The 67,734-nt window shown below is 41.1% G+C and overlaps 4 protein-coding genes across 4 annotated transcripts in view; 2 read left to right on the forward strand and 2 right to left on the reverse strand.

Annotated features, from left to right (window-relative positions):
* The window catches only part of LOC308103418 (fatty-acid amide hydrolase 2-A-like), a 25,014-nt gene extending 23,985 nt beyond the window's left edge, over positions 1-1,029 (forward strand). The window contains exon 11 of the mRNA XM_080453374.1: positions 1-1,029. This exon is cut by the window's left edge and continues 3,721 nt beyond it. The gene's annotated coding sequence lies outside the window, so the exon portion shown is untranslated.
* A 4,564-nt stretch (positions 1,030-5,593) lies between these two features.
* LOC308103369 (dual specificity testis-specific protein kinase 2-like) lies at positions 5,594-28,621 on the forward strand. The gene is made up of 11 exons (XM_080453313.1): positions 5,594-5,680; positions 7,175-8,062; positions 13,479-13,600; positions 13,933-13,981; positions 16,788-16,934; positions 19,222-19,304; positions 21,334-21,424; positions 21,528-21,611; positions 24,512-24,598; positions 25,397-25,493; positions 26,808-28,621. Exons 2-11 carry the CDS (start codon positions 7,847-7,849, stop codon positions 28,028-28,030), a joined length of 2,199 nt encoding a protein of 732 aa, XP_080309439.1. The 5' UTR covers positions 5,594-5,680; positions 7,175-7,846; the 3' UTR covers positions 28,031-28,621.
* A 3,981-nt stretch (positions 28,622-32,602) lies between these two features.
* Positions 32,603-38,743, reverse strand: LOC308094367 (GTPase IMAP family member 9-like; the record flags this gene model as incomplete). Its single annotated transcript, XM_080440975.1, has 3 exons — positions 38,665-38,743; positions 33,655-33,725; positions 32,603-33,513 (listed from the first exon to the last, which is right to left on the reverse strand). Exons 2-3 carry the CDS (start codon positions 33,698-33,700, stop codon positions 32,603-32,605), a joined length of 957 nt encoding a protein of 318 aa, XP_080297101.1. The 5' UTR covers positions 33,701-33,725; positions 38,665-38,743.
* An 8,539-nt stretch (positions 38,744-47,282) lies between these two features.
* LOC308094373 (GTPase IMAP family member 9-like) lies at positions 47,283-58,351 on the reverse strand (the record flags this gene model as incomplete). Its single annotated transcript, XM_080440988.1, has 6 exons — positions 47,283-47,327; positions 47,431-48,149; positions 48,304-48,345; positions 56,065-56,164; positions 56,925-57,025; positions 58,336-58,351. The coding sequence occupies 6 exons, from the start codon at positions 58,349-58,351 to the stop codon at positions 47,283-47,285; spliced, it is 1,023 nt and encodes a 340-aa protein (XP_080297114.1).
* Between the last annotated feature and the right edge of the window lie 9,383 nt (positions 58,352-67,734).

The raw sequence follows: 67,734 nt of genomic DNA on the forward strand, positions 1-67,734 counted from the left end.
TTCATAATTGTTTTATTTTTATAATTTTTTTGTGAAATTAAGTATATTATCGGGCTACATATATTGATCAAGTCATTTTCATTTTACAAATCGAACCCTGTCCATGGCCAACATTCCAAACAATCACTCTATCCAAGATGGTGGAGCTAAAATGTCTGCTACTGAAAACTGTAATCGCTCGACTATTTTTCTACAGCTACAGATACTGGATTATATTATTTAGTAACCATGTGAAATAAAGGTGATATGAAAGTGATATGTTTTTGTTAAAATAAGTGTTAAATAACTATATTCTGATGTATCATTGCTATAGTGTTTGTTCAGTAACAGGGGTCTCCTTGTCTCTCTAGCTCTTTAGTAAATGGAAAACACAGAACATGTTTAGGCTGAGATCATTTTATCCAATCATGAGAGAGAACTGATACAGGATAAACAAGTGAAATTGGAAGAACTGAAACAAATAACGAGCTGACAAAATTTGAACTGGAACACAAGGTGATAGATACATGATCGTTTTGGGGTTCTACAGTATGTCCTGATTTGACGAAATTAGTAATCCACCTGAAAAGGTGTTTTCTTTTTGCCAAAGAGCTGGAGAGACAACAAACAATTCTACAGTATATAGCAATGATTACCATCGCAAGAGAATTACCTTTTAACAATAAACTTGTTGTTTTAACTAAAACATATCACTAAATGCACCTTGGCTACAATTGAAGGCTTGAGATGAGATGGCATTTTGAATACTCATCATCCTGCTCTTGCAGTTGTCGTGACAATCCAAATAATTTGGAGGACAAATGTTCTGTGTAGCCTAAGAATCTGTCTACACCTTTGAATGTCCACCACACAAATGCCTCTATTGAAAGACAAAAATGGTATGTAATGTGATTGTTATTCTTAGGCTATTCTTATTTGGTTCTTTTCCTTAAGACTTTTGTTCTAGCTGGTTGTCGAAGGTTGATTTTCTGCCTAACAATGTACTAAATAAAATGAGGACCAAGTATGAAATAAAACATACAATACATACTTTTTTCTTTCATGAGTTTCTTCCACGATGAAACGATTGCTTTAATCCGTTGATATTGTCAATGTGTTGACTTTCCTTTTTCTGTAGATATGATTTTTAACCACAACATACATGAATACATATGCAGGCAGGCAGGCACGTGTGTGTCGGTTGGTCCAAATCAGAAAATCTTCAGAATTTTCACTATTGAGTTACAATAATTCCAGGTTATTATTATTATTATTATTAACAACAATAAAACTATTGCCCGTCTTTCTCCAACTCAACCACAAGGGGGTAGTATGTTACCACCCTCCTGGAAGCATAAAGGCCCAAATGGTCATTGAAACCCATACATTATGTGATGATGAAATCTCTATACCGCTTTTTTCCTATGAGGGGGTGATGTCACCACATATGACTCATGGTAGGATGAGGTGTCCAGTTATTGCTTCTGTAGATGAAACTAAACAATGATGTCACCCTACACGCTTTTAGTTGCCTATATGATTTTAGCATGGATAAGTTCACACAGATTTAGCACTGAAAAAATGTGTGCATGCCCTGGCCCCTGATTGATTTTGGTTTCCAATAACAATTAACAATCATAAAAGTAAAAAAAGACAAGAAAAGAAAAAGAAAAGCAAACACCAGCAAGTGACCATCAATGAGTTTAGAACAGGAAAGTCGGGATTTATGCAACTTGTTTTTTTCCCCCTACTATTTTGATTTTTAGCATTCTCTCTCTTTTTTTTCTTTGTTGAACTAGTCCCAACAACATTTTGCTGCTTGCTTGTACTTATAAGTTAGTGAAAACCTGTATTCTTGAGTCTTATAAACTAGGCAGTATACTTTATTGTTCAATGATTATGCCTGATTCATTATTATTATTATTTTGCTGCCTCGTCATCAAATTTATTTATTTATGTTTATTATTCATTTATTTATGTTTATTTGTTTATCATCCTTTTCTCTTCAGCACAGAGTTCCCTCATCATTTCCTCCAACATCATCACGCCACTGATATAAAGGACGTCAGTGTTACAATTTCCTGCTCACGTTGGAGTGCAAGGGGATCAATTTGCTTTACAGTCTGCACATCCGGCCTAGAGCGGATACGGAAATAGCCTGTGTGCGTTCGCGGTAAAGTCCTGGAAATCGCCGGATACAGTAGGCGGGCTCTAAACCGGATATAAGCACTGAACAGTAAATAATGTCATAACATCAGAAGCTTCTTGTTGAGATGCTGATCTCAGAACAGTTATGTGTTCTCTGGTGGGTTTGGTATAAAGGAGGTAGAAGGGTGCAAACACTGTTCCCAGACCAGCTCTTAAAGATAAATGTATGCTCCCTCGTACGACGGTGGCCCGCGGTGAAAATAGCAGATCTACAAGCTCACAACGCGTCGCTTGTCGATCTGCTATTTTCACCGCGGGCCACTGTCATACGACGAAGTATAGATTCATCCTCCGCCGGCGGCGACATCGTCGTCTTCTCTTTGGCCCCGCCTCGTCCATTCGGATTTCGTCCAATCAGAGACCTCGGTCCGGCCCTTCTATTTGATTTCCTCCAATCGGCGTTGGCGTTGGGACGAGCCGAGCGGACGGTGGTGGGCTCTATTTATTATGGTGCCCGGGGGGCAGGGTTGCCATGTCCACTTATTATAAGCAACTTTGGGCTTGTTTTTCTGTAAAGTTGCTTGAAAATATTGGTAGTTGCGGTTTGCGTTTTTTTGGTCTTGTTTCTAAAGTTTAGTTGCTTATTTGGGCTTGTTAACTAATGTTGTTTAAGCCAGTGGTTCTCAATAATTTTCATGTCGTCAAGGACCCCCAAAGTAAAAGTTTATAAATGAGGATATTTTGTATATTTTTTTACCAGTACGTGGATGGATGGGTAAAACACTTTTAAGGACGTGCCAATGTTTTAGGAAAGCATTCTTAATTATTTCCTAAAACATTGGCACGTCCTTAAAAGTGATCCCAAACTTGCTAACATGTGTACTGATCCTCCTCTCTTCTCTTTCAGACGCTCTAGAAGCCTCAGAGACCGTCTTGTCCACTCGGACATGAACCCCCCCCCCCCCCCCACCTGGCTCCATAACCCCCCACAGTTTTTTTTAAATAAATGTGGCAACTGCAAATACAAAATATCCTCATTTATAAATTGTAACTCAACCCATGTGGTCTATATGCTTAAATGTCCCTGTGGACTGGCATATATTGGTCAAACCAAGAGACCACTTAAACTCCGTACAGGTGAGCACAAAACTGCTATTAGCACTAACAACCCAGAATACGCCATGGCCAGGCACTTAGCAAATCATGGGTCCCCAGCACCCCTGAAATTCTGGGGAATAGAAAAAAAATCAGCCTCACCACGGGGTGGTGGTGACATTATTAACAAATTGCTTTGCAGAGAAGCACTGTGGATCCACAACCTTGACACTTTAGAACCCAATGGTCTAAATGAAGAACTGAGCCTTTCATGCTTTCTATAGAGGGTCCCTGAGGCTTCCTTACATGTTTTTGTGTGCTTTTTACTCTTAAGAGTGTTTCCCCATTTTTTGTGTCTCAACAATTTAAAAATTGTCATACATTTGTCTAAAATGTTTTTGCATTGGCCTAATATTGTTTGGCCCTTATCTCTATACTGTATGTACACTGTTTTAAACTTATCATGGCATTATATGGTTACACTATTTTGTATATCCTGTAATATGTTAAATGGTCCATATGCCCAGAGCTAACCCTAATCATCACTGATTGTCGCAACCTTGAGACTGTGACGTGTAGTACTAGGTAATTACCACTAAACAGAGGGCCATCCACCATGGGTTTATTGAGAGCACAGCCCATGCTCACCTCTGTGTGTATATATATGCCTACCCTACCTATTTACTGCCACCCATGACTCTGAGGAAGGTCGAAAGACCGAAACGTCAGTCAATCTTATTACTTGCACTGTAACAATAAAAGGCTTAAATTGTCCGTGTTGCTCCAGCGTTCATCTCTTATGCATCTATTGTCCCTACCCTTGTGACGCACCGGACTGTCCGTTTAAGGCTGAGGCGCAACAGTAGAATCCCTTTGTTAATATGTATTTGTCCTCAGACCCTCCCATCTGAAAATATCTTGTGACCCCCGTACCAGATTTATGTTGTTAAAATGTTTCAAAGATATAACACATTTTTCACCTTTCCCCCATTGTTTTGATGGGGGAAATAGCAGATCTACAAGCTCACAATGCATTGTGAGCTTGTAGATCTGCTATTTTCAAATGTACTTTATGTAAGCCTATATAGGTTTAAAGATACAACCTATATATAGGTTTAAAGATACAACAAGATCTGTATCTGGCTCTCCGACAACAAACTATCATTACACCTGGGTGAAACTGAATCCATCCTCTTTGGGTCCAGTTCTAACTTTAGCAAGGCTGAGAGTTTCACGATCAAAGTGGGTGATGATGTTATCACAAGAAAGGAGGAAATTACCTACCTGGGTTCCATCTTGGAGGCAAACCTCTCCGGCAACAAAAAGCCGAAAGAGTGATCAAAAAGGTCAACCAAAGAATATGCTTTTTTTTACAGGATTGGACGTCTTGTCAGTAAGAATACTCTGAATATTCTTGAGGGGCCCTCATACAAGGTTATTACGATTATGCATGCTCCTCATGGTATCACAACACCTCCAAAGCCTTAAAAACAAGGCTCCAAACATCCCAAAACAAACTAGTAAGGCTACTTTCTTGGCCTCAACCACAAAACCCATCTAACCCCTGCTCATTTTGCTAGGATTGGATGGCTTAGGGTTGAGGACAGAGTACAGCAACTTGCTATGGGCCTGGTCTTCAAGATACACCACAACATTGGGATCCCCCTGTATTTGTCAAAATACATCCAAAACGTTAATGAAGTCCACGATCATAACACCATGGCAGCTCCGCGAATCATGTTCAACCCAGATTTGGCACAACAAAGGGAATGAACTCGTTCTCATGCTATTCATCAAAAATGTGGAATGCCCTACCAAAAGGAGTAAAGGAGTGTAAACCCTACTCACTTTCAAAACTGCCCTAAAGATACACCTTCAGGAGGCTGCAATTCGAAAATGGCCCCTGTCCAAGTCTTAACCTACCCCCCCCTCCCCTTTTTTTCTTCTCTTGTACATATTTTTTCACTCTTCATACCAGTAACCTGTAAGCTGATTGTATGACGTTCTGTATAGTAGTGTGTATATCTGTCTGTCACTTATATGTCATCATGATTTGTGTGCATGGGGGGGATCTCATCTTAAACAAACTCAGTGCTTAATGAGCCTTACAGTTTAGTAGACCTTGTATTGTGAATTTGTACTTCCATGTACTGTTGGTCTGATTGCAATCAATCAATCAATCAATCAATCAATCAATCAATCAATCAATCAAGTGTCGCTTCTTTTGGGCTTGTTTTCATAGACCTGGTTGCTTGTTTCTCTCGCAATACCTGGCAACACTAGCCGGGGCGGGGGGGGCTCACACAGACGTACAACAAGCCGCTCAGGAGGAGCTACGACACGGATATAAAACCATCGACGCACCGGGCTGACGGAATGAAACCATTTTTGAACACAGAATTCCTGTTTTTAAATGGAATATACGGTAATTTAGCGGAGGTTGGTGTCGGTGGAAGAGGTAAGCCGCCCATTATTTCCGTTAATAAAGCGTGTTATTGGCCGGCCGGCCGTCATGTTGGTGCTGATGGTAGCGTTAGCGTATGCTCCTCCGCCAGCCGCGCTTCTATTCTCATAGACCGAAAATTCCACTGCCGTATGAGGTCTCCGTCTTTAGTAAAAAATAAACAAAACTATTTTGCTACTCACCGAAACAAAATCTGTTTTGTGTTGTAGGAAGACTATTCTCCAGGATGGGAAGCCTCTCAGCACCCACCTTCTCTGTATAATACACTTTTTGGGCAGAAAATAAAATATGTCCACTAATTGGAAATAATAGTAATAGTAATAATTTACTTTACTGCGCCCTCTACAGATCTGGTCAATATAAATGACCATTTACCAGATCTGTAGAGGGCGCAGTGGAGTAAATACAATAATTTCCATCTGGTGGACATATTTTAAAATTTCTGCTCAAAAAGTGTATTATACATAGAAGGTGGGGTGCTGAGAGGCTTCCCATCCTGGAGAATAGGCTTTCAACAACACAAAACATCCTTTGTCTTGGTGAGTAGCGAAATAGTTTTGTTTATTTTGACTAAAGACGGAGAGCTCGCATGGCAGTGGAATCTTTGGTCTATGAGCAGAGCATTGCGCCTGGCAGAGCGTTAGAGAGAACTCACTAACACTCTTGACCAGGGCTTGTGCTGATGGAGGAGGAATTATTTTAACAAGATTGTGAGATGTCGTCGCCCGGGTCAAGTGCAAAACGCGCGTTTAATGCGAATTAAGAACAAGTCTGCAGCCACTTGCTAATTCTGCTGCTGTTGTAGGCTGTGCAGGAGGTTGTCGCTTTGTCGAAAACGATGGATATATAATACTGTACAAGCTCTTGGACTTGTATGATTGTTCTTTTCAACAAGCTTTTGATCGCAATGTTGGGCTGATGTGGAATAAAACGAATAATACTAATACTAATGATGATGATAATAGTGTTATTACTATTACTACATAATACTATTTATTACATTATGTGATTGATGCATTTCTGTTGCAGTGTAGTTACACTCGCACTGTAGTGTAGTGCACTACACTTGCACCTTGCCCTATAGTGTGAATAGATGAGGCTGGCCCACAGGCTACTTGCACCTCAACAGTCAACACAGTTGGTGCTCTGAAAATGTGACAGAATCTTGTGTGTAATTTTATGTGTACCAACTACCAATGTCTACTGTGTAGTGTGATATGGAGGGCTATATGGAGCAAATAAGCATGTTGAGATTATGGTTATTATTTTTCTTTGCTGTTGGGTGTAATTAAATAGACCCCATAATGACTCAAAATAATGTGTGTAATATTTTGAAGCCAACCTCTATGACAGTATGTAGGCGGCTTGGACGATCTGACCATTTCCTCTATTTACCTGTGAAGTTGGACAACGTGGTTCACTGTCTTTATTACAACGTTATTACAATGTTATTACCTATTCATTCAACGCGGCTCCTTTCATACACAGCTCATCAGTTTATTGGGCGGAGTGTGTGGCAGGCAGACCAGAATCAGAGAGACCCCTAGCGACATAAGGAGGGGCACAGGAGCACCAAATCTGCTGCATCGAGGAAATCAGCTGAACTGTAGCGGCTCCGGGGAGAAACCGGCCTCACATAGCGCTCCTCTGTCTGTTTGCTGCTCAGCCCTCCCCTCTTCCTCTCCTCTTGGTACCGCCTGCATCCCCCCTCCTCCTGTTCCGTTGAGCCAACGGGATGACGGAGTAAAACCAAGCCCCCCCACGCACTGGCACCACGCTGCTATACGTTGTGCACAGATGAAAGAACCCCCTGCGTTGCAATACTCCACAGAAAAACCCATGCTTTATTTGAGGGTAAACGTGTTGAACCTCCGTGCAACGGTTCTTTTTGGGGATTATTTGAAGCAAAGTTAAAACGATGTTGTAGCAGACAATTGTAGTGGAATAATAATCACCCGGCGCTCCGGAATACATGTTGCCCCCGGGGCGGCATTAATCATCTTGACATTATGGTGGCGGGTGCTGCCGTTGTCCCGTGCCGTAGGACTACTGCTGAGGCGTGAGCCTTTACCTTTTTTTTTTTTTTTTTGTCGGCGGCTGATCTTTTTGGAAAAGGAGATCCCCCTCATAGGGGGGCGTGGCGGTTCGCCAACGAACGCGATGGACTACCACGCGGACTGCTGCCTCTGTGGTCCGGAGGACGGGGGAGGAGGGGGCTGTGGTCCGGAGGAGCCCCCGCTCCACAGCGTCCACTCGTACCACCGCGTCCGGCCGTCGTCGTACCGGGCCCTGCGCAGCGCCGTGTCCAGTCTGGCCCGCATCGACGACTTCTTCTGCGAGAAGATCGGCTCCGGCTTCTTCTCTGAGGTGTTCAAGGTAATGGTGACCAATGCATCCATTGGACCCTCACAGGTCTGTAACTCTGAGAGTGTACAAATGGAACCAAATGGACCCCAATTTGTACACTCTCTGAGTAATGGGGGTTCATGAAATTAAAAGGTTTGAGAATGACAGTTCAAGATTAAGCATTGAGCATTTAAAGTGGGGTTTGGTCTGCTGGGTGCCTTAACCAGAGGCGCCAGATTTTATACAATTATGTCTTAATTTGTAGAGTTAAGCTTACTATAAAGTGTTTAGGATGGTTTTTATTCAGCATACCCTTAAATCCTGTATACTTTGTTGACCGGAGACCCCCCAGGGGTCTATAGTAGGCCCCCCTCCTTTTGTCCCCCTCTACACCAAATATCTTCATCGGAAATAGCTGATCTACCTGCCCACGATGTGTCGCGTTGTGACGTGTTGTGAGCTGGTAGATCCGCTGTTTTCGTTTGAACGTTCGCCCCCCCCCCCCAGAATAGAGACGGTACGATTCATGTGATTAAAACCCACCCCAAAGGCACATGCCTTTGGCTCTGAAAAGTACAATAGAAAAGTACAAGTGAAAAGGAAGTATAAGTGTGTGTACTTAGTATGACCTTGGACAGTTCCTCAGTCACACAACAACCAACAATATTTAAAACAATATGGTTGCAGGCAGGAGAAATGAAAAAGAACCAAGAGGCAATGGTGCCAGATTTGTACATATTTAGTGTGTGACTTGTATGTCTGGTATCTTTGTGTGTGTGTGTGTGTGTGTGTGTGTGTGTGTGTGTGTGTGTGTGTGTGTGTGTGTGTGTGTGTGTGTGTGTGTGTGTGTGTGTGTGTGTGTGTGTGTGTGTGTGTGTGTGTGTGTGTGTGTGTGTGTGCGTGCGTGCGTGCGTGCGTGCGTGCGTGCGGGCGGGCGGGCGGGCGGGCGGGCGGGCGGGCGGGCGGGCGGGCGGGCGGGCGGGCGGGCGGGCGGGCGCGCGCGCGCGCGCGCGCGCTGTATGTGTGCTTACATTCTGCAGCTTTTTTCTTTTCAGTGTTTGCAAACATCCATGTTTAGGGATATAGACTCCACTTATCCAAGTAGCCGATTATTACATAATTGCCTGATCGCAATTATTTAATTAAGAGATTATTTTTGGTTCTGTTTGATAACAGCTGGATGAAATTAACAGAAATGTCATATTTCCATGTCGTTGTCCATGCTCTTTTAACCACTCTAAACCTGGCATCTCTATGTTGGGCATTTAAGCCAATATAAGAGTCATAAGAGAATATGATTCTTGCAGTTCATCTATTTCCTCCTATTTTTGAAAATATAAATTCTAGTCTAAATTCCTCAATGGAAGAGGAGGGAGAACCACCTCCAACCACTGCAGATTTACTTTCATATTTTATCAACATACTCTACCATACTGTTAAATTGGTTAAATGAACGTTTTATGAGAATAAGTTCCAGAAGGCAGTTTTAAGTGTCCTCTTAAATGTCCAGCAAACACAGGCCCAGTCAGCAGCAGTTCTATTGACCATGCAAAGCGGCACTTCACTGCTAGAGTGTGTTTACTCAAGGTGAAACAATGCTTTGTTTGCTGTGGTGAATTCCACAGGGCATTCCGAGGGTCTTATCATCTTTAATGGATAACTATATTCAATGCCACACCCAAATACCCAGGTGCCAGAAAACTGCAAACTGGTACAAGGAGGATGTTTGCCGTGGTGAGGATATTTAGTGCTATCCTTTCTATTTTCTGTTGTTTTTCACTCTGATATACTACTATTTGCTATCTGAGCACCTTTTGACGCTGTATAATTTACAGCCTCACCGTGGATGTGGCGTTTCCTACGAAGGTGTGTGTAAGGGTGCGGCGTTCCTCACGTGGGTGTGTCAGGGAGGGTGTGGCTTTCCTCTGATAATGTGCTAGTTTGATGAAAGCGACATCAAGAGTGATGTTGAACACAGTGTGTCCCGCATATCTGACGCATATCATCAAGAAATCACGCATTAAACTCACTATCGATGTGTCCATGCATTCCACGGTACACAATATACATTCTACTTTACCCTGCTAAAGCTACGCCTACGGTATTATGGACTATGGTAATTCTGAACAACAAAGCTTAAAATCATTCCACGTCGCCATTTCGTGCAGACCAAGGCGCATTTCTACGAGTAACAAATGTCAACATGGCACTGGATTACCATGGCACAGATGTGATGGGTAACACTTTTCAACATAACAGCGACTTTAAGATATGCGGGCCCGGGACACACACGGATACGCAGAGATTCCATGCATTTATAGTTAGATGATAATAATTAATTATATAATAGACAACAAATCATTTTAGGTATATAGGCTCAGCCTGTGCTCAGCCTACTCTGAGTAAGTCCACACGTCTACATTGCCTTTTTCTACAGTACCTTCTGTTATGTCTTCTGCTACTACATATACAACATAGTATACAGTAGATACTGTATATTAAATGTTGTATATACCATTACAGATCCCCCTGGAACGACCCCTGGGGGCCCCCAGACCCTAGGTTTAGAACCAGTGTTCTCTATTTCCACTCACAAATGAACATCCACATACAAGTCAGTGCACTGAAGTGCCTGCCCGCACCACCAATAACTGATTAGAAATAAATAACGGTGGCGCAGTCGGTAGCGCTGTCGCCTCACAGCTAGAAGGTCCTGGGTTCGATTCCCACCGGGGACGTTGTGGGCGCTGGGGGCATGTCTTCTCCTCCGCGTCATCAGCGCCCATACCCTAGGTGGGGTTGGCGAAAGGGCCTACTCTGTGTGGAGTTTGCATGTTCTCCCCGTGTCTCCTAGGGTAGTTAATACCCTCACAAAAACATGTAGTAATCCTGGTCACTATACTGCCTCCCCCATGACAGCCGGGGCGCCTGATGGAGGGGAAGGGAACTGGTTGGAATAACGTGTTCCTTCCACGCGCTACGTCCTACCAGGGAAACTCCCCCCTGTCAGGTGACAAGAAGGTCAGTTGGCTCTCATGCATTGAAGGAAGCATGAGCTCGGCCCTGGCCTCCCTACTGTGGGGGACTGGTGTAGTGCTGGTGTAGGGCTGGTGTAGCGCCCAGGATCACTTAGGAAATTGGCACCGGGTGAAAAAAATGGGTTACAAAAATCGCAGGATAAAAAATTTAGAGTAAAAAAATAAAAAAATAAAAAAATGATAAATGGTGCATTTATATATCGCCATTATCCAATGTGCTTTACAGTGTGCATTACATGATTCACCCATTCACTCACATTTAACACCTACAAAGAAACAAAGGTTTAGAATCCCTGGTGTAGATAACAGTTCCTTCCTTCCATGCCACCACAGCACAGGTCCTGGGGGTCAATATGTGGTCAACGACTACTGCACTGCAGCTGTTGATCCATTCTGTTGATCCATATTTTTGATTGGTTTGTCAATATGTGCTTTTGTTGCAGTGAGTTCACGCCTCACTGGGATCGTGCTTACTTACTTGGAGCATAGATCATTGATCAGAGAGAGTATTTTTGCTTTACTGGAGTAATTCCAATTTTCAGTACTTTTACTTCTACTGCACTACAACATCTCAGAGGCAAATATTATACTTTTACTCCACTACAATTATTTGAAAACTTTAGTTATTAGTTACTTTGTAGATTTTCATTATTTTTATAAAACATACATTACCAAAATGTATATTTTACTTTAATGTACTTATATACATGTCGCCATTTGAAAATAGCCGATCTACAACCTCACAATGCGTCGCGATGCGACGCATTGTGAGCTTGTAGATCTGCTATTTTCAAAAGATTTTTATACATTTTATACATTTGAGAACTTGTGAAATGGGACATTCTGCATAATGAGCACTTTCTACTTTTGGTACTTTAAGTACATTTTGATACCAATACTTTTGTACTTTTACGCAAGTACATTTTGAATTCCAGGCATTTACTTGTAACAGATCATTTCTACATTGCAGTATTGATACTTTTACTAAAACATTTGAGTACTTTTTCCACCACTGAAAGAAAGAAAGAAAGAAAGAGAGACGGACAGACAGACAGACAGACAGACAGACAGAGAGCAAGAATTAGTTCAACAGTTGAAGTGGGAGAGAGACCGGTGGTGTGTTGTGGTAGGTGTGTTGGTGTAATTTGCTTGTGTACCATGTCTACTGTGTGATGTCACAGTGACAGCCCAGTGGATTTGTGCAGATCAAGCAGAAATCCTATTAGTGTTGCACTGCTATTAATACACACACAGACCTGCAGGTCCAGACGCTGGCTGAACTTTTGCACGCACATATTGGCCAGTCAATGACCCATATGCCTACACACATGACCTCACACGCTTGTGTCTTAGACCACCGATTACCGATGTTTTGACAGATATTTTGTCAAAAAGTGCACACTTCTTTATGAATTTTCTGGACCACAATGGAAACGAGCTCCTGGGGCTTTTTGTGTTATCCTTTTATCATTACCTTTGCCTGTACTTCCTGTACTGTTATATAATCATGCTAATAAAGTATTCAATCAATTCAATCAATCTAATCAATTTCATTTAAGTTTATATTTCAGAACATTTAACTTGTAAGCAAACAAATAAAATACACATCATGTGAACTTTATTTCATTTAACCACTTTAAGCCCTATTAATAATGTTAAAATCTAGAAGCTCACATCGCACAAAATGCACAAAATAGGGAGACCAGGTTGACAGTTTAAAAAAATCGGGACACATCGGCTGCACAATTGCCGATACAGATGTAGTCAAAAAAGTTGAATAATGGCTGATATATCGGCAAAACTGATACAGTATATCGGCCTGGCTCTGTTATCAAGAGCCCTTAGACGTTTTCCAAGCAGGTTTACAAATGCGGACGACTCTCTGTTTAAAGATACGTCACTGTCACTGTCTTAAACAACCAGAAGCAGTAGCCTGTGAATCGTGATCAACCCATAATTTAAGGTGCCATTACTTCTCTGGAAAGGAAATATAGCATCTAATTGATCCTGTGACCATCAAAGAGAACATTTCTGGCCGTGTTACGAGCTTGCAGATCTTGCAGATCTGCTATTTTCACTACTTTGTTTTCTAATTTATGCAATTTCTTTGGTTAGTTTCTTTTTAAATTATTCATGAAATTGCTTTGAAAAATCATTGAATTTGTGTTAAATTCATGAAATGTTTATTTGGAATGTTTTAAAAAAAGCGGTCCTGACCCACTGTTTGGGAAACAGTGATTTAGAACATAAAAGTAGTGTCCACACACTGGATCATGCTCCAATGGATATTCATTAAATTACCGCCAAAGGAGACGTTTCAAGCACCAAGCTCTTCCTCAGACTTGGTGCTTGAAACGTCAGTTTTGGTGATCAGAAATAAATATCTGTAATTTCTGTCTCCTCTCCAGGTACAACACAGGATTACAGGGCAGGTGATGGCGCTGAAGATGAACACGTTAGCTAGCAACAAAGCTAACATGCTACGAGAAGTACAGCTGATGAACAGGCTATACCACCCTAATATACTAAGGTATGTGATCATATACACACGTACGTACAGTACGTATATGCACGCATGCACAGACACACATGCACGCACACGGTACTGAGTTGTTTATTACAGTATTGTATTCAATAATTTACTCATGCAAGTCCATTCAGGACATTTGGAGACATCCAGCTAACAAACAAACAGTCAAACATAAAGTTGGTTTATACTTTGTTGTACCCAGGGTTTTGAACTTGATCAGCTATTTTTGGGACGACATCGTACAACAGTATTACTATTAATGAAGCATAACCTCATAACTCTGCTGGTGGTAATTAAACATCTTCCTGATACATCCTTCCATCTTGTCCCAGGTTTCTAGGGGTGTGTGTTCATGAGGGTCAACTCCATGCTCTGACTGAGGTAAAAAAAAAAACTAACCCTTACACTATTACTACATTTCTCTTCATTTCTTCTTGCCTATGTCTTAACACACCACAGTGCCACTGATTTATACTGACTTATTGCTGTGGTTCTCAAAATTGGGTCCAGGGATCCCCAGGGGTCCTTAGGGGAGATCCAGGGTGTTCCCCATAAACATTTTAACAGCACAAATCTTGTATGGGGTCCCTGGCACAACATATTATCAGACAGTTTAGGACAGTGGTTTGAGAACCAGTGGCCTACTCTGGATTGATGTTATTATAATTTCTGAAGCCACTGTGACGCCAAATAGGCTCTGTGCATAACTATAGTTCCGGTTCAGTTTCCCATTGCTTCGTTTGATTGGCTCAGCAGCAGACCAAGGTGTTTCTTCCATCCTTAGCACAGCGTATGTTTTGAATTGTTCTCAATGGGGCCAGCAGTGTGATGAGGTGCTGAGCGTGTATTCTGCGCTGCGCATTCACGTCTGGTGTTTTCATCTGGGCGCTGAGACTTTGGGCGCTGAGAATATTTGTAACGTTTGGAAGCGTTTTTTTTAAGGAGAGCATCTTGCGTTTTAACTTTTCAGCTGAACCCCCCCCCCTGCTTTAGTGAACAAACAGGATAACTGCTCTCGATGAGCAGGTAGGTGCCTTGCATAGTTGCCTCTGCTGTCAGTGTGTGAGTGTGTGTGGGAATGGGTGATAAAGGCGCTAAAGAAATGCACCATTTATTTGTCACTGACCACTCCATCATCATTTTTGATATGCTGATTGCTCCGCCCCCCAGTAAATTACGGGCTCCCATTCGCTCTCGCATCATTAACCCTTCAACCTCCGCCAAATTCAGTTCTGTGTTTATCTCCTCTGCCACTCCTCCTGCCCTCTCTCACTCTACTGACAATCAGCTCAACTACTTTAACAGCATCTGCCTAACTACCCTTGACCTTGTCGCTCCATTTAAAACCTGTACCAACACACCCAACGTCACCTCACCCTGGCTCAATGATCACACCCACGCACTTAACTCATTGAGTGCCATTAACGCGTTTCACGTGTTTTACCGCTATGGTGCAACGTGCCATTAACGTGTTTCACATGTTTTTGAAAAAAATAGAAAAAAACTCAAAACTATTTAAATTTTTTTAAGAACCCAAGATATCATTATCTGAAGATTTGCAGCTCCATCCACTCCTTGTTTAACTTATAACTGAAAAAGGCTGTATCTCACTTCCTAAGCACTTTTTTTTTACTTTGAAAAAAAAAAGAAAAATCGTACTGGCCAGAAATAGCCAGAAATAATTCTGGCACTCAGTGAGTTAAAAGAGAACTTAGAAAATCTGTACGGAAATGGAAAGCCACAAAATTACACATGTTCTATGAAATCATGAAAGATCTCATGAAATCTTACAATTATTCAGTTAAAGATGCCAGAGCAAATTACTTCTCCAATCTCATTGCCAAGAACTATCAAAACTTCTTCCGTCGTCGCCCCATCCTCTTCTCCCTCTATATGCTTCCCCTTGGTAACATCATCCGTAGTCACAACATCCAATTTCACTGCTATGCCGATGACACCCAATTATATTTCCCCATCAGTCCAAACGACTCCTCCAGCATACCCAAACTTCACGCATGCCTAGCTGACATCAACCTCTGGATGTGTGACAATTTCCTACAACTGAATGACTCTAAATCCGAGGTTCTAGTATTTGTCCCGCCCCAGCAAAGAGCCCTGCTGGGTCTAAACCTGGGCTCTTTAGCTCCAAACCTGAAGCCCTCCGTAAGGAACCTGGGGGTCACTCTTGATCCTGACCTCAATTTTGAAGGCCATGTAAAAAAGGTCATTCAGATATCCTTCTACCACCTCAGAAACATCGTGAAAATCAAGCCCTTCCTATCCACCCCCGATTTAACTAAAGTAATTCATGCATTCATCTATTCACGCCTTGACTACTGTAACTCCCTATATTCCTGCCTTTCTAACAAATCAATTCAACGGTTACAACTGGTCCAGAACGCTGCCGCCCGGGTCCTGACCGGCACTAGAAATTGATTTGTATTAATTACCTTTAAGGCCATCTCTGGTCTGGCCCCTTAATACATCTCCGATCTACTCGAGCCATATAAACCAGAGCGCAATTTGAGGTCCTCAGACAAAGCCCTACTCGAAATCCCATTCTCCCATAAAAAAACAAAAGGTGAAAGGAGATCCTTCGCTCTTAGAGCCCAGACTCTCTGGAATGCCCTCCCCTTAGAGATCAGGCTTGCAGAGTCTGTGCCCCGGTTCAAATCCCTCCTGAAAACCCACTTATATAGAGTTGCTTTTATTACCTAAAGACTTTTACCCATTGTGTCCTACTGTATTGCTGCATAATTTCGTTTTCCCTTTTTCTTTTTTTTTTTGCTTTTAATGTTTTCTTATTTTTGTGCTCTCCTACTGTATGGTGTATTTTATCTCTGTGAAGCACTTTGTAACTTTGTTTACTTATTATTATTAATATTTCATCATATCACGTGTTTCTGGTTCAAATCTGATGCTGTGCCAATCAAGCAAAGGTTCCTGTCAGCCTTGATATTACGGAACTATCTTCTCATATATTTTGACCCAAATATATTACATTTTAGGCTGATCTGGTGACAGTTTACTGTATACTCATGCATATGAATATACAGTAATATGAATGTTTGTTGTGCGCTCATTTTCAGTTTTCTCTTTTTTTACTTTCTTTGTTTCTTTGTTTCTTTCTTTGTTTCTTCTTTCTTTCTTTCTTTCTTTCTTTCTTTCTTTCTTTCTTTCTTACTAGTATATAAATGGTGGTAACCTGGAGCAGCTTCTGGACAGTGATCTGTACCTGTCATGGGGTGTCAGGATTGACCTGTCACTGGACATCGCACGGGGGCTGCGGTACCTTCACAGCAAGGGCATCTTCCACAGAGACCTGACCTCCAAGGTACATCCTACTTTACACTGTAACCACATATCACATAGAGCACTTTAAAAGGACCATACTGGTGGTCTGGCATGTTTAGACTCGTGTCTGTGACTCATGGTATACTACTTGACATTACTGGCAACCATTTTCCAAAAGCATACTGCCGTTTATTTTGTTTTTCAAGGAAGCCATTGGATTCCATTAATTTCGGTACGGTATGAAAATCAACTTGCACTGACTTGAAACTTGCTTGTCACTGGAGCAATGATACGGTGTCGCAGAAGTCAATGTACACCGCTTGTACATACAGCATGTTACCTTGTTTTCTCCTGTAGTGGTTTATGGGGTCTGTTTATTGTTTGCTTGTTTTAGATCAATTGCTTTCACAAACGCAGTCACATTGTCTATGGTATTAGGTTTCTATTCTCTATCCTGGGTTCAGACACAGTTGCTGATGATATAGAATACCAGAGACTTTTTATTCCGCATGAGGCACAGGGGTTTTATAAAATTCTTCTCTGCCCCTCTCTTATGGGCCGGTTACTTGCAAAAGGATTGGGAATTACATCGCCTATTCATCAGGAATATTGCTGACAGGCAGTTCGTATAGGCTTGCATTGATTAGCATAACATGCATTTCTTTGTTGTGAATAAACACTGCAGAAGTCAAAATGGTGTATGCATGCGTCTGTGAAAAATAGGCCAGCAAATATCAACTGGATCCGTGAAGATAGTGGGCATAAAATGCTGCACGTTAGACAGATGTGAGGCATGTGGCTCACGCTGTGTCAGACAGACGTGAAACACGCGGCTCGCTTTGGTTGCAAATGTCTAGCCGTGCAGTGCAATGCATGTTTAACAGCAATACATCATGCATCATATTACTACACATACGGATGCTGTTTATACTACTGATATTAATACACATTACAAATTTTACAGGCAGTCATCATGAACTCAAATCTCAAATCATTTCATCAAGTAGGCATTGGACAACATTCTATGATAGTGCAATACACATCCAGGTTTATCTTGTTCTTACTTGTATACACAAGAAACTTTAATAATAATTTTAAAAATAATTAGTCAGATTTCTATCTCAACATTTTTGTTTACTTCAAGCTGTAAAGTTTGTTAGTACACCTTGCTGTTTAGCCTTGCTGTTCATCAGTGTTGTTTTGAAGTTTGTCCAATATCTCACATACAAGATACACATTTAGTTTTTTTTATCACAGAATGAAGATAGATTGTTTGAAGCTGCTCTTTCTAGTAAACGGCCTGCAGGCTGCTTGTCTCCCCCCCCCCCCCCACCTCAACATCTTAATGCACTGAAATGTTGTAATATAATTAATTGAAGCAGTGAGCGGCAGAGCCCCAAAAGGCTGTGGTTTACAGTGATTTTAGGACAGCTGAAGGCATTGATAGGCCTGACGCGGAGCGGTTCACACTCGCAAGGTGATCTGGTAGAAACGAACTGTAACACTGGTTAGTGTGTTACTCTGTAACGGGTTGTCCATGAGGAGGTTAAAACAGAGGGTGGTTTTGACTGGATTTAGCCAGTCAAATTTGAAGTTATAAAGTTATAAACCTGTGTGTATGCTACAGTATGATTGGAAAACTAGTCGGATTGAAATAGATGCACTCGTTTTCCGGCACCGACAGAGGCGCGCCGTCTCAAGGGGACTTGAGCCACGAGAGGCACCGCCGAGTGAGCTTAGGCGAGCGAGTCGCCGTGCCGAACGTTGCGATAGGGACAGAATTGTAAATCATCGCCCCCCCCCCCCACTTGTCTCGGTACCGAGACGTCATTTCTTTTTTTGACGGGGGTGCCTGTCAATGGCTGTATGTGCCCTGGTGCTGCAGGGGGGGGGGGGGGGGGCAGACTCGAAGAAAACAAGCTCTCGTTTTTCAATCTGACTGGTTTTCCAATCATACTGTAACATATACATATACATCATGACAGCTATTGAGAACCGGTTTGATTTACAAGGTTTGTGACATTTGGTGTTTGCTTATGTTTGTAGAACCGCCTGGTGTGCTGTGACACCGTCGTGTTCACTGCTGTGGTGTTTGCTATGTTTGTGTGTGTGTTTGTTTGTTTGTTTGTTTGTTTGTTTGTTTGTTTGTTTGTTTGTTTGTTTGTGTGTGTGTGTGTGTGTGTGTGTGTGTGTGTGTGTGTGTGTGTGTGTGTGTGTGTGTGTGTGTGTGTGTGTGTGTGTGTGTGTGTGTGTGTGTGTGTGTGTGTGTGTGTGTGTGTGTGTGTGTGTGTGTGTGTGTGTGTGTGTGTGTGTGTGTGTGTGTGTAGAACTGCCTGGTGCGCTGTGACAACGGTGTGTTCACTGCAGTGGTGGGAGACTTTGGCCTGGCTGAGAAGATCCCTGAATACAGGTCGGTAGGCTGATGTTGACACGGACATTTCCCATCCAGGGACTGAACTGTGAGAGAGAGTGTGTATATCAATGTATCATTGGTTGCTGCCAGACAGAAACCTTGTATCCTCATATTTCATCATTTTATAATGTTGTAGTTTTTTTTTGTCAATGAATGCCTTTTTTTTAAATACTTTGTTGTATGACAGTGCCAAGCAAAAGCAGCAAAACAATTACAGATCTACAAGCTACAAGAAAATCTAGAATAATCACATGCCCAAAATACAAAAGTGACGCGGCCAGTGGTGGAAAAAGTACTTAAATTCTTTACTTAAGTAAAAGTACCAATACTGCAATATAAAAATACTCTGTTACAAGTAAAAGTCCAGAATTAAAAATGTACTTGAGTAAAAGTACAAAAGTATTGGCATCAAAATGTACTTAAAGTACCAAAAGTAAAAGTACTAAATATTTGAAAATAGCCGATCTACAAGCTCACAACGCGTCGCGATGCGACGCGTTGTGAACTTGTAGATCTGCTATTTTCAAATAACCTAGGTATAAAATAGGTTTAAAGTGGTTAATGTATGTTTCATTATATTATAGTTTATATCTGAAGAGTAACTAGTAACTAAAGTTTTCAAATAATTGTAGTGGAGTAAAAGTACAATATTTGCCTCTGAGATGTAGTGGAGTAGAAGTAAAAGTATTGGAAATTGGAAATACTCAAGCAAAGTAGAAATACCTCAAAATTGTACTTAAGTACAGTACTTGAGTAAATGTACTTAGTTACTTTCCACCACTGCGCCCGGTTAAAATTGGTTCAGTGGCTTTTATGAATATTTAACCAATGAAAAATCTTAACAAGAGCTTGTGACTAAATAACAACAATACATAAAAGGTTTCCACCCGACAGCGACGATAGGCTTTTAACAATGTTGCGTCTGTGCAGTGGTGGAAAGTAACTAAGTACATTTACTTAAGTACTGTACTTAAGTACAATTTTGAGGTATTTGTACTTTACTTGAGTCTTTCCAATTTCCAGTACTTTTACTTCTACTCCACTACATCTCAGAGGCAAATATTGTACTTTTACTCCACTAGAATTATTTGAAAACTTTAGTTACTAGTTACTTTGCAGATATAAATTATGATATTATAAAACATACATTAACCACTTTAAACCTATTTTATACATAGGCTATTTGAAAATAGCCGATCTACAAGCTCACAACGCGTCGCATCGCGACGCGTTGTGAGCTTGTAGATCTGCTATTTTCAAATATTTTAGTACTTTTACTTTTGGTACTTTAAGTACATTTTGATACCAATACTTTTGTACTTTTACTCAAGTGCATTTTTAATTCTGGACTTTTACTTGTAACAGAGTATTTCTATAATGCAGTATTGGTACTTTTACTTAAGTAAAGAATTTGAGTACTTTTTCCACCACTGCGTCTGTGTAATGTCATTGGAGACCTTTGTTGCCCGTTCCATATAATGCTGAGTAGAGGGAAGGCAAATTCTCCTCTGAGCCGTTTGAAGTTGTGGCGCTGTAAAAGAAAACCCTTAAAGAAACGGATATCCAAAGTCTATTTCTCTTCCATTCTATTTAGGGAAGGGATAATGGAAGAATGTCATTGAATCTTTTGTTTTGTCGGGTCCGGGGACCACCAGCGGTCCAAATGGATCCTTACGGATCTGTAAGAAATGGAACCAAATGGACCCTTACAGGTCCATTTGTTTCCATTGTAGATTCTAGATCCGGTGTAGATTGGGGTTCCTGTATAGTTTAGTTTTGAGATTCTCAACCTTTTAAATTTCTTGAACGCCCAGTTTGAAATGTTTTACCCCATGGCCAATATCAAACAGCTGGCGGTGTGAACAATGTTTGAGGTTGTAGATCTGCTATTTTCAGTTCTTTTGCTTGACTCTCTATCTTGTATGACGAAGTAGGGCATTAAATGACGAGAAAACATAAAAGAGATACAAGGTTTCTGCCCGACAACGAACGATACTTACTGTAAGTACTGTCTTGCTGTGTCCAGTGAAGGGGTAGAGAAGCAGCCTTTGTCCGTTGTTGGTTCCCCCTACTGGATGGCCCCTGAAGTGCTCAGAGGAGAGCTCTATGATGAGAAGGTAAACCACACAGTAACTCTTCATTTACCATCAACAAATAATACACTGTGTAAAAAAAAGAAAAGAACAGGACTCTATTCTCCCTCTCTGTGTTGTCACCCAGGTGGATGTGTTCGCCTACGGTATCATCTTATGTGAGATCATCGCCAGGATAGAAGCCGATCCTGACTTCTTACCCAGGACTGAGGTGTGTGTGTGTGTGCGTGCGTGTGTGCGTGTGTGTGTGTGTGTGTGTGATGCGTGTGCGTGTGCGCGTTTAGAGAGAGCTGCTAGTGTGTTCACATGAAGATGTGCATGAACACGTTGGTGTTGGATGCCACCAGTGATTAAAGCACTGGTTCTCAAAAATAAATATTTGAAATTAAAGTTAAATATTTCTACAAATATAAAAACATGTGTGAAAGGGAGGTACTTCCTTGGCCTACTGGCAGCATGCATAAGAATTGTGGCACTGATCACATAGATATACGTATACATACTGTAGGTACCTCATTGGCCCCTGCATTGGAGAAAAGCGTCATCGCCACCGTCATATTATCTAGGTGTATTTGGCCGCAGACCCCCATCTCAAAATATTTGGTTCCAGGGACCCCCAGAAGCAAAGATTTGAGTTAAAAATGTTGGTTTTAAAAATATATATATTCAAATATTTGCAAAAATGTTCATGATTTTTCAAAAATAGCCGATCTACAAACTCATAGCGTGGAACGAAATGACGCGCTATGAGCTTGTGTATCTGCTATTTTTGAATTGCGAACCAATGTGCTATATATATGTATTTGTATGTATATGTATAGTTAAAATCTAAAATGACACAGATTCTTTCCCTTTTTGAATGGGTTAAAATAATAAGTTTGGTTTGTTACATTGATTGATTGATTGATTGATACAAGTAGTACAGTCAAATGTTATGCTAAAAATGTGCCTACCTATGTTCAATACACTTATTGTAAGTCGCTTTGGATAAAAGCATCTGCTAAATGACTGTAATATAATGTACAGTAAAAGGATAACACAAAAATAAACATACAATAAAATACATATCGGTAAAAGCTCAGTAGCAGCAAAATGTATGTTATTTACAGAAAAAGGGTGGGGTGGGGGCGGGGGTCAGAAGATGCCACTACCAAGGCGTTCAAAGACGTTCAATCCAATTGTATTTTAAGGTCAGCCAATCTCAGGTTCTTATGTACAACTCAGGCATATTTCTTGCATTGGAGTTATGGCAAGCTGACCTATATATTATGGTGGGGACGTTAATGTTCGGCCACAGTGGCCAATGAGGGTCCTACGTATTTGTGTCTCACAAACCGCTGGACTGATCAGTCAGATCAGTCCAGCGGTTTGTGAGATTAGCCTTGGGAAAACAGACAGACAGAAAGACCCATTTGTAGATGTAGATGCATCCTACAGAACAGTGGTTCTCAAAGTGGGGACTGTGGATCCCCAGAAGTCCTTGAGGGGGTTCCAGGGGGTCCCCAGCTAAATGATTGATAGTTAGGAACCAAATGGAAGTCTGTAACTCTGAGAGTGTACAAATGGAACCAAATTGACCCGTAAGGGTCCATTTGGTTCCATTTGTACACTTTGAGCCTGGGGGTCCTTGAAATAAAATAGTCGCCTGAACTCGTCTCCCATATTTGCTTCACCTCAAAATGTAATAGTAAAGTGACATCTATCAGTTTTCAGCGTGCCGAGGAAATGTTTACTCAGCAGACATTTTGGTTGACTGAGCCAGATCAATAGATTGTTATGAACAGCTTCATTCATCATCTCCGCTGCAGTGAAAAGACCTGAATATTTAATCACTGCAGTAGTGTGTGTGTGTGTGTGTGTGTGTGTGTGTGTGTGTGTGTGTGTGTGTGTGTGTGTGTGTGTGTGTGTGTGTGTGTGTGTGTGTGGGGGGGGTTATTGTACATCTATGTTTGGGAGGACATTTAGCTGGTCCTATTAACTAGAGCTGGAAAATGTAATAGAAGTCAAAGGTCTGCACAATGAACATACGTTTGTTAGTAATCGTGTGTGCAAGCTATGGCAATTGCTTTATAACTGCCCCATCTAGTGGATATTTCACTGAAGTGCAGATAAGTCACCTTCCATACAGTGTTGATTTCCTTTATCAATAATTGTGTTTTGTTTACATTTTGATGTGTTTGTTTCATAGCAATGGTGTGTGAAATAAAGACATTTTTAGCACCTCTTTGATGAAGATTACAGACTTAAGAATGTGTCTATGTATGATCTTAGGGGTTGTGTGCGTCCACAGAAAGTGTTTTTTGAGTTACCAGGCAGTGCCAGCACCTTTCTGCCATCATGCAATGCTATAGTAAAGACACTCTTCCCAGCACAGAGCGAAGTAGTTCAACCTTTGGAGAGGAGAGCTGCTCATCAGTGTCACTTTTGACCGTCCTGGTTGTGTCTGACGAAGCAGGTCATTTATGACCTGAATTTGAATTGTTAACACAACCATGAGAAGTCCATGTTTTACATGTTTTTTTCAGCTAGGCTATTATTAGTGCTAATAAAGGACCACAAGTCCCGAGGACCGTACGTCTGTGTTGCTAAAACTTTTGGCTAATAAAGTGTTCAATCAATCAATCAATCAATAACCCAGACATGATGTTTGAGCACAGCAACGGTTGCTAGGTTTGAACATAGTGGTCGTTAACAAATGCTCCATGCACATGATATCGTCAATTCAAATTCAAATTAAAAAATATCAAAAGTAGCAGATCTACAAGCTCAAAACGTGTTGCTTCGTGCCGCATTTCGAGCTTGTTTATCTGCTACTTTTGATGCTTTTGTGTGATGCTGTAGTATGTTCAAGTAGGCAATTAATATGCGAAAAAACACAAAAGGTTCAAACATGGAGATAAGAGGTTCCTCCGCTCATAAAATCCTTTATGTGGACACGGCCCATTAGGCGGCTATTTTACTCTGACCTCATAGTCGTTGGTGGGAAACGTCGCTGCCATTAAGTATAATGTTAAGAAGAAAAAAAGGTCTCTGAGTAAATATGCTCAATACTTTATACATTTTGGAGTGGAAAATGTAACAATGAGTATGTGTGCTGTTATGTGTTTGTAGGACTTTGGGCTGGATGTGGAGGCCTTTGAAAACATGATTGGAGACTGTCCACCTGCATTCTTCAGCCTGGCAGTCACATGCTGCAATGTAAGGAACAACACGCGCACGCGCACACACACACACACACACACACACACACACACACACACACACACACACACACACACACACACACACACACACACACACACACACACACACACACACACACACACACACACAGAGAGAGAGACAAGGACATTTGTCAAAGCATACTATGCTTTCATGGCTTCATGCAAATCAAACTACGATGTTATCGCAGTTTGATTTTCATGAAGCCACTGTGTTTACTTCCTTTAATGTCAGTACTTGTATGAAAATCAACTTGCAGACATTTTAAATTATATTGTGTTCATGCAAACGGATGCAAGCAAAGTGTATTCTGATAAATTAACCTGACAGTTTTTTCTTGCCCATTTACAATGATTTATAAAGTTACTGTAGTCGTTTCTTGCAATTAGTTTTGTAATATTTGTCATACATTGACAGAATAAATGTATTCACATTGACTTGTGTGCGAAAAGTGTTATTTTAGAACTGTTTCACCATGCCCTATACTGTAGGTCAATAGTGAGATTATTTTGGATTATCCATTTCTACGAAGCAACTATTAAACATCTAGCCAATATATTTAGTTATATCATGACAATGTAACCACACAACCCTAACCTCTACTAGTTTAATGTGGTTTTAAATGAAAAATGGTCACATGGTCAAAGCTGTGAATAGACCATATTGTATCGATGGCATCAGCATACTGGAATATGACTCACAGACGCTCTAAGTTTCCTTTCAGTTAAACACTTTGATTCCTTCTCTTTATTGTCAACTCCTGTGTTTCCTCAGATGAGTGCAGTGAGGAGACCATCGTTCTCTGACCTTGTGTTCACCCTGGAGGGGATGGAGAGAGGAGCAGAGGACCGTAACGAGACCATTGCTCTAGGTAAACAACACAGGGCAAGGCGTTATAATAAGCATTCTCTCAAGGATGAAGATGTAACACATGGACACCAGGGGGCATCAATGAGTATGTTTCCTTAGAAAGACATGTTTATTGTCTGGCTAGAAAATGAACCTTTTCCTTTTTTTTGTCCCAAGTCTGTTTGTTTTTTTTGTACTGTAGTCCCTGTCACGGCTGGCCCTTACTGGTTGTCTCCGCCAGGCCCAAAGGCATGGCGAGAGTATGTTCTACCCCCTGTCCGATGCCAATACAGAACCTCTGCCGCAATTTTTTCCCATGGGCCTGTTATAGCGCCACCAGGAGGCCGATTTGTGCCAAACCCATTTTTTTATATTACTCCTACAGATTTTATCCAAAACGTCATGCAAATCGGTACACAGTATCTCTATAGTCATGTGATCAACCCGGATCTGTCCGATTTTCCAGATTCCATCCTCATTGGCTAAGGTTGGCTTCCAAAGTTTGCAGGATTGGTCTGTTTAGAACTGCCTCAAATCATGAACGGAGCTTGCCATTTCCAAGAAATTTCACACGCACATTCCCACTAGGCCGAGGAAGAAATGCCACCCTTTTCACATTGGCCTGTTATAGCGCCACCAGCAGGTCTAATTTAGCACAACACATTTTTGGAACAAAATGCGTCAAATCATGAATGCAGTGTCCGATTGCCGTGAAAGGCCTAAGAAGAAATGGCACCCTTTTCACATTGGCCTATTTTTGCACCACCAGGAGGCCACAATAACGTACCTGACCTGGCGGAGACCTGTGCTCCGAGCAGCACTTTTTCTAGTTGGTCTTTGATTTTGATTGATTTTATTTGGATCTCTTTTATCCCATCGGCTAATCTCCCAAGAGTCCAGTCCACACACAAACATAACATTACGGCATACAATAATGATACAAAACAACAGCCAAGTATTACAGCATAGACATCAAAATACCACTTTACGCACCCACTCTGTAGACCAGTGGTTCTCAATGTGGGGTCCGGGAATTTCCAGGGGTCCTTGAAGGGGTTCCAGGGGGTCCCCAGCAACATTAGTTAATATAGCTATAGCATCAAAAGCATTTTAACCTCTTTAAGCCTATATACATGTGCTATTTTCAAAAAGCTTGGGACATTTTTTAAATGCATATTTTTGAAACATTTTAACAACATATATATTATATGGGGGTCCCTGGCACAATATATTTTCTGATGGGGGTCTGCGGCCAAAGCTGGAAGGCGTAATAATAATAATAATAATAAACGTTTTCTAAATCCCTTCCTCCTGCTCGACTCCGTCTCTCCCTCAGAGTCCGTGGCCGTGGACGTGAGCCCCTACCGGCGGCGCCTCAGCTCCCCCTGTCACCCCGGGGCCGACCAGGGCCAGCAGCAGCAGCAGCAGAGGCTGTCCCGGAGCCATTCGGACGCGACCTCTCCCCTCCTCGCGGGCACCCCGCCGCGGGTCAACCCGTTCTCCCTGCGCCAGGACCTGAACGGCGGGCGCTGTAAGCTCTTGGACACGCCCAGCAAGTCGGTCATCTCTCTGACCTTCACGCTCCCGGCTCCTCGCGACGGCCTGTGCACCTCCCCGCGCCACCACCGCCTCAGAGGGACCCTGGGGACGGCCAGAGCGACTCCCAGGAGGTGCCAGTCGCTCCCCTGCACCCCGGAGCTAGGCAGGAACGGCGCCGTTTTCAGCGGTTCCGACGAGGAAGAGGAAGACGTGTTTAAAGACAGGATAGAGGAAGAGGCGGAGGACGGCAAGAGGAGAAAGGATGGAATATCAGCGGCGAGGGAGGCCCGTGGAAGGTTAGAGGGAGAGCCGGAGGAGGACGAGGGGGAGAAGAGATTGCTGAAGGAGGAGGAAGTGAAGCGAGAGGACCGGTGTCATCCTCTGGAGCTGGAGATGGTGTCTGTTGAGGGACTGGAGGAGCAGCGGCGTCGGCAGAAAGCAGAGGAGGAGCTGTGTGTGACAGAGCCCATGGACTGCACCAAGTCTCCAGAACCAGAACAACCTCTGCTCCCCTCCGACTCCGCTTCCTCCCTGCGCACCAACGGCTGGCCGCTCCCCGTCTCCGCCGGCCCGCCCTCCCTGCCTCCCCTGCCCAGACCGGAGAACAACAACGGTTCGTCGGTCGCGATTGGACGACAGGTGCAGTGGGGCGCCGCGGGACAACAGGCGAACGGCTACCACGGTTCCCAGTTCCTCGCCTCCTCGGATCACCCGGGCCCCACCGCCGAGCAGGACGATGTCTTTGTCTGTCCCGGGTGCTGTCTGGTGGGCCTCAGCTTTCCCTCCATGTGCCTCCGGGGTTCGGCCGCCGTGCCCCGCCCCCGCCGGCGATCGTTACCGCGGCAGCGGTCCTACCGCAACCTCAACGGGCCCGTCGCCGGCGGCGGCGCTTCCGCCACGACAACAGCCGCCGCTTCCGCCACCAAGGCGCTGTTGTGTCGCGGCCCAAACGGACTTGCAGCGGCCCCTCCCTCAGTGGCCTGTGAGCCTGCACTTCCTCTGCCAGAGGCTCAGACATAAGACTGATTGAAACTCTCAATTGAACGCCACTGTTCAATCAATGTGAGCTTGTCCACAAGCTCACAACGCGAGTGCAGAGCAACACGTTGTGAGCTTGTAGATCGGCGGAGCGCTGGTCAGCCAGCACGTGAGCCACCCAGCAATAGTAGCTACTATGCTGCTCTGGGAAACCCAGTGAAAGGGTGACGCCCATAACTTGAGAGCTGTGCTGTTTGACAAATGAAAATGATTGCAAACAGTGGGGAAGCAGGTGCTTGTCAATGTACTCACTCTCTTAGAAAGCTTCCCCTGGACGGAGGGAAGACTTAACATAACACAAACACAGCAGTCGGCGACTGTGTGATTGAGATGGAACTTTAACTAAGCCAAGATGAGTCGAGATCAAAGTGAGCTGAACAGAACGCCAAGCAGGGACAGGTTCATAGCACTGCAACACACATGGTGCTGAGCAACACAGAGCTGACGTCTTCTACTGACTTCTACTGTCTCAACTCTTCCAAATCAAACTCTACTGAGCTGCACTGTGTTCTGGGATTGCACTGGAACAGTGGTTCTCAAATTCCATAAGTTACAGACCTGCAAGGGTCCATTTGGAACTCTGAGGGTCCCTGGACCCCACTTTGAGAACCACTGCACTAGAAAAAAAAGAGTGACGTTTCATCCCTGTTCCGTACAGTGGAGTAAGAAGATCAATGGGTTTGTATGGTACTGCAGTGTTTTACCTTTCAGCAGTGGTGACTCTTAAACATGGCTCATTATCTCACCTGTAAACATGATAATGCAGCTCTGATTTGAACTATTGTAAATCAGGGGCCTCATTCATAAATAAAGTTCTTGGATTTGGTCTTAAACTTCAGATAATTTCCCACAATATGATTGAAACTGACTTCAAACAAAACTAAAAAGTTGTTTAAGGTTACTTTCAGAAGCATGACTACGGCTTACACAACTGTTATTTATTAATCAAAAATTATCTTAAATGTGTGCGTCTAAAGGCTGTTTGCAATCACCTTACATATTTCCCTGTATGTATGTATATGTACCACATGACTTAGAGTGTTTATTCAGATTCAGAACCACAGAAAACAAATGAAAGTTAACTGCACCAGTAGCCTCAGGGAAAGTCCTTTTATGTGGCCTGTTCATCGCCTATAAATGGTAAAAGAGAAAAGGCGTGAGAATTACAGGTATGACATGGTCATACAGCGCCTCCTCCTGTCCAAAACGGGCCAAAGCACCACATATATCTAACAAAGTTTATTTGGCAAAGAAAGTGATTGATTGAATACTTTATTAGTCAGAAATGTAAACAGCACGAGGTACAGTCAGACATTTAGGCTAAAAGGTCCTGGGTGACTTATAAACCACTCATCATCATGAGCAAGAAAGTAATTCTGCAAACTGTGCAACTATGCATGGTTGATTTAATGTTTGCAAGAGGGAGAGAACAAGTGTGTGACCACACTTATGTTTTTCTTAACAAACAGAAAATGAATACTGTAGTAAATGATTGAGAGATCCATTGATAGGTTCATAAAAGGATGACATATTCAACTTAATTTTCTACTGTATAAGATTGGTAGTTTCGTTGCTATAGTGTTTGTTCAGTAACATTGGTCTCCCTGTCTCTCCAGCGCTTTAGTAAACAACATTTTCAGGTTTTGCCAATTTCATCCCATCAGGAGAGATAACCCAATTATCAGCTTTAAATTTATATTCAAATTCCAATGTTGTAATCATTAATGTATTCATTCCATCACTACCAATGTCACCTTTTTATCCTGTATCTCTTCTGATTGGATGAAATTGGGATCCAGACCTGAAATATTATTTTTCTGTATTATTTTATGTTTACTGAAGGACCTGATAGATGTGGAAACGCATGTTACTGAACAAACACTAGAGGAATCATTACTATAGGATTATAGAGTTGTTTAAAACACTTAAACCAAAAAATATCTTATTACAGTACCATTAAGATAATTTATCTTAAGACCATTTTATAAACGAGGCCCCATGACATGTACCATAGTAATAATCCACACTATATATGAGGGAATTGAAATTCAAACATATATCTTGTTTATTCTGTAAGTGTTGCTAATTTCTTGCATATCATGGAGACATGGAAAACACTGCTGTACTGTACACTGAGCTGGCCTGGTTCCATGTTCAGTTTAGTTGTGGATGTTGTAGGAGTACAGTAAATGCAACCAGGGTGTATTTGTACATTATGAGAACATCCACATATCTCCATATGTGAAAACACTACCTGTTTTATGCTATTTAATAATTTATAATAACGGTAGCTATAAGAGAAACTTAATGCGGAATGAATGATGTACTTCTTAATTTTTTTACAGCTGTGTGTGTGTGTGTGTGTGTGTGTGTGTGTGTGTGTGTGTGTGTGTGTGTGTGTGTGTGTGTGTGTGTGTGTGTGTGTGTGTGTGTGTGTGTGTGTGTGTTTCTGTAGATATTGATAAATCATATGGTGAAAGAGGATCTCTACTGACTTTATTTCTGTGTTTCTCTTTTAACGTATTTATTTTTTGTGCTCATGTTTGGGCCTTTTTTTAAACTGAATCGGTGCTTTATGAACAACAACCGAAAATATGTCCTCCTTTAAAATCCACTCCTATTCAAATGTACACATGTACGTGCGTGTGTGTGCGCGCGCGTGCACGTGCGTGTGTGCATGCGTGCGTCAGAGAGACAGGTTGATGTGGAAACATATCAGGACTTCTAGCATGTCACCTGTCAGATGTTGAACCATGGTTAAAGGGCCATGTAACTCTAGCCCGATTTAAAAACATGGCTAGTAAACAACACAGCTGCAGCTAGTCAAATTAATAATGGGTGTTTTAGATGTAGGTGTGCCCAGAGCCATGGATGTGTCAATCTGCAAGCATGGACACCTATAAATCTAACGCCCATTATTAATTTGATTAGCTGCAGCTGTGTTGCTTACATCATGGCGTACCTTAGGGTCAGCCTAATGTTTTTAATCTGAACTGGAAAACTAACTACAAAATCAGCCTAGAGTTTCATTCCCCTTTAAAGCATCATTTATTTGCTCTGTTCTTAAGTATCAACTAGAAACCTGTGTGCAATAATCTTATATTAAACAAACTTGGTTATTTATAATCCTTTCTGTTAAATGTTTTTGGGAAATTAGTTTTTCTGTAGTTCTGTCCAATATACAATGTATGTATGTATGTATGTATGTATGTATGTATGTATGTATGTATGTATGTATGTATGTATGTATGTATGTATGTATGTATGTATGTATGTATGTATGTATGTATGTATGTATGTATGTATGTATGTATGTACGTACGTACGTACGTACGTACGTACGTACGTACGTACGTACGTATATATATATATATATATATATATATATATATCGTCCTGTTTATTTTCTGGTACAATTCCGGTGCCTACGTTATTTTGCTGCCAGTGTCGGGGCCAACACTCACAATTAAAAATTGTATTTAATAGTGTTTAGAAAAGTTATCAAAAAGCACATGAAAAATATACCAAGATTATATCAAAAATAACCTTTGTTACAAAGTTTACAAAGTATTTATTACAAAGTATGATTAGAGATAAAAAAAACTATGTTTTATTTTCTCCTTTCTCTTTTATGTGGCTTTGATTACAGGACAGGAAAGTTCTCTAGTCTATAAATGACATATAATCAATACATCACATCTATAAAGTATTACATCAGTTCAATCAGAAACACTCACGTCAAAGTAGATTTAACCATTTGTTGCCACAAATTGAATACAGTTAAGCTTGGCGTTAAAACTCCGCTCTTGGGAGAATATTTCCTGAGTTTTGTCGAAGCAGCCTGCTAAGCATATATTCAGGAATGCTTAAGCAAATCCTCCATAGGGATACAATGTCAACAATAAGCAGTACATTGACATATTAGTTAGAATTAGCAGATATACATGATAAACACAAGTATTTGAGCCCCTATGCCAGACTCTAAACAAAGCAGATATACATGATAAACACAAGTATTTGAGCCCCTATGCCAGACTCTAAACAAAGCAGATATACATGATAATCACAAGTATTTGAGCCTTTGCCAGACTCTATACAAAGCAGATATACATGATAATCACAAGTATTTGAGCCTATGCCAGACTAATCAAAAGGTGGATGCTGGGGTGGAAGAGGAGCTAGCAAAATGCATTGGTTCAGCAACCAAGAAAGACCTAGAGAATATGAAGCCGTATTTAAAGTAACCTCTTTGCTCATGCGTGAGCTGTGATTGGAGTATGAGTGTGTGACGTAATGACCAGCAGTGCTGTGAATAGGGAATCGAAAGCTGATGTTCACATCAGCTGACTGACAGCTAGTTACAGCTTTGGAGTGCAAGACTTCTGTGTCCTGCATGAACTAACGCTATGCTTCATTTTATTTACAGATTAACAGAACACAAGTTATGATGGATGGATGGATGGATGGATGGATGGATGGATGGATAGATGGATAGATGGATAGACAGATAGACAGATAGACAGATGGACAGATGGACTGAAGGTCGGACGGACGTTATTCATTCTCTTCAAGAAGATGTTTATATTCAAATTGACTTTTGTCATTTAACTTGTTATGCAAGTAGACTGAACCTGTAATTACTCCCCCTGCAGCAAGCCCTGCTACTGCACCAAGTGGGCCTGCAGCAGCGCCAAATTCAGTTGTTGCTAGAATAATTGATCCAGTGGCAAGGGACACAACTCCAGTAGTAACTCCAGTAATTGCAGTAATTGAATTTGTCTTTTTTAATTCATCTACCTCCTCTCTCAGAGCGACTATGTCATCGCCATTTTTCTGTTTCTCTTTCTCTAATTCTTGTTGTGCTTTTTGGAACATCTTATTGGTGTAATGGCTTCCTCCATTCTCCAGCACCATCTTGTCAATTTTCTCCAGCAGCTCAGTGACCTGAGAGGGATCATTGGCTTTGTTGTTGAAGACGTGATAGCGTCCTCCACATTTGTCAATTAATTCTTTTACTTTTGGACTCTCTCCCAACATTTCTTCAACAGGTTTACCTTCATTCTGGTCCCTATTAGTGAAGAGAATCATGGTGTATTTGTCTGACTTTTTGCCAAATGCTTGATACATCTTTTGCATAGATTTCTGCTCCTCTTCTGTGTATCTGTTCGGTTTCATCACAAACAGAAACACATGGGGACCAGGAGCAGCTAAACTAATACACTGTTTGAACTCTTTAGAGGATTTAGATTTGAACTTGGTGTCAAACCATCCTGGAGTGTCAACAACAGATACCCTTCTACCATTCACTACTTTGCAGTCTTTCTCAAAGGTCATTGTCACAGATTCAAACGAAGCATCAGATTCAAAAGCTTTATGACCCAGGATGGTGTTTCCAGTGGCGCTCTTTCCAGCTCCAGTCTTCCCAACCAACACAATCCGAACTTCTTCATCAGTTGTTATGAGACCTTTTGGATTAAAATGTCATGATTATGGATGATAAACATCTGAGGTTTGCAAAAACATTTTTTAATGACTATGCCAATCTATTTCATAAAAAATGTTGTCCTTGTTTAACTTGATAAAGAACATAGGGCATATTTACATACTTTGCGTACTTTCACCTCCCTTCATGTGTCTTGAATGTGCACTCATGTCTGTCTTGAGGTTTTTGTTCTTACTGTTAGAGAGACAGAGAGAGAGGGGGGGAGGTTGGTACCAATAGATCTGCATATGAAGACAGAGGATGTTCTAAACACAATCTACAGCAAATCAAATCAGATAGTCAAAAGTCAATAGACTCCCTCCCTATACTGTAAGCTGGAGCATAGTGCTACTGCTCTTCTTCAGATAAAGGTACACTGAGCAAAGACGAGGAAGGGTAGTGCACGCACATCCAAGTGACCAGGTGAAGGACAAAAGACAATACATGAAATAAAAATAAGGTCTGCACACTTGCAGAATACGCTCCACTTGTTTATTGCTGATTTCAACGTTTCGATCACACACAGATCTTCATCAGGAATTTGTTTGTGACACTGAGCAACACCTACACACAGTATACTGAACAGTGTGATACCTGCCATTAGCTAGGTCAGCTGACAGTTGACTTAGCTGGCAACAATGTTCCATGTAATCTGTCCATCCGTCAGTTAAAAAATCCAATGTTCATCACAAAACTAAAAGTTACATACTGTGTGGTGCAAAGTACAACACAGGTAAAAAAATATACATAATAATGCCTAATTCTCTCTGAATTTTGCCACGTTATATCCCAGAATAGTTATTAATTTTCCCCGAAAGTCAGAGTTAATGAGTTATCTCAAGTTCCCAGTCTTCCGGGGGGAAAAAAAGAAGTGCCCTGTTATCTCAAATGCCTGTCCTCTTGTACCCGATAATACTAGTTCTACGTGAATCGAAACATGGGCTTCAACTCAACCGGGTCCGTTTGGGTTAGATTGTAATTTCAGGCCCGTTGAAAACTCAGATTCATCTAAATGTTTCGAAAATAGCCGATCTACAAGCTCAAATGGCGAGTAATGGGACACGTTGTGAGCTTGTAGATCGGCTATTTTCAAACAAAGTATAAAATAGGGTTAAAGTGGTTAAACTGTTCCTCGTTTGCTGTGGACCACCTGGAACTCCCTCAAGGACCCCTGGGGGTCCCCAGACCACACTCTGAAAACCACTGCTCTAAAGATATGATAAAAATATTATTGTCATTTAAATCCTATATTATACAACTGTAGAATTGAAGAAACTTTGAGAATAAATAATTTTTGCACAAACATGTCACACTTAAGAACTCAAAGGCCACCCTAAGAGGGCTCTTCAGTGTGCGTAGATTCTGTTCTTAACAGCTAAGAAAACATTGGAGTATACCAAAATCTTAAAAACTTCTTAAGTGGGTTTAAGAAGAAATTTCCTCTTAAGGACGGTTGCTGCATGAGGCCCAATGTGTCCACGACCCTCAAACGACCCAGTGTTTGGGAACCACTGAGCTAGACTGTTAACGAAAAGCACAGAGCATTACCACAATTCTACCTCTCTTCCTTGGTTACCATTTTTAGAATCACTTCAAATGATTTGATTGATTAGGCCCACATTTAAGGCACTGCTCGGTCTAGCCCCTTCCTACCAGTGTTAATTTTAGCCACTAAAAAACTATGACGACTAAAACTGTGACTAAATATAGTGACAATTCCGTCAATAAATAAAAACTTTACTAAAATGTTTAGAGAGGGACTAGTGGAAAAGAGATCCAGTAGAGCCAGGGGTCATCACCATGCCAGCATGTGATGGACATTTTCAATATTTTATTAGACATACAAAATAAGTGATCCATTCTTTTTTTTATTTTTTTTACCAGAAAAACATAATGAACTCCTAATGTGCCATAGTGTCTATGCCAATGTGCTACACATTTTACAATGATAGTATATCTGCATTAACCACTGAGCCACAGAGAAATATAAGCCATTGTTTTAAAAGCCAATCTACAAGCTCACAACACATTACATCTGATGTAATGGTGGAGGTCTGATGGTGATTGATTCAACAAGCTTTGCTTGTCCAGTTCTGCCCTCCTTTGCTTTTGTAGGAAATGGATCCTTCTCGATCTGTTTTTGATCTTTTCCTACAGTTTAATTGTCTGACCACACCACATATGAATCCATTGTCTTAAAAATGAAAAGTTTCTCCAACAAAGGATTAAACAAACATTTAGCTATTTTCAGGGAATTAAGGTAGCTATTATCAAACATTACTTCTAGCTGTCTTGTCCTCACCTGATGCAATCATGTACTGCAACATATTAATGAGCATGTCATCCTGACACTTTACGAGTCACCAAAATTATTCAAACCAACTTGAATTCAAAGATTATATTTTACATTATCTTTTTTTTTTTTTTTTTTCACATTTTGAATGAATTCTTTATTAACAGTTTGCAAAAAGCACAGAGGTACAGTTATACAATGATGCTAAAAGGATAACACAAAAAGACCCTGAGGGCTTGTTTCCATTGCGGTCCATATAATTCATATGAAGACATTACTTTAGGCCTACCAGTGGTGTAAAGTAACTAAGTACATTTACATATACCTTGTGAAATGGGAAATTCTGCATAATGAGTACTTTCTACTTTTGTTACTTTAAGTACATTTTTATACCAATACTTTTGTGGTTTTACTCAAGTATTTTTTTATTCCATACTTTTACTATTATTATTATTATTATTATTAATATTAATATTATTATTATTATTAATATTAGTAGTAGTAGTAGTAGTAGTAGTAGTAGTAGGCCTAGTATTTCTACATTGCAGTATTGATACTTTTACTTAAGTAAAAAACTTGAGAACTTTTTCCACCACTGTACTTCATGAGTTGTGCCCATCTGGTCCCTCTGGTGTTGTGCCCATCCATGGGCGTTTCTCACTCTCATCATTATGTTTCATATTTCTGTAGCCTATGCTGTTGTTGGTCTCACATATAGCCAGACTTCCGGCAATCTCCGGAGATACAGTAGGCGGAGATATCCTATCGTGAATTGTCTAAGTGGTTTTCAAACATTAAATGTCAATGTCAACCCCCAAGTTATTCATTTGGCCGCAGACCCCCATCTGAAAATATTTTTGTGCCAGGGACCCTCACAAGAGAAGATCTGTGTCAAAACATTTCGAAATGATCGCAAATTTGTCAATTATTTTCCCCACGATTTTTCTAAATATTTCAAAAATAGATCTATAAACTCACCACGCATCATGGTGAGACGCATCGTAAACTTGTAGATCGGCTATTTTCTAATAGCATATAGGGCTATTGTGTTTTTTTTTTTTTTTTAATAAAGTTTTATTCCACAATTTTGCAATGATACATACATGCATCACATGACTATATATATGTGAATACACAGTTCATGACATCGCACATTTACTGGTAGGTTTACCAGTGGTTTCAAGGTCAGTGCTTTCTTGTGGGTTTTAATTTTTTTTAAAACGTCCCCTTCGGCTATCCCCCTACTTCCTAGTACCCCCTCCCAATCTCCCCACCCACCTCCCCACCCCTTAAAACTAAAAAAAGAAGGAAGGGAAAACTAGAAGAAAGAGCATTAAGAACAGAAGAAAGAGAGAGAAAGAGAAAAAAGAAAAAGGAAAGAGGGAAAAAAAAAGAAGAAAAAAAGGAAAGAGTGAAAACAGTATATTGACTCATCCTCGAATGGTGCGTGCGCTTCATGTGTTGCAAGTAGGCTACCTCACAACCCACACCCCCAAATTTCGGAGGTTCCATCTAATCAAGTGGAATGTTCTGTAATGCGTCAAAGTGGGAGATGAGAGGCTGCCAGTGTTTATAAAAGTTTTCAACAGAGCCGCGGACAGCAAATTTAATCTTTTCAAGTTTCAAAAATGACATTATATCCCGCAGCCAGGATGCGTTTGAAGGAGGTAAGTGGTTTTTCCATAGGAGGAGGATTCGACGACGAGCAATTAAAGAAGCAAATGAAACTATATTCTTTTGTCTGGTGTTCATTCGGGTCCCCTCTTCTGGGACACCAAAGATAGAAATGCAGGGTGATGGGTCCACATTCAGTGCTAATATTTTGGAAATAGTATCAAAGAAAGATCTCCATGTATCCGTCAGGTTTGGGCATGACCAAAACATATGAGTCAGATCGGCTGGTGCCTGAGAGCATCTGTCACAGGCATCAGAGAGATCTGGGTATATTCTCGATAATCTAGCTTTGCTATAATGTATCCTATGAAGTACTTTGAATTGGATGAGACATAGTCTCGCACAAGAAGAGGCTGAATTAATAGTTTTTAATGCGGCGTCCCAGAATTTGTCTGACAAAGTGATGCCCAGTTCAGATTCCCACCCCGCCTTGATCTTAATCAAAGCGGGAGCGTTCGGTGCCGATAAAAGTTCATATAAAAAAGAAATGTGGCCTTTTGGCAATTGAGTAGCTGGTAACATATGGTCAATACCCGAAGCCGGCGGAATCTGTGGAAATGATAGAGTATTGTGTATGGCAAAGATACGAAATTGAAAATATCTGAATAGATCAGAGTGTTGAAGGTTAAATGTGGAGCGTAGCTGTGTGAAACTGGCAAATGTGTCGTCCATATAGAAGTCTCCTATCCATCTATCTCCGTCCATATTTTACATTATCATGAAAGAAAATATATGGACTATATATTTTTTTCTAAAAAAATAAGATACAAATAAAATAACATATTGAGTGTCTCGCATTGTCTCGCATTACAGTATACTCTTTTATTAAGATTCTTGCAAAGATGTTGGTGTTGTTTTTATATTGAATACTTTGTGAAGTACTCTGTTTTAAAAAGTGCTATACAAATAAATTACCCTTGTTATTATATAAATGGTATTCTTATAATATGCTTCATACTGTGTTAGAATTACTGTCATAAATCATTGTGAATATTTATGATTGATTATACATATAGTTATACAAGCAATAAGCAGTTTATAATGTATTAAACACATTTACAATTTACAAAATGTCAGCTGCCAAATGAATCCTGGCATTAACATCAATTAAAGAGGTTAAGTCACACTTTCCCATCAACATGTCACTAAAAGACAAGAGTGTCTAACCTGCTTCAATGTTGAAATCCTGATGTAGGTCTGGAGAGACAGAGGAAGAATGAAGACAGGCTATGAAACTTCATCAACAAGGACCAGCTCACTGACACGGCTCTGTTGTCTCCCTGTCATTTTATACATTACAGTCTGTCATTAATTTGATGGGAGGAGCCAGAGAGAGCTATCGTTTACAAGAAGTAGGCCATTACCAAAACTGCAACATTGGCATGGTGTAGTTTTGGACACCACCCACACACTCCTCACCACCCACACACTCCTCACCCCACAAACCTCCGCTCTACCAATAGCAACTTTCTGCATCCCCCGAGGACCAAGCTCCACACCAAGGGCAATCGGGCCTTCTGCTTCGCTTTTCTTATGGAATGACCCCCCCAACCACTTCAGAGCACAATACCCTACTGGGTAGCACTTTATAATAACTATACACAATTGAGCATTAGTTAAGAATTAGTTAAGCATTAGCCTACATACTTAATTCAACATGAATTCATAATTTGTATAGCATTATTCATACATTACTAAGCATTAGTAAACACAGTTATACACTTTTCAACTATACACGAGTATAGTATAGTATTAGCATTAGTTAAGCATTTTCTATATTACTGCTTCTATCTCATTTATAAATGCTTTATAAGGCATAAATAGTCCTGACTTTAGATGGACTCACTCAAAATACTTAACTAACAACTAGTAACTACCTTATTAAATCATCAGTTTGAGTATGAATAAGTGTTTATGAAATGGACTATCTATGCCTTATAAAGCATTTATAAATGAGATAGAAGAACTGATATAGAAAATGATTAACTACTGCTTAACTAATGCGAAATAGTGTATGGTTGAAAAGTTTATAACTGTGTTTACTAATGATCAGTAATGTATGAATAATGCTATACAAGTGATGAATTCATGAAGAACTAAGTATTTACTAATACTTAACTAATGCTTGTTAGTGTGTAGTTATCATAAAGTGCTACCTAAACATTTATCCACCGTGACTTATTTATACTAGCATGTAGTTCTATGAAAAGAAACTTAATTCATTGATTCTTTGCTCTGTGATCTTCAGTCCAGTTCTTGTTAAAGCAGTAAGAGTATAAATCCTTGATACAGTGTGTCTTATGTATATTCAACAGGTTCTGGGATTTATATCAGAATATCATTGTATTTTCACACTAAGTTTAATTATTGTTCTTTATAGCTTTAGCAGAGTAAACTAGACACTAGAGATTTAAAATACTCTGTGTTAGAACAGTCATTATGTTCAGAGAAGTCAAGCTTTGTTCTTACCTTTTAGTAGTATTTTTTATCAACATGTTCTTACAACGTGTACTGTATGTAGCTGAACAAATTCCCACACTTATGTCGAAAAATAGAACAGAATGTTTTCGAGTTTGAAAGACTTTAAAGGCCCCTCATTTGTTTGCAGTGTGTGGCAACTGTTCCGTAGTTGTGTGTCTGTGTGGTTTGGTATGTACTTGCGCAAAAGGTAATGTCATTTGAATATAAGAGTATTAAACATCTGCATTAGTGTATGTAAAATAAATATGAATGTCAAATGTGCTACTGTAGTTAATCTTGTAATGAAGAATGAACTGAGGGATGTTGTGGAGTTATTGTTTTGCTCTAGATGTTTCCCCCTCAAAATATCTGTGGCCCCTTTGACGTCTGCTTCCTTCTCTCTGTGGTGCAAATTTAACTTTCCATCTTCAGTTCACATCCACTCACAGCATGGCCTCACTTGACTTCTTGCAAACAGCAGATATATCTGCACCCCCCCCCCACCCACACACACACACACACACACACACACACACACACACACACACACACACACACACACACACACACACACACACACACACACACACACACACACACACACACACACACACACACACACACACACACACACACACACACACACACACAAACAAACAAACACACTTATTGCTATGAACAGGTGCCCCTATAGGAAGATTCCCCTTGAAGCTAAATAGGGAATCCCCAGAGTCATGAGGATAGCTGACTCTGGGGGGGAGCAGAACCAGTTGCTATGATTTGACCTGTTCAGAGTATTTTAAAACTCTAGTTCAGGGGTCAAGTATGCAGTGTGTGGCAAACTCCACAACATAGCCATATCAGATACGCTGTTTTGAACAGTTTTTGGATGTAGACGGTGGCGACGAAAAAAATCTACAGGCATACTGCGTATACAGTGTACCACGGTAGAACACATCACTGAGTATAACTCACTATAAATTGTCATTGGGTGCTTAAAGTAAAGTAAACAATAGCATTAAATATATATGCAATAACAACACGAAACACAGTAAAATAGTTTTTTATTAACCACCCTGGGGCCTATTACACGAAAGGAGAATTAAATAAGCCTGGATTTAAGTCAAATCCAGGTTTGACAAAGTCCAAAGGTGGACAAGAAATCAAAAATAATTTCTCCATTGACTAGCAATTGATTATTTAAAAATATGCTCCTAATTGACTTACATTCAGTGAAGAGGCTATATATATATATATATATATATATATATATATATATATATATATATATATATATATATATATATATATATATATATATATACATGTGTGTGTGTGTGTGTGTGTGTGTGTGTGTGTGTGTGTGTGTGTGTATGTCAGACATTTTTCATAATATAAAATAAATCTGTAATATATTATTAAACACCTTGGGTAGACATCGCACGTTATGCACTGGCCGTAATTTTTTAATATATATATATATATATATATATATATATATATATATATATATATATATATAAACATGTAAAGTGGAAAATGTGCGACAATGTTGCCCTCAAACGGCAGAGAAAAACGAGGAACCTCATCTCGGAGCTATACAGCGGAGGGAGAGGTTCCGTAGGGGCTATATTTTTTATCAGATGATCGGATCATCCGTGTGAAAGTAGGCTACAATTTATAAACGCCAGGTTCATGCATATGTAATGGAAAGCAGTGAGCTGAGATTGAACCCAAAGCTCCCACTCGCCAGTCCGACGTGTTACCAGTCATGCCATTAAGCCTGAGCCAGATAGCCAGGGGCCTGTTCCTCAAAAGGTGAATTAGAGCTAAAGCCTGGCTTTACCACCTATCCTGGCTTAATTTAGCCAGGATTAGAGCTGAGTCGGTTCCTCAAAAGGTGAATTATCTTGAAGATTAGTTTAGCCAGTTCACCCTGGCTAAGTTTAGCCTTATCTGATTCCTCAAAAGAGAATTGAAGCAAGCCTAGCTTAGTTACCATGGCAATTTAGCTGTGAAGTTAGTCTGGTCAGGAGCAGGCTAACAGCCAAGCTTACTTAATCCAGTGCCTTGTTCTTCAAGTTTTTCCACAGTTAATTCAACACATGTGTTTGAATATGGACTCATTTTAATGACCTTACATTCAAATAAAATGAAATAAATACAATAAGATATAATCAATTTAATTATATTACTGAAATAGTGTGTGACCAATCCATGAATCATAATTGTTTCACAATGACTCATATGATATGTCATTGTCACTCTGTTAACACTATAGTTCATATTGTCGTTAGATGTTTGATAATATATATATATTTTTCTTTAAATATTATAAAAAATGTCTAATACATATACATATACATATATATATATATATATATATATATATATATATATATATATATATATATATATATATATAGGCTATATATATATAAATAAATATATTTAAATATATATATAAATTATTAGTTACAGGTTTAAAGGAGCCTCTTTGTAAGTCAATAAGGAGCATATTTTAAATGATCAATTTCCAGTCAATGGAGAAATTATTTTGTATTTCTTGTCCACCTTTGGAGTTACATCATGATGGCAAGGTAACTACACAACCCAAATCTCTACCAAAGTGGTCTTGCAAATGTGGGGTTATTGCGTGTCTCGTCCCGTACCCCGTCCCCCGCTCATCCCGTCGCGGTCAAGCCCCCCGGTCAAGAGCCGAAGGAGACGTCTACCTTTATATGTCTATGGTAAGCTCTGCCCTTAGATCTTCTGCCATTTTGAGCAGTTTGAAAGACACTTAAACCAGTTTTTCTGCCCGGAGTTTTGAGCAATTTGTGTGAAACGTTCTACACACACTCTATGGACCATTATCTGCAAATCTCAGTCGAAGAGAAGTTTGTACGTAAAAAATTAAGCCTTCATTAGCCAAATAACATTGTAAAGGGCATGGCTTCATTAAAAAAAAAGCCTATGAGTCCCAAAGGTCAAGGGTTCGATTCCTGTCAATGGCCATGGTTTGAAGTGTCTATGAGTGAGGTTCTCAACCCCAATGGACCCTTCGCTAAGCCCCACCCACTCCACTCTGTGACTGGTGGTGCGAAGTTAGTCACACCCAGGCCTGGCAGCGCCTGGCAAACTTTGCTTCTCACCCATTGACTTTCATGTTAAATGATGGCTTTTCACCTTAAAAATAATCGATCATTTCAGGAGCAAGAGCTTCAAAATCTATTCTAAATCTAGTCAACAAGGCCTGCAGTAGGCTATGCACTGGACAAACTACAAACATGGGAAATGTTAGAGGAAGTAATAGCCATGGATACACGACGGTCGACTGTCACGACCGTCATGGATGAACTTCAACCTGGTGTTTGCACTTTCTCCATTTATGGCCCGTACATCTACATAAACGTTCATATTTCAAATATAAAGTGCTTATCCCATGGCCACGGATGTTACATGTATATACGGGCTCTCAGAAGTACCTGTATCATCCGTATTGTTTAATAAAAAGCATTTTAATCTGATCAGTGGCCATTTTCTCTACATGCTTTCAACTGAGTGACCCTATCGGTTGGTAGGTGCATTGCACCCGAATACATTATGAGAAAATGGCCACTGATCGGATTAAAATGCTTTTCATTGAACAATACAGAATATAAGGGTACTTTTGAGAGTCCCGTGCATAATTTCAACATCCGTGGCCATGGGGTAAGCACTTTATATTTGAAATCTGAACGTTCATATAGATGTACGGACCGTAAATGGAGAAAGTGCAAACACCAGGTTAAAGTTGATCCATGACTGTAACAGGAGTTTTCATGTACCGCAGGGTAAGACTGCCAGGAGCAGTTAATAAATAGACGAACAAATGAATTAATATACTTTAACGTGCGGAATCCGAAACAGGCAGCGCTGTGATTCTGAATTTTGTTACGATTACAGTGATTAGTAGCCTATTATTGACACCACCTGGGCGAGTGAGTCGTATCGTGTAACTTTCCTGAAGAAGCTGTGTATGTGTTCAACAACACAGCCATTCAGCCTTGTAGTTTAAGTGCAGATTTCAGCTTGGGAAAAGCAGCCTCAAACGGGTTTGGGTACGTGCGTGGTTCATAGTCACCATTGCGTTATCGTGGTATTCCTATTCTTGCTATTATGTTGGTGCAAATGATTGTGTGTGTGCGGGCGAAATAACATTGACAGCTATGGCAGGTGACGAAAGTTTGCCAGACCTATGCCAGGCTAACAACGGTTGCTAAGCTGGCATTGGACAATCGCTTTTGGGGTGGGGTTTAGCGAAGGGTCCATTGCTCCCCTCCGTACTATCCACAATCCCTCCGCTCAGCTGTTGAGAATGCTCATTTGTTAGCATGGGCTGCTTTGTCTCAAGTTCAATCTATTCTTTTTCTAAGTCTTATTGTGCTATTGTTGCATATCGCTTTTTGCCATATCCCTCGAACCCGCCTGTTGCTGCTTGCAGCTATATATATATATTTTTTTTTTCATTTTCGAAATTTTAGAGTAGCCAATTCTTTTTTAGCCCCCTTTTCTTCCCAATTTAGTCGTTATATGCCAATTAATTCCCCCCCACACACATTTCTGTGTTGTCACTGCTGTTATATCACTGACTCACCTGCACACTTGGTTGCTACTATATATGTCTATGAATTGAATACCAAGGACCCAATGGATCCAAGACCGCAAGGACTTTTTTGGACGGACCTTTCAGACAAAGTATTATAAATGTAATTGTGCTGTTTACATTTTTTGCCTGATAAAATATTCAATCAATCAATCGTTTTCAATTCTTTATCCCATTTGTCCATAATATGATCTAGATCTTCAATTTTGTTCTCCTGAATTATTTGATAAATATATTGCCTGGAGGCAGTGACACCTGAAACTAGCTGAGGCTTCTCAACGAGCCAGACTTTCAGTGTTTGTCATATCTTCTATCTGCAGTGGGCCACCGTGTGTGGCCCTCGTCTGTAAGTCTCGTCCTGAGCTGTTGCTTGCCTGCCTGCCTCTGCTACACCTTGACTGCATTATTTCTATTACAGTACATATTTACTGGCCCCAGATTTCTGTTTCCTCCCACAGCAATCCACCCCAATGGCGATGTCACACACCTTGCCACCTGGCTGCGAGGGTTGCCACCGCCTGTCCCAAAAGGTGTCGGAACTGAAGGACAGAGTTCTTGTCTAACAAGATAAACCAGGTGCACCTCAGCTACTTCACTTATTTGAGACCAAAGTCAAATTTTGCCCATAGCATATATTATCCTCCTATAATGTGACAAACCTCTGTGGTCGACCGATCGACCGACCGACGGTGGTGAGACCAAAACTGTGTGCCCGGTTCTCCTCACTGGCTGGAGCAATTGATCTGAATTTGCACACAGCAATTGACCATTATGATCTGAACAAAATTGCGACGGGACGTGCACCACGTTTGCAACTACTTTCGCCTGTGCACTTCACCGGGTATGGACTAGTAACATGTAATCAATACATCACACATCTATAAAGTCTTATATCAGTCTGTTAAGATATAAACAGAGCACAGGTTATGATCATAAACGAAAAGATCTACAAGTGAGTTTAATAAAGTCTTCGGTTTATTGAAAGATAAACAGAGCTATGATCAGAATAGTTTCACTGGTCTGGGAGAACTGGTCTAGGAGAACATGATTTGACATAATTATGATAATTAAGTAGCAAGATATCATTAGTGACATGCAATCCTTTCTATAAATTACTTACTCTACTTCCTCATATTAAAGTTTGACTTTCCAGACTTGGATATTGTCATTGTCGAAGCTTTCTCATTCATTGGGTAATGCATTTTCCTTTTTCTAAAAGTGTGGCACTAACTTTCCTGAAAACAACTCCAGCAGAAGCGACTCATAATATAATATAATATTCTATAATATTTTAATTAATACAATTAAGTAGCAAGATATCATTATTGAAGCTTTGTCATTCATTGGGTAATGCATTTTCCTTTCTATAAAACTGCTGCACTAACTTTCCTGAAAACAACTTTATGATTACTTAATACATTATGTAAGCTTTAATTAACCGCTAATTAACCACTAATTAATCATGAATTCCTTGTAATTCATCATAATTAAAATCATTAGTTAATCATTAGCTAAGCAAAGTTACTTAATACATGATTTAAGTGTTAATTAAGCATTAATTAAGCAATTCCTTATAATTCATCATTAATTAACATCATTATTTAATCAATAGTTAAGCAAAGTTCCTTAATACATGAATTACAAGGAATTCATGATGAATTAATGCTTAATTAATACTTAATTAATGCTTAATTCATGCTTAAATAATGTATTAAGTAATCATAAATTAAGCGTTAATTACGGGTACCTTATGAGCAAGTGTTACCCACACCCTACTGCACTCCCTACTGCTGCACCAATTGGGCCAAACATGAGTCCAGCAGTAGCTCCGAGTCAAACATAAACAGCCACCAGTCCAAAATTCATGAATTTGTTCATTGTCTCAGCTTTCTCTCTTGCTTCCTTTTCATATTGTTCTTTCAACATTTTCATTGCTTCTTCCAGAGTATCTCCTTTACATTTTTTCTTCCTCCTCTTTACGTCTCCTCTCTTCATTTTCTTTAAGAATTATTTTAGCTCAGCAAAATGAGTAAGGGAAGCAAGGTGGTGCAAAGTCCATGGCAATACAACCAACAGTTCTCTTGAAATGTGTGTGGAACTAGAAGTTCATCCTGCAATCTGACTAATTATTTACTAATAATTACTTGTGTGAAAAGTTGACATTTTGACCTGAGGGTTGTGCTGATGTATAGCATACTCCTAATATAATATTTTATAATATAATATATAATCAACACATAACACATCTATAAAGTCTTTGGTTTATTGAAAGATAAACAGAACACAAGTTATGATCAGAATAGTTTCACTGGTCTGTAAGAGAAAGTGAGGAGAGGTACAAATATCTACAATACCAACAAATATCAATCCAAAGACCTAAAGGTGAGTTTCAGAGTATCAAGCAAACTATGTTTTTCTTTTCTTTTTATTTATTTCTTTTTGCTGAACAAAAACATACACATTTCCAATATGAACTATGTGAATTGATGTTTATTGTGATGTTTATTTCTTGACTTATCTCATTGAAGCTTTGTTGTTCATTGGATGATGCACCCTTTTTCTAAAACTGCTTTCCCTGCATGTCCAGCAGAAATCAAAGCTTGTGTTGCCGGAGCTCCAACGCTCTCTGGTGTACCAAACACTGTTGCAAGCCCTATCAAACCCCCGACTACACACCCTGTTAATACACCAGCTGGGCCAAACCAAATTCCAGCAGTAGCTCCAGCTGCAGCACCAACAGCCACAATTGAAAAATTCATGAATTTGTTTATTATCTCAGCTTTCTCTCTTGCTTCGAGGTAATTTTTTTTCCCCAACTTTTTCGTTGCTTCTTTCAGAGCATCTCCCTTGTGCGTTTTCTTCAGTTCTGCCTCCTCTTTACGTCTCTTCTCTTCATTCTCTTTAAGAATTCTCTGTGTCTCTTCCTCTATTGCTTTTTCTGCTTCTTGGAACATCTCGTTGGTGTAGTGGCTTCCTCCATTCTTCAACACCATGTTGTTGATTTTCTCCAGCAGCTCAGTGACCTGAGAGGGATCCTTGGATTTGTTGTTGAAGACATGATAGCGACCTTCACATTTGCTGATTAATTCTTGTAGTTTTGGAGTATTTCCCACAATTTCATCAACAGTTTCATCTTCAAGCTGGTCACCATGAGTGAATAGAATCATGGTGTACTTAGTCGATGTTTGGCCAAATACTTTCTGAATCATTTGCACAGTTTCCTGCTCCTCTTTTGTGAATCTTCCCAGCTTGATCACCATCAGGAACACATGGGGACCAGGAGCAGATGAACAAATACATTGTTTGATCTCTGTAAAGGTTTCCTCTGGGGTGAGCTCGGTGTCAAACAATCCTGGTGTGTCAATAACAGAGACATTTCTACCAGCCACTACACCTCTGACCTTCTGACAGTTCTTTGTCAGAGATGCAGCTCCAAACTTGGATTCAAAAGCTTTAGAACCGAGGATGGTGTTTCCAGTGGCGCTCTTTCCAACTCCAGTCTTCCCCACGAGCACAACCCGAACGTCTTCGTCATTTAATATGAGAGCTGGTGGATAGAAATTGTATGGTTATGGACACTGACTTTTTGAGGTTTCCAAAATGACTTTGACAATTACATTACATTGTCTTGAAAAATAAAGACATATTGATGTACTGTATTTATAATAATTGTCTCATGGCAAGATACTTACCTTCACCACTCTTCACCACTGCTTTGAAGTTATTACTGTTTTTCTCACTTTCTGAGAGAGAGAGAGAGAGAGAGAGAGAGAGAGAGAGAGAGAGAGAGAGAGAGAGAGAGAGAGAGAGAGAGAGAGAGAGAGGGAGGGAGAGAGAGAGAGAGAGAGAGAGAAAGAGAGAGAGAGAGAGAGAGAAAGAGAGAGAGACAGACAGACAGACAGACAGACAGACAGACAGACAGACAGACAGACAGACAGACAATTTATCAGAGTGGACAATTCACATCCCTTACATTTTCCCCATGTCTGTAGGATACATATGTTTATTCCTCTCCACAAAAGCAATGTGTATGAAGCCCCAGAGTGGCCATTGAAAGATTATTACCGTATTTATTTATTTGAATGTTTGCACAATGTAAAACGTGCACATCATGTAATATAACATGCTTACAATGTAATATAACATGCACACAATTTCGTTAATTTGAGGCCTCAATATAAGGTTTTATAAGAGCCAGCAAAACAGACAGACAGATCTGTCATTCCATCTGCCACCCAACCACCGCAGAGCGCAATATAGACCATTCATTCCAGAAACCAACGGCATCCTTGTTTTTCTATGGATATAAACTATTCAATTATAGGAAGCATTTTTTTTTATTTAGGAGATATCTATTGTTGAATGAGATGTGTGCGTCTTTACGCACATTTGGTTAAGACGTAGGACTAGTAGCTGTGTGTTGGCCTACTGTACGTGCAAGGGAGAAATGCATCCCTAACTGTGCTGCCATGCAAAGTGTCACTCTGTGCTATTTAAATTTGGCAATTTACATGTGGCATAACATTTTTTCATGGAAAAAAACTTCAAATTCACAAACACCAGCACTAGGCTATTAATTGCCACATGGTGGCATATACTGTAGGCTTACCTGAAGCGCTTTTATAGACTCATACATTCCAGTGATCATAGCAACAGCTATTGTCCAACTAAATGGGAATCTGTATATTACATTTTCATGTAACATACTTTGTCATGTGTGTACAGTACAAGAGCTTTCAGCCTGCAGTGCCCAAGCGCACCTGGTCAGCACCATGTGGCATTAAGGCCATGGGGTCGTGCGCACAACATGCGCCCACCCATGCATGGCAATTAAAACTCACACAATAGGTGGACGATATGTCGATTGATGAAGAACCAGACATAATAAAGGGGAATACAATATGTAACTGCAATGTATGTTTTATACACAAATTAGCACAACAGATAGGCTATTATTTTTGCCGTTCTGATGTAGTGAGCATTTAACTCATAGCTATCAATTTGGCCAACACGCAACCTCTGTAGTCCTATCTTAACCAATGTGCGTAAAGACGCACACATCTCATTCAACAATAGATATCCCCTAAATATAACAAATACTGTAGCTTCCTATAATTAAATAGTTTATATACAAGACAAACAAGGATGCCGTTGGTTTCTGGAATGAATGTTATATTGTGCTCAGCGGCAGATGGAATGAATCATCTGTCTGTCTGTTTTGAGAATCGTGTGAATGTTTAGTAAAACCTTTTTTATATCAATGGCTGCCACGGGGCTCCTTAAATGTGTGTGCAAAAATGAAATTGTCATTTAATTTAGACACAACTTCTGTGATGAATTAGTCAAATTATTAGCTGGATATTATTTTGTGACAATTAAAGATATAAGATTAATACCAATACCAATAAAGTCCAATACCATATTTTGCCAACAGTTTCACAGCTTGATTTTGAGTTACAAAATGCAAATGTCAACTGCTGACCACTGAATGAATGAATGCTGGCATTAACTAGCCTGGGATCCAGCCTGCTTCGCTACGTTCGGCGGACTTTATTTTAAAACTAAAAAAAGTGCTCCTCGGAGCACAGGTCTCCGCCAGGTCAGGTAGGTTATTGTGGCCTCCTGGTGGCGCTATAATAGACCAATGTGAAAAGGGTGCCATTGCTTCTTAGGCCTTGTACGGAAATCGGACACTGCATTCATGATTTGAGGCATTTTGTTCAAAACAAGCCACTACTGCAAACTTTAGATGTCAATCTTAGCCAATCAGGATGGAATATGAAAAATCAAACACATCCATCTTGATCACATGACTATAGAGCACCGAAGTCCTGACATCACTACCAGTAGAGGGCACTTTTCGCAGGTAGTGGCTTTACTTTTTGTGTTGATATCGTCATTGGGGAATCTTAGATCGCTTCATATAAGAACTGTGTTCCAAAAATAAACACGCCACCCCGGCGATTCTACTCATATGGATATAAAGCATCGACTGAAGGTGTAAATGTACACATTTACCCAAAGAGTAACACAATATAAACACTAGAAACGAGTCAAACAACCCAAAGACTACATTTCCCATGAACGCGGCTGCTGTAGGGACAGTGATATCAGACCCGGAAGTAGTAGTTCTGAAGACTTTTAAGGCAGAATTCATTCCATTTTTGCCAGAAACAAGCTGTATCAAATATGAATGAATATCATAAACGATGCAGAGCCACCCCCCTGACAAAAACGCCGGGGTGGTGTGTTTGTAATGTTTGGAACACAGTTCTTATATGACGTGATCTAAGATCCCAAATGGGGATTTCAACACAAAAAATAAAGCCACGAACCCGTGAAACAGCGCCCTCTAGTGGCAGTGACATCAGACTTCAGTGCTCTATAGAGATCATGTGTACCCATGTGCGTGAAATTTGGATAAAATCGGAAGGAGTAGTATAAAAAATTTGTTTTACATAAGTCGGCCTCCTGGTGACGCTATAAAAGGCAGATGTGAAAAATGCAGGGCAAAGGTTTTTCCTTGACCTAGGGAGTGCGCTTACAAAGTTTTACACATATCGGTGCAGTTATAGGTAAAAACACAAATCGGCCTGTTATAGCGCCACCATGAGGCTGATTTGAAAATGTTCAAGTGGCATTTCTTCCTGGACATAGTGGAAATATGCGTGGACATTTTCAAGGAAATTGCATGCTGTGTTCATGCATTTTGTTCAAAACGGAGCACTCCTACAAACTTTGGAAGCAATTTTTAGCCAATCAGGAAGGAATATAGCCTGATTATCAGACTGAAGCTGCGTGGAGCTTCAGTCTGATATTGGCTCCAGTGTCGGTGATTACAAGGGGGAGGGGATTAGAAATTCCCTAAACCAATCCTAAGGGATCCCCACGCCCACCTCCGCCTCTCATTGGACAATGCATTTTGTACCGTCCTAGGTTCACATTTACAAGTCCAGACCAAGAGGAACTCCACTAAGAGAGTGGGCGGGGTCTATGGTATGGAACCAGGCTAGAAGGAATATGACAAATGTGAAAGACCAGTTTCGTTTAATGACTATAGAGATACTGGCCCTCATTTATCAACGGAGCGTAAAAAACTGCTTATATTTTTCCATTTATTCGGCCGTACACCAACGTCGAAGTCACATTTATCAACTAATCCTACACAGCTGATCCGAGCGTACATTTGGACCCAGCCTTGATAAATCTCACGTCTGAAAAAACGAGCGTCATTTAAATAACACGCCCTTAAATATTCTCAAAACGCCCCGATTTTACGACATGAAGATGAACCAGAATACGACCAAAGACATCAAAAGCCAATAAGAAAGAGTTTCGCCCGCTTGCCTTGCCACACACGCACACGCACATGCCTCTCTCTCTCTCTCTCTCTCACACACACACATACACACACACACGCCCGCCCAGCTGTGTTTTTCATGTAATCCGTTCCGTAGCGGTACAATCTTTGTCACGTAGGCTTGTAGCCTACATGAATGACATTATGATACCAATCACATCGCCATGAATGGAATACGTTTGTATATTAACTTATTTAACCCATACCGAGCAGTGCGCGTTCGAGTTACACTAAAATAAAGCCGTCATGTAGGCTATTCCCATTTCCCAGTGAGAGTCGGACCGTCAGACGGGCGAGTCCCGTCCGCTCCGCGAGAGATAGCCTGGAGAGAACATTAATGGATGAAGGCTGGTGTGTGTTGGACCATGGTTTAAATGTCTGATCTCCCGGTGGCCATGAAAATATAACAGCAGCGCCGAGCGCTCGTATATTTTGAAAATAGCAGATCTACAAGCTCACAACGCGCTGCCTTGTGAGCTTGTAGATCTGCTATTTTCAATGCAGCCAGATCTACAATCTTATCTGAATGACTGTTAAAGCAGTTTGTTTAAATTACTTTATAAAACGTTATATTTCCACAGGGATTATTTATTAGTGTAGATATACATTTAGGAGTGGATTATGTGTCCAGATGCCTGTCAGACAGTCTTACAATGCTGCTCCGCAGGTCTAGGATGGAATAAACGGGTGCAGCCAACGTCAACAACTGGTCTCTACCAGACGTGAGATCTCAGCCTACGGTAGGATGAAGCCCACGTCAGGATATATTGATAAATGCCGAAAGGTGCGGTGATCTCGCCGTACGCCCATTATTTGGGCTGCACCGCGTTGATAAATGAGGGCCACTGTGTACCGATTTGCAGGATTTTTGGACAAAATCTGTAGGAGTACTGTCAAAAAAATATGTTTTGCACAAATCGGCCTCCTGGTGGCGCTATAAAATGGCCATGTGAAAAATTCGGGGCAGAGGTTCTGCTGTGGCATCCAGGGAGTGTGTGTGCACAGTTTCACTGCGAGCAAGCCAACGGTGCCGGAGATTAGCTGTACACAGACAGAATGACGGACTGACGGACGGACGGACGGACGGACGGACGGACGGACGGACGGACGGACGGACGGACGGACGGACAGGGGGCAAAACATACTCTCTCGCCATGCCTTTCGGCCTGGCGGAGACAATAAGACAGGACCAGCACTGAAGAACTTGGCCCGTAACAATAATAAGACGGGTCTAGCACTGAAGTGCTTGGCCCCGTAATAATCATCTCTCAGCTCGTATTCTCAGCTTTATTTTTCTAAACACAAATTATTTTGAAATTTGCAAATTGTTTTACCTTTAAAAGTTTCAAATAATTGTTGTAACTAGTTTAAGCAGAAATATGATTTTGTGTTTTGAGCGCAACACTGCCTAGTAGAAGACATGTTTCCGTTACCAATGATACTAATGAAGGCTGAGCCTTCAAGGCTCTGTTCCATTCTGGTTGTTACAATGATACTAATGAAGGCTCTGTTCCATTCTGGTTGTTACAATGATACTAATGAAGGCTCTGTTCCATTCTGGTTGTTACAATGATACTAATGAAGGCTCTGTTCCATTCTGGTTGTTACAATGATACTAATGAAGGCTCTGTTCCATTCTGGTTGTTACAATGATACTAATGAAGGCTCTGTTCCATTCTAGATGTTACAATGATTCTAATGAAGGCTCTGTTCCATTCTGGTTGTTACAATGATACTAATGAAGGCTCTGTTCCATTCTGGTTGTTACAATAATACTAATGAAGGATCTGTTCCATTCTGGTTGTTACAATGATACTAATGAAGGCTCTGTTCCATTCTGGTTGTTACAATGATACTAATGAAGGCTCTGTTCCATTCTGGTTGTTACAATGATACTAATGAAGGCTCTGTTCCATTCTAGTTGTTACAATGATACTAATGAAGGCTCTGTTCCATTCTAGTTGTTACAATATGATACTAATGAAGGCTCTGTCCCATTCTGGTTGTTACAACTAGAAGCTCGGCCCCGCTGCCGCGCCCACGCCCACGTAGCGCCCGCGGCCACTTGGCAGCGCATATAAGTGGCGTAGCGTGATGCTCGGTCAGTGAAGACCCTGTAGCGTGATTTCACAGCTGCGTCAGCCATGACAATCACGTTAGCGTTAGCTACATGCTACGGTAAAAGTGCGTTAGCGTTGGCCACTAATCACTCAAATACAACGAACGCTATCACAGTAGTGGACATAAACATTGGTTACATTAGTAGCAGGCTGCAGTGACCTAGAAGTCTTGACAATATGAATGACAGGGCGATTTATTAGAGAAATGAGGGTGATTGTGCTGCCCAGCTCAGCTCGCCCAACTATCACGGAGCCCTGTTGTTGCTGCGTCTGACTGTAATGGCGACAGCAAGCTCTCTGCGATGCCATTGTCTGGAAACTGGCCTCAGGATGACACGACCAATGAGAGTGAGCGCTTTCGTTGTTGCTAAGATACGGTGTATGGCACATAGCATCTCTGCCCCATAGCTTGTGGATCTCTGTCAAATGATTGGTGTAACCTGCGTTGCCAGGTCTGCCTTTTGTATAAGCCATTTTGGTCTTATTTAGGCGCGCATTTGGGCTCGTTTGCATAGACCACGGCAGCGCTTGTTTCTTTCCCGTTTCACGGATGTGGCAAAGGTGCTCAGTTTGGTGAAACAAACCATCCAGAAGTAAATTGCGAGATGAAATATATAGCACTTTATGATTATTAGAGAAGGACACACATGCGAAGGTGGAAAATGAAATGTAGGAGATTATATAGTTTAGCATGAGAGATTTTTGTAGCAAGTTGGGAGAGAATTGGGCCACTCCTGTGGGCGGGGGGTTGATTAGAAATATTGGGGTTTGAAAAGGGGACGGCTCTCTGATTGAGGTGTGAGATGATACTAATGAAGGCTCTGTTCCATTCTGGTTGTTACAATGATACTAATGAAGGCTCTGTTCCATTCTGGTTGTTACAATGATACTAATGAAGGCTCTGTTCCATTATGGTTGTTACAATGATACTAATGAAGGCTCTGTTCCATTCTGGTTGTTACAATGATACTAATGAAGGCTCTGTTCCATTATGGTTGTTACAAGGTCGCGGGTACAAGCGGCCGAAATGAGTTTTCTCAGACGGGTGGCTGGCATCTCCCTTAGAGATAGGGTGAGAAGTTCGGTCACCCGGGAGAGACTCGGAGTAGAGTCGCTGCTCCTTCGCTTGGAAAGGAGCCAGCTTAGGTGGTTCGGGCATCTAGTACGGATGCCTCCCGAGCGTCTCCCTAGGGAGGTCCTCGCTGCACGTCCCACTGGGAGGAGACCCCGGGGCAGACCAAGGACCAGATGGGCGGATTACATCTCCACACTGGCCTGGGAACGCCTCGGGATCCCCCAGGAGGAAGTTGCTAATGTTGCTCAGGAGAGGAAGGTCTGGAGCTCTCTGCTGGAACTGTTGCCCCCGCGACCCGACTCCGGATAAGTGGTTGAAGATGGATGGATGGACAATGATACTAATGAAGGCTCTGTTCCATTCTGGTTGTTAAAATGATACTAATGAAGGCTCTGTTCCATTCTGGTCAAACAGAGTCAGGGTGTTGACTCACTGGAAACACTGTGGGTCTCACAGTGTGGTCCAGGGACCCTCATGGTTTCTTGAAGGGTTCCAAATGAACCCTTACAGGTGTGTAACTCTGAGAGTGTACAAATGGCCCCTTTTCTTTCCCCTTGAAATTGTCAAGTTTGAGAACCACTGTGCAACACTAAATGGAACAGAGCCTTCATAAGTATAAATCGGTACACACTACACATGATCTCTATAGTCATGTGATCAAGACGGATTTGTTTGACTTTTCATATTCCTTCCTGATTGGCTTACATTGACATCTTAAGTTTGCAGGAGTGGCCCGTTTGGAACAGCATCCGATTGCGGTGAAACTTTGCACGCACATTTGCACTACGTTGAGGAACAAATGCCACCCTTTCTACATTGCCCTATTATAGCACCACCAGGAGGCCGATTTTTGCACAAAAAAAAATGTTTTATGTTAAATGAAGCCCAGACAGCTTGTGAGTCTTACCTGTCTCAGCTCCCGTTGCCTCTACTTCTTTGACATAGTTGGAGGGGAAATACCCAGACTTGCCATTCAAGCTACCGAACCACCATCCAGCATGACCACCCTGAAGGTACAAGACATAAGGTGTTGTTTATCCACCTGAACTTCCACTATGTATTTTGATGTATTATTAAAACAGTTGGACAACATGCTCTGAAAGTACATTTGGAGAGTAACATCTCCAAGAAAATTCCAAACATGAAACATAATAGTCAATGTGACGCACACACAAATGTATGGACTCACCTGCCAGTGAGGAGCCCCCACGGGGAGGACGTTGGGCCTTCGTCCAACTCCTCCCGCCCAACACTCCCTACTGACAGGTGCCGCCCCAGCCTATAGGAATACATGCAGAGACACCCTCCCCTTTACCTGCACCACCTGAGCACCACAGTGCACCATCGTACTTGGTCATCTAGCCCCGCCCCCTCCCTGTGTCGTACATCTTAGAGGCAGATCTCCAGTCTGTCTAGTTTACAAACTACAATCAGGACACTGACTCCAACCAGGTCAATTGACCCAGGATGACATGATGACATGCAAATAAACAATAGAAAACCAAAGGTCTTACAGAAGCATCTAAATAGACCAGTAGCCCATTACCAGTATACCAGTACCAGTACCAGTACATAACCCATGACTTCAATGACAAGCTCTCCTTCTAACTCTACATTATACATACAGGGTGTGCAACAATATGCAGGGGAATGGCTGAGATGTTATAACAATAGTTAGTAAGTTTGCTAGCTTGGAGTTAGTGAATACAGTAGCTGTCATCCTGCTGCTTAGCGTGTTAGCCAGCCAGGTGAGGATAATAAATGTACCTCTTTAATGAAGTCAATGATGTCTCCCACTTTGAGCTCCAGTTCATCCTCCTGCTGTGGCTGGTAGTCCCACAATACCTCACACTGCCTCTTGTTCAGATCTGCAATGACAAACACAGGACAGAATACACCAGTTAGACCACTAGCCTGCTCAACGGCAAGAAGATAGAGACATCACCTGTGTGTGTGTGTGTGTGTGTGTGTGTGTGTGTGTGTGTGTGTGTGTGTGTGTGTGTGTGTGTGTGTGTGTGCTTTTGCGTCACATAGAAACACCATATTCCCCCAAGGATTCCCCGGTCATGACAGCTGCAACCCAAGACTTGCTGCAACACTTGACATTTCCCTGAAGATGATTCCCTAACCTACAGTTCCCCAATGTGCGGCCCACGGGCCAATTGCGGCCTGCGAGAGCCAATTGTACTGGCTGCACAACCCTGTCATAACTTATCTTGACATAAATTGACGTAAATGAAATCGTATCGTAGGGCTTTAATGTTGACATTTTGTAGGGGTCGCTATTGTGCCATAAGGCCACGCCCCTTTTTGAGACCATTAAAAAACGAAATTGTTCGCCACTTGTGATGTGTGTGCAAAGTTGCGCAACTTTTCGTGTAAATTTAGGCCCTCTAAAACGCCATTCATTACTAGTGACTAACCACCAGGTAACAAATAAAACGAGTGTATTGTTTAATCCCATAAGTCAGATGCCAAACTATAACTTCACTTCTTGCATCCATTTTGTGTCGTTGTGAAGAAAATGAGACTTTCTTAATGAGACTTTAAAGGTTCTATGACATTCATTTTCACTTTTTTAATGTTTTTTTGGGGGGTTTTATGACCTCAATTACACCCAAAAAATCTAAACTTTGAACATTCAGTGGATTTTCTGTGGTCTGGGGTTTTCTGAATAATTAGGCTGAAAAGTAATCTGAGCTTGGCCCTTCGGCAGTGAAGTCACAGCCCATTAATCCCGCCCACTCTCCTCCTAGCCCCTCCCCTCCCCTATCCTTTCCTTTGGGGGGGGGGGCGGAGCAGAGGCGATGATTGACAAGCAAAATCCCTCAACAGCAACACCCGCAGGCAAAGATTTATTTTTTCATTGCAGTTGAAAAGGCTTTAGAAATGTGAGAGAAAAATACCTGCCATGGAGCACTGGAGTGGATTTTTTTGTACACGTTTGAAGGACCATGACAAAGACTTTTAATGTGTGGTAAAACTGAACGTCATGAAACCTTTAAAACATTTTACAACATGGAAACGAATATGATGATTATGCAAAAAATATTGTGATTATCTCAAATAATTGTGATCAGGCGATGATGTAATAATTGTGACAGGCCTAGGTGACACAATAACAGTTAATGATTATCTATCAATAAATAAGAAACAGTGTTGTCACCTATAGGTTGACCTCTGCCCTCTGCCATGTCTCCTGTATAAAAAACAAAAACACATTAATAAACGTAACATTCATGACATTAATCTACATAATGTTTGCATTTTAACAGCAATCTTCTTTGTGTGTGTGGAGACTGCTTCAAGTTTCAATGATTAATTACCATTTCAACATTGATAAGATTAGAGTTTGTCGAACTTAAAAACTAACAATGATAAAGACAAAATAAAACCACAGAGTCATAAACAAAACAATTATACATTAAACCAAGTTTAAAGCAGATAGAATTACCCAACCCATACAATAATCATTAAAACATAAAACAAATGGGTAAACTGAAATACAATACAAAAAGCACTCGCACTCAAAGCTTAGTGTATAATTCGTCGTACGATGGTACCGCAGACCAAACATACCATAGAGCTACAACCTTACAACGCGGAGTCCCCGCGACACATTGTGATCTTGTAGATCGGCAATTTTCGCTGTGCAAGCCACAGATAGCGTTGCCAAGTCTGCTTATTATAAGCTACTTTGGGCTTGTTTTTTTCTGTAAAGTCACAACATTCGACAATAAAGTTTGACTGACCTGCCCTAGTCGCTTATTTTGGACTTGTTTTCATAGACCTGGTTGCTTGTTTCTCTCTCACAAAATCTGGCAACGCTCATAGACTTAGGCCACATCCACACGGATACGATTTTTGGTGAAACCGCATAAGTTTTTAATCGTTTGCACGTTTTGGCCACACAGAGCCGGCGTTTTAGGTCTGCAATACGCTTATTTTTGAAAACGGGTCCAAGAGTGAATAAATCTGAAAACGCCACCCTTGCGTCTCCGTGTGTAGCCTACAACCAAATACGGCAATACGCATCTTTCCTGAACCGATGACGCTATAGCTCCACCTCTCGCTTAAACCCGCCCCGTCCCCCCGTCCCCCCACCCCCCCCGTCCCCGTCCCCCCACCCCCCGAAGACGCCACCCTTGCGTCTCCGTGTGTACAACCAAATACGCATCTTTCCTGAAACATGACGCTATAGCTCCACCTCTCGCTTAACCCACATCCGCCGAGCACCCCCCCCCCCCATTGCGTCCCCCCGACCCCCCCCAAAAACAAACACCCCGACCCGTTGCGTTTGTACTACTTAACGCGATGGGGCTTTTACAGCGCTGCTCCTACAACCACCGCCAGCAAGACATGGAGTAAATGTACTTAGTTACTTTCCGCTTAGTTACCTTTTAAAGTCTATTCACGTGCATACAAATGAGCCATGCGGTCTTATAAGAATGAAAACAAACGCCTTGCTGTTGGCCATGCCCATGGATCACATGACGGTCGTCTGTTACGACGATCATGGATGAACTTCAACCTGGTGTTTGCACTTTCTCCATTTATAACCCGTTCATCTACATAAACGTTCATATTTCTAATATAAAGTGCTGACCCCATGGCCACGGATGTTACAATTATGTATGGGCCCACATAAGTACACCTATCTTCCGTATTGTTCAATAAAAATCACCTGTCAGAATCTAGTTGTCCCGCCCCCACCTGCCTCTGATTGGCCTACCGAACGCCCCCTTCTGTGACACATGCGGAAGCTTCAGGGAAGCTTTCCAACGCTAAAATGGCCCCCGTGATACCAATGCCTCAGACGCCTCCTTCGGGTCTGAGGCATTGGTATCACGGGGGCCATTTTAGCGTTGGAAAGCTAACAGCTGACAACTATTGGTTGTCACCCCAGGTCAAGGTTCACCAATGTTGAACCCACACCCTTCAGTGCCGTCAACAGGCTCCGCCTCTTTTCTCTCTTAGAATGGAAGTGAACGGGGAAGCAGGGAACAGTGTTGCCATGTCTGCTTATTATAAGGGACTTTTGCTTGTTTTTCTGTAAAGTCTCTTGTAAATATTAGTAGCGGGTTGTGTTTTTTTGGGGCTTGTTTCTAAAGTGTAGTTGTTTATTTGGGCTTCTTGTTTGTTGTTGTTTAAACCAGTGGTTCTCTAACATTTTCATGTCAAGGACCCTGAAATTAATATTTTGTCCACGGACCCCCATCTGAAAATATATTTTGCCAAGGACCCCCATACAAGATCTGTGGTGTTAAAATATTTTTAAAAAATCTACCTTTTTACATTTCTTTCAAGATTATTTTAGAAAATAGATACTACCGATCTACAAGCTTCGCATCACGACGTGTTGTGAGCTTGTAGATCGGCAATTTTCAAAAAGCTGATCTAATAGGTCTCAAGTGGTAAAACTGGTTGCTTCTTTTGGCCTTGTTTTCATTGACCTGTTCACTTGTTTCTTTCGCAAAGTGGCAACTGTCAGGCAACACTATACTGACAGGAACCAGAAGAAGAGATCATTTCACTCCTTCATTGGCCTCTTTGCACTGGCTCCCGGTTAAATACAGATTAAAGTTCTCCTCCTCACATACAAGGCTCTCAATGGACAGGCACCAGTATATCTCAAAGAACTCATCGAGCCCTATAAACCAGCCAGAACACCATTGCGTCCACAGTATGAAAAAATGCTTACGGCTCCAGGAAACCCCCAAAAAGGTTAGAACAGGAGGCAGAGCATTTAAGTTTCAGGCACCTCAGCTGTGGAACCTTCTCCCAGTCTCAGTCCGTGAAGCAGACACACTCTGTATATTTAAGACTAGATTAAAAACCTTTCTTTATGATAAAGCCTATAGCCGAAGTGTATAGATGTAGACAGATGCAAGGTGATTGTTGACCTACATTGTGAATTGTAATTGTATAATGTTTCTCAGTACTCAGTCACCCTATAGTCATCCTCTCTCCCCACCCCACCCTCTCTCCTCTCATCCTCTCATCCTCTCTCTTCTCGTCCTCCCTTTGGTTGTGGGTTTGTGTCCCACTGGTGCAATTGTAATTAACACTGTACGGATTAACGCTCTAGTAAGGCCTGCCACTAATTCCACACCCGGGGACCCGCTCCCCGGAGTTTCTTTTATCTCCCACGTCGCAGTTCCATGCAGCCTCCAGCTGCAGATCAAGAGTGCGACTGCAGACCGGGCCTTTCCATGGAGCACGGCCGTGGATTTCTACTACATTACACTATACCACTACACTATACTGTATGTAGCCCAGTGATTAGTGATATAGCTATCAATTTGGCCAACACGCAACCTCTGTAGTCCTATCTTAACCAATGTGCGTAAAGACGCACACATCTCATTCAACAATAGATATCCCCTAAATATAACAAATACTGTAGCTTCCTATAATTAAATAGTTTATATACAAGACAAACAAGGATGTCGTTGGTTTCTGGAATGAATGGTATATTGTGCTCAGCTGCAGATGGAATGAATCATCTGTCTGTCTGTTTTGAGAATCGTGTGAATGTTTAGTAAAACCTTTTTTATATCAATGGCTGCCACGGAGCTCCTTAAATGTGTGTGCAAAAATGAAATTGTCATTTAATTTAGACACAACTTCTGTGATGAATTAGTCAAATTATTAGCTGGATATTATTTTGTGACAATTAAAGATATAAGATTAATACCAATAAAGTCCAATACCATATTTTGCCAACAGTTTCACAGCTTGATTTTGAGTTACAAAATGCAAATGTCAACTGCTGACCACTGAATGAATGAATGCTGGCATTAACATCAATTAAAGAGGTTAAGTCACACTTTCCCATCTACATGTCACTAAAAGAGAAGCAGTCAGTGTCTTACCTGCTTCAATCCTTCAAATCCTAATGAAGGTCTGGAGAGACCTATAAAAAAGAAAGAAGTATGAAGACAGGCTATGAAGCTTCAGCAACAAGGACCAGCTCACTGACACACTCTGGTGTCTATCAGTCATTTTATAGTTTTCAATTCCTTTGATGGGGGGAGCCAGAGATAGGTGTTGTTTACAAGAAGGAGGGCCATTTCTTCTAAATGCTGTGAGCTGATAAATTGCAAAATAACTGTGAAAATTGTTTGGCATATGTTCTGTTTTTGCTCCTTCCATCTAAATAAACAAACAAAACAATGCTATCAGTGCATCAAATCACACACCACCAGTCTTTAAAGCTTTCTTTCCTCAGAGAGACAGATAGCTGAACAGCACCACACATAATACAAAGATAGAAGCACTGTGTGTAGTTATTATTATTACATTCACTTATAGCAATAGAAGGGTATTGCACATCATGTCACAGATTATGTAGCCTACATTTACACAACATCCAAATCCAAAATACCAACATTTTCTGCTGGTGACTGGATTAATTTATATTCCACTTGACCAAAGCTTTGATAATTACAATGAGCAACAATGGCTTTTAAATAGAAATCAAATAGAAATCATAATGATCAATAATTGTGATTGCAGTATAAAGTAAAATTATTAGGATTATCATTTTAAGTAGTAGTAATATAGGTTACTACTTGGGTTACACGTTTGTCAAGACACATCACACAGTGACAATCTTGTCAGTGAAATATTGTTAGTCCATTGTCTTCTTTTTTTATTGTTGTCATAGGCAACGCAGTGGCACTTGGAATAACAACCTCTTCTAAAAAGTGGCATGCCTGGCAGGACAGGCATGTTCATGGAGTATTTTTTATTTATTATGTTTGTTTGTTTATGTATCCATTATAACCAGAACCATATGGTACTTTATAACGGAAACTTAAAATAGCTGATTTACAAAAAAAGTAGCTAATCTACAAGATCTTACACCTGATATAGAAGAAAATAGCTGATCTGCAAGCTCAAAGCGTGTTGCAATGCGATGCGTTGTACTGTAGCTTGTCGATCAACTATTTTTGCTAGTTTGGAACATATTTGAAAGTAGGCCTACAAGTGCTGAGTTCTGAGTTCCCACCTGAGCAGGACCCAAATTAGATTCTGAGCACCTTATCTGAAACCCAGCCGTAGCGTATGGAAAATACAGAACCTGTGAAATATGTTTCACAACACGGTTTGCCTATTAGTTATTGTAGTTGGAAAGAGCCACAATACTGTATTATTGAAGCTACCTTGCCAAACAGAAACCCACTGAACTTCTCCTCCTGTCCTCAAATAACACTGTCCTCTGCAAAGCCAACAATATATATAACAACCATATAACATTATAATAAGAAAGAACTCACCCACCCTTGTAACTTTTATACTAGGATGGACTTCATCTACAGCAGTGGTTCATATTTCTTTCTGAAGGACCCCCAAATGTATGTGTATTTGGTTGCGGACCCCCATCAGAAAATATTTAGTGTGAGGGACCCCCATACAAGTTGTGTGTTTCAAATGTCTTTCAACTTTTGTTCTGTGAAGCGCATTGGGTTGCACCTGCTGATATGAAATGTGCTATATAAATCAGGTTTGCTTGATTGATTGATTGACTTTGAGAACGACTGATCTAGCCTGGTAAACCCTCCCTCCGGAAATCTCATTTCTATTTGATTCCAGGAGTGAGTCTGGCATGAACCGCCTTTCTGCAATATTGGCTGTGTATGGGTCCTGTATGCCAAACGGCCGCGCCTATCAGCGTCGTCGCTCATTGTTCTGTGATTGACAGCTTACGTTGGCCAATCAGGTGGCGAGTTCGAGTGAGCCCAAAACACGAACGGCAGCCATCTTTTTCTTGTGCGCTATAATCTCCGCTATTTTTTGACTTCAAAAAGCTCTCTAACTTCTATTTTGAGGCACGGAATTTACTTATAAGATATCGTTTGGATAGAATTTAGTTGTTTAACTTCATATATGTGGTCAATTAATCATGACAAAGCCTATTTAAAAATAAAAATTTAGAGAACCGGTAGGGGCGGGCTAGCCTGGTAAACCCTCCCTCCGGAAATCTCAATTCTATTTGATTCCTGGAGTGAGTCTGGCATGAACCGCCTCTCTGCAATATTGGCTGTGTATGCCAAACGGACGCGCCTATCAGCGTCGTCGCTCATTGTTCTGTGATTGACAGCTTACGTTGGCCAATCAGGTGGCGAGTTCGAGTGAGCCCAAAACACGAACGGCAGCCATCTTTTTCTTGTGCGACCAATTCTCCGCTATTTTTTTACTTCAAAAAGCTCTCTAACTTCTATTTTGAGGCACGGAATTTACTTATAAGATATCGTTTGGATAGAATTTAGTTGTTTAACTTCATATATGTGGTCAATTAATCATGACAAAGCCTATTTAAAAAATAATAATTAGAGAACCGGTAGGGGCGGGCAGTGACACCATTGTACCCGAAAAAGGCAACCCATTTTGGGTATGGCTGTCTCAAAAGTCCCGTCGCGTCACATTAAGACTGGTGAACTGCTGATTGGCTGAAGGGGAAAAATTATCATTGGCTGAAGGGGTTGTCAGTCAACGGTATTACTCCCGCCCAACTCCAGCACAGCCAATATTGCAGACAGGCGGATCAGGCCAGACTCACTCCTGAAATGAAATGGAATTGAGATTACCGGAGGGAGGGTTTACCAGGCTAGGGGCGGGCAGTGACACCCATGTATCCGAATAAGGCAACCCATTTTGGGCACGGACGTCTCAAAAGTCCCGTTGCGTCACATTACACTGGTGAACTGCTGATTGGCTGAAGGGGGAAAGTTATCATTGGCTGAAGGGGTTGTCAGTCAACGGTATTACTCCCGCCCAACTCCAGCCCACAGCCAATATTGCAGAAAGGCGGATCATGCCAGACTCACTCCTGGAATCAAATAGAAATGAGATTTCTGGAGGGAGGGTTTACCAGGCTACGACTGATCTACAGTATGTAAAATTGTGTAGGATAAGCCTTCATATTTTCTTTAAAAGAGAATGGATGGCTCACTCCTTATTTCAGGGGGGGGGGGGGGGGGGGGGGGGTTCAGTGATCAGTGATGTAAACAGAGTCACTGATGGCAGAAGACTAGTGTAGGAAGTATGCCAAGGTATAAACTAGTCTTCTGAATCTATACCCTGGAGTGCACTGCCATCTTTTGGCCAGTGTGTCATGCTGCAGGTATAAGAGCGCAAGGCCATCTTTTGGCTAGAATAATTATTTCACTGCCTTCAGTGCCCATGTGTGTGTGTTCACGTGCGTGCGTGTGCATGTGCGCGTCTCTCTCTCTCTCTCTCAAACCAATTACAGGTAAACAGTGTGAAATATTAAATAGCTGTTTGATGCTCATTGTCCTGAGATCATTGCTAAAAAAAGGGTTGCCTCGTTGCTTCCCCCTATGGAGTTATATCGCTTTTGGCTCTGCGTTGTTTTAGAGGCCCTCAATGGACATTAACACCATTTTGCCTTTTTTTGTAAAATAGGGCCCTCCTGCAAACTTTGGAAGCCAATTATCGCCATATGGAATAAAATGGGTTAATTATAGACCTGTGAGACCCGAAATTGTGGGCGTTTTTTTGTTACTTTATTTCGGTTTTAGGGTTAGGGTTAGGGTTAGGGTTAGGTAAGGCTTATGTTATTTAATTCTTTGATTTTACGGATTTTTTATCAAAAAAAATGTATATATATATATATTTTTGTATATATTTTGTATATATATATATTAAAAAAAAGAAATGGAAGAAGAAGAGGGGGGAAAGGAGATCAAACAAGAGAACAAAAATCAAACCAAACAAGTTATCTACATATTTACACCCGGTACCTGAGATAAGATAAAAGGTGCGTGAGCATAGCAGCAGATGCACTGTGCATGATATAGCCTTCTTATGGACGTTAATTAGTGGCGCTAGAAAAAACACACAATAAAAAGACAAAAGCCAGTGCGTTGTAGGCTACATGGGATTAAGGTGCAAAATGTCAGTGCGTGTTGACCGCATAATCCACATAAAGTAGACTGACACTGGTATAATCCGCAAGTAGGTCTATGAGGAAGAGCAAAGAAAAAAAAAAGTCAAGAAACGCAAGCACGCACGCACGCGCACACACACACACACACACGCATGCACGCACGCACCCACCCACGCATGCACACACACACACACACACACACACACGCACACACACACACACACACACACACACACACACACACACACACGCGCACATGTAGGCAAAAACAATAATGAGCTGAAACCTGTACTGTAAGAAGCCAACACTTCCACTTTACCAATCTCACATAATGTTAAAATAAAAAATATTTTATAAATATTTTGATTTGAACCTGGGAAAGTTTTGACACGGTATTTCCCTGCTATTTAAAGAGCGCATTAATTCTGATTAAGATAAGTGCCCCAGGTAAATTCACATGGACACTCTGCTTGCAAACAAAATCCACCTGAATTCATCCTACTATATAATCCTAATCCTACTATATAATTGGAGTAACCTCTGTCTGTCTTGGTGTCCGTCTTGGTTCGACCGGGTATGGGCTAGTGTGAATAATAAGAATATCATAACAGTTGGAAAGTATCCCTTGTATCCGAAAGTATTCCCCCCCCCCCCAGATATGACAAAGGGCTTTTGTACAAGTCTACACACTGTAGAATACTCAGTATTAATTCAACTCTGAGAGTTTACTTGGAGCCAAATGGACATGTGGTCAGAGTTAAATCAACATTGAGTATTTTTATTACTGAGCGGTGTATTGAGATGAATGGGAAAATGTTGTCATTTATCGTTTATGATGCAGCCTCCATAATTCTCAATCATGAAAGTGGCATAAAAAGGCACAGAGAAAAAGAAAGAAAACCTTGTTAACATCGCATCCATATTCTGGGTTTGCTTTCAAAAAGCAGCTGCTTTGTGAAATTTTAGATTTTTGGTGAAAAGATTTGGTGTGGACGAAAAAAAGTGGTCCAAGTACAAAGCCAACTCAGGTCTGTTTCACTAAGTCGAGAGGGTTTAAGTAAAACATTTGACCACAAGATCTCTGTGTTTGCTGAAATGTTAAATTTCTTTACCTTACAATTTACGGATGTCGTGTATAAGCCCGTTTGAAAGACGGAAAAGGAGGTGTCTCCCGGTGGAAATAATCACAAGCTTTCGAGGAGTCCGGAGGAGTCGTTTAACTTTTCAACAATCACTTTATTGTCAAAAAGGCGAACCAATGTTTGTACTGCACCCTTAACTGAGCTTGGTTAGAGCCTACACATTCTACTGTCTCCGGGACGGTGCCCCTATAGGAAGATTCCCCTTGAAGCTAAATAGGGAATCCCCAGAGTCATGAGGACAGGGGGGGGGGGATGGGGGGGAGCAGAACCAGTTGCTATGATTTGACCTGTTCAGAGTATTTTAAAACTCTAGTTTACTCTGCTAAAGCTATAAAGAACAATAATTAAACTTAGTGTGAAAATACAATGATATTCTGATATAAATCAAGTATCAAGGATTTATACTCTTACTGCTTTAACAAGAACTGGACTGAAGATCACAGAGCAAAGAATCAATGAATTAAGTTTCTTTTCATAGAACTACATGCTAGTATAAATAAGTCACGGTGGATAAATGTTT

This window comes from Gymnoscopelus braueri (assembly GCF_963280865.1).
Source record: "Gymnoscopelus braueri genome assembly, chromosome: 2".
NCBI classification, from domain to species: Eukaryota; Metazoa; Chordata; class Actinopteri; order Myctophiformes; family Myctophidae; genus Gymnoscopelus; species Gymnoscopelus braueri.

Excerpts from the sequence above, each read along its gene's own strand:
- LOC308103369 (XM_080453313.1), top strand. The coding sequence starts at position 7,847 with ATGGACTACCACGCGGACTGCTGCCTCTGTGGTCCGGAGGACGGGGGA. Across the intron at positions 19,305-21,333 it reads GAGAAGATCCCTGAATACAG|TGAAGGGGTAGAGAAGCAGC; the intron begins GTCGGTAGGCTG and ends TGCTGTGTCCAG. Across the intron at positions 21,612-24,511 it reads ACTTCTTACCCAGGACTGAG|GACTTTGGGCTGGATGTGGA; the intron begins GTGTGTGTGTGT and ends ATGTGTTTGTAG.